The sequence below is a fragment of the Bos javanicus genome, chromosome X, assembly GCF_032452875.1.
Source record: "Bos javanicus breed banteng chromosome X, ARS-OSU_banteng_1.0, whole genome shotgun sequence".
NCBI classification, from domain to species: domain Eukaryota; kingdom Metazoa; phylum Chordata; class Mammalia; order Artiodactyla; family Bovidae; genus Bos; species Bos javanicus.
Window position 1 is genome coordinate 86,618,209 of NC_083897.1, and position 72,089 is coordinate 86,690,297.

The 72,089-nt window shown below is 41.6% G+C and overlaps 2 protein-coding genes across 2 annotated transcripts; one reads left to right on the forward strand and one right to left on the reverse strand.

Annotated features, from left to right (window-relative positions):
• Nucleotides 1–37,867: 37,867 nt before the first annotated feature.
• Nucleotides 37,868–39,373, reverse strand: LOC133242619 (germ cell-less protein-like 1). Its single transcript, XM_061408788.1, has one exon. The coding sequence runs from the start codon at nucleotides 39,371–39,373 to the stop codon at nucleotides 37,868–37,870; it is 1,506 nt and encodes a 501-aa protein (XP_061264772.1).
• A 7,208-nt stretch (nucleotides 39,374–46,581) lies between these two features.
• Nucleotides 46,582–51,104, forward strand: LOC133243238 (germ cell-less protein-like 1). Its single transcript, XM_061409866.1, has one exon. It carries the CDS (start codon nucleotides 49,171–49,173, stop codon nucleotides 50,674–50,676), a length of 1,506 nt encoding a protein of 501 aa, XP_061265850.1. The 5' UTR covers nucleotides 46,582–49,170; the 3' UTR covers nucleotides 50,677–51,104.
• The last annotated feature ends 20,985 nt before the right edge of the window (nucleotides 51,105–72,089 follow it).

Here is a 72,089-nt window from a genome sequence, read left to right on the forward strand (position 1 = left end):
AGGGGAATTTGACCTCAAGGAAAGAACTCATGGGGCCAATCCTCTCCCTAGAGAAGGTCTCTCTCCGAACAGAAAATGAACCAAGGACTGATGACTTGAGCCCTCCTTTGGAAAATATTTTCACTGTCTGCCAACAGAGGGCATGGCTGAGAGGGTCTATTTGCTCAGCAGGGAACTTTGCATAACTTGACCCTCTGCCTTCCATAGCTGTTGGGAGTTTAACCCCCTTCATATCCTGATGATGGTTTAACTTCTCAGAAGGATACATGCTATATTTCATTCATGATCTGGTGACCATAGAAACCACCATCTATCCATATTTATTTTCAACTTCTGTTCATTTCACCATGGTTCTCACCTTCCTCCTCCCTATTCTAGGAGTTTGTTTCCCAGGGCCCCATGCCACAATTAGACAATCTCACATGGATCTGGGCTTTGGCTTTGAGTTCTCTGTGAGGTAACTCAAAGGGCTTAGCACAGAGGACAGGGCCTAGAGTGAAAAGTTTCACAAGCGAGATGGCTACTTTGGGCAAAAGAAAACCGTTTCCTTGCAGCCTGTGCAGCAGGAGCTATTGGTTTTTACATCATTTATCCCACACATGCAGATACAACATGCTTCTTTAAAAGCCTACTGGACTCATATAGTGAAACTCTGGAATAATATATGACAATTTTACTGAGGTTAGATCTGACACTGACCATCTTGACACAACAGGGTCAAACCTATCTGACCACATATAGGTGTACCTTGGAGGTATTGCAAGTTCAGTTCCAGATTACCACAATAAAACAAATACCAATAAACTAAATCAATGAATTTGTTGGTTTCCTAGTGCTTATAAAAGTTATGCTTACACTATACTGTTGTCTATTCAGTTAAAAATGTACATATATTAAATAAGAATATTAATACTTTATTGCTAAAAAATATTTTAGAAGCTTTTTATTCTTCCTCAGCATCTCCTAAACTCTCCAGGCCCAGGCCAAAGATTGTTCCCAACTACTGCTAAGTTTTACCTCAGCCTGTTTAGCACATGACTTACCTTCCAGAAAGGAAGCAAATTCCCCAAAGTCTACTGTGGGCTGGTATGCAACCTTAGACTGGGATTTTGAGGTATGAAGAGGTATTGGGAAAAAGAACTGAGAACAGGGACTGGTTGAAACTTTTTGGTGACAGAACAGTCTGTACAACCCCAGTCTGTACATTTGAGTACTTGACTTACCAAGTGAAATTTGTAATAATTGCTCATCACTTTTTCATTTTCCCAACAGCTGGTGCCTAGTCCAGAGTGTTCCTTAAATTTAAGACTTCTGACACACATAATTGTGCCTAGAAGTGGTTCACATCAGAATCAGACAGGCTCCTAGACTGGCAAACTGAAAAGTAAGACCTTATTTGAGATGCACATTACTAATAGTAAAGAGAAAAGTATATGTGTAGAATACAAAGAAATAGTTGCAAAATATGACCAAGAATGAAAAAACATCATATTAATATAAATAGAAAAAATAATCTTGAATATTTAGATTTAGTATTCACTTTAAGGAAAAGCTATTTGGCTAATAAGTTGGCAAGCACTTTCCAGACCTTAAATTATTTGAGGATTCTTCCACTCCAAACATGTTTTTCCCTTCCTTAAATTAGACAATAAATCCATGTTTAAATTTTCCTGAACCCCTTACCACAATCAAAGTGGTTACCATACCCATTACCTCCAAAAACATTTTTCCCCCTTTGTATTATTTTCCTCTCTACTTAGCCCATCCCTATCCCTAGGCAGCCATTGATCTGCTTTCTTTCACTATTATCTTCATTTCACTAAATGCCCTTTGCATTTTGTTGAATTTTACATAAATGCAATAATATACTATAGTCTCTATTTTTTTTTTTTTGTCTTTTTTAACTCCGCATATTTTGAGATTTTTTCCAATGCTGTTATTTTGAGCAATGTTATTTCTTATTATTGTTGTATGATGTCTCATCATATGACTAGTTGGGCTGTTTTCAGTTTTGAACACTACAAATAAGCTGCATGTACACGTCTTTGAGATACCTATGCTTTCATTTCACTTAGATAAAATCTTAAGAGCAGCACTATGTTAACTGTATGTTTAACATTTTAAGAAACCACCAAATTGTTTCCAAATATCTGTAACAACATATTTACTCATGGAGGCTTCATATGATGAGTCTTTTATTATTTGAACCATTCTAATAGGTGCATTGTGATATATCATTTTAGTTTTAATGATTATCTCCTCATTGCTTATAATGTTGATTATCTTTTCATGAGCATCTTAATTGCCGCCCATTTATCTCATTTGGTGAAGTGTCTGTTCAAATACTTTCCCATAATACTTGTTTAGTTTGTTTACTTTTTACTAATTTTTAGCACTTTTTAGTATATTCTAATTACAAGACCTTTGAGGGTTATATATTTGCAGCTATTATCTCCCATTCTGTGTTTTACCTTTCATTTTCCTAACAGTGTCCTTATTAGAATGAATTATTTTAATTTGGATAATATCCTATTTATTGATTTTGTCCATTTTACTTCATAGTTTTGGCTACTTATTTACTTTTGTCCTATCCAATTTCCCTTACATTTTTTTCTTATCATTTCTCCTAGAAATGTCTTTGTGTTAGCTCTTAAATTTAAGTCTAATGTTAATTTTTACTTTTTAATCCTTTATTTTATTATTGTGGCATATCACATGTATTGATTTGAATATATTGATACATCATTGCATCCCAGAGTGTATCTAAATTTGTTTTAGGTTGTGCCTATTTTTACTTTATTTATTTTTTAATTGGAGGATAATTGATTTACAATATTGTGTTAGTTTCTGCCATACACCAACATCAATCAGCCATAGGTATACATATGCCCCCTCCTACCTGAACCTCCCTCTCACCTCCCATTCCATTGCTTTTTCAGTGGTGTTTTGTTCAATTTCCACATATTTGTGATTTTTTAGTTTTTTTTTCCTGTTATTAATTTATGTTTAGTTTCATACCATTGGAGTCAGGAAAGATACCTGCTATGTATTCAATCTTCTTGAATTTGTTAAGATTTCTTTTGTGCCAAACATAGTATTTATCTTAGAGACTATTTCATGAGCTTAAGAATATGAATTGTTGCTTTGGATGTTTGCTTTCTTCATATATCTGTTAGGTTCATTTGATCTAAGTTGTTCAGGTCCAGTGTTTCTTTATTGATTTTTCTATCTGTATTATTTACTTTTTGCTCATAGTTGGTTACTGATGTCCCCTACTATTATTGTATTGCTGTCTATTTATACCTCTGGATCTGTCATAAATTGCCTTATTTATTTAGGTGGTCTAATATTGGAGATATTTTCTGTTGAGGAATTTATCACATATTCATTACATTATTTCTTTCTCTCTTATTACAGTTATTGTCTTAAAATCTATTTTTTTCTGTAATAAGTATAGCTAACCTTGCTCTCTTTTGGCTTTTATGTATGTGGAATATCTTCTTCAGTCATTTACTTCGAGCATATGTATGTCCTTAAATCTGTAATGAGTTCACTGTAGGCAGCTTATGGTTGAGTCTTTTTTAAAAAATCCATTTAACCACCGTATCCTTTGATTGGACAAAATAGTCTATTTAGATTTAAAATAATTATTAACAAGTGAGGACTTACTGGGGACTTCCCTAGGAGCTCAAGTAGTAAAGAATCTGCCTGCAATGCAGGAGACCCAGGGTTCAGTCTCTGGGTCAGGAAAATCCCCTGGAGAAGGGAAAGGCAACCTACTCCAGTATGCTTACCTGGAGAATTCCAGGGACAGAGGAGCCTGGCAGGCTACATTCCATGGAGTTACAAGAGTCAGACACAACTGAGCGACTAACACCTTTGCTTTTCACTTTTAAGGTCTTTTGCCATTTCCTAATTTTTTTTTTAGAATTTTATAGATTCTTTGTTACATATTTTTCTTTCTTGATGTCTTTGTGAGTTAGTAATTTTCTGTAGTAATATACTTTGATTTCTTTCACCTTTGTGTATCGACCATAGGTTTTTGCTTTATGGTTACAATGAGGTTTACATAAAACACCTTATAACAGTCTGATTTAAACTGTTAACAACATAAATTTTTTAGCATACAAAATGTCAACAGTTTTCTTTCTCCCAAACACACTGTATATTTTTGGTATCACAATTTACATCTTTTAATATTGTATATCCATTAACAAATTATTGTAGCTTTACATTTTTAAATTATTTTGTTTTTAACCTTTACACTAAGGTTATAATGTATATATGTCATTGAATATTAATATATTTTGAATTTGACTCTATATTTGCCTTTACTTTGGGCTTCCCTGCCAGTTTTATACCATTACATGATTTCATGTTACTAGCTAGCATTCCTTCTTTTATGCTTGAAGAACTCCCATTAGTATTTCTTATAAGGCAGTTCTAGGGGTAATAATCTTCTGATTTTTATTTGGAAACATCTTTTTCTCATTTTGTTTTCATAAAGGTAACTTTACCAGGTAAAGTATTCTTGGCTGACAGGTTATTTTTTCTTTCAGCACTTTCTGAATATATTATCCCACTCTCACCTGGCCTGCAAGATTTCTGCTGAGAAACCTGCTTATAGCTTTATCGGGGGGTTCTTTTTTGTGTAAAAAGCTTCTTTCATCTTACTGCTTCAAGATTCTGTCCATTGTCTTCAATTTTTTGACAGTTTTATTTTAACTGCCTTGGTGAAGTCTTCCTTGAGTTGAACCTAATTTAAGATCTTTAATTTTTATGTGCCTGGATGTTCATCTGGGGAAAGCCCCAGATTTGGAAAAATTTTTCATTTCATTATTTTTAAAATAATCTATCTTCCCTTTCTCTCTCTCTTTTCTACTTCTGGGATTCCTGCAATGTAAATACTGTTTAGTTAGTTGGTGTCACCGAAGTCCCATCAGCTTTCTTGATTTCTTTTCACTATTTGCTCTTTTTACTCTGCCTGAATAATTTCAAGTAACTTGCCTTCACATTTGCTGATTCTTTTGTTTGATTGAGTTGGTATTGGAGTTGTCTATTCCATTTTTGGGTTTTCCAGGTGGTGCTAGTGGTAAAGAACCCACCTGCCAACACAGGAGACATAAGAGACATGGGTTCAATCCCTGGATAAGGAAGATCCCCTGGAGGAGGGCATGGCAACCGACTCTGGTATTCTTGCTTGGAGAATCCCATGGATAGATGGGACTGTAGCCTGGAGAACTACAGTCCATAGGGTCACAAGGGTTGGACACAACTGAAGTGACTTAGCATGCATGCACATTCCATTTGTAGTTCATTCTATTATTTAGCTTCAAACTTTTTATTTTTAAAAATATTTTTATATCTTTATTGAATTTCTCATTTTGTTCCTGTGTTGTATTTCTGATTTTGTTAATTGTAAATCTCTTTTCTCCTGTAGCTTTCTGAGCTTCTTTAGAACAAGTGTTTTGAATTTTTTCTCAGGCAGTTCATGGCTCTCCATTTTTTGAGGCCAGTTGTTGGAGGTTTATTGTATTCCTATGGGAGAATCATGTTTCTCTCTTTCTTTGTGATCCTTATAGCCTTCATAGGTGTCTGCAAATTTGAAGTGGCAGTAAACTAGTCTACACTTTATAGAATGTCTTTAGTAATGAAGGTCATTCAGCTGTCCTTGGGTGGAATGCTAGAATGTGCTGTGGCCCTGGGTCTAAAGATATGTTGTGCCAAGTGGGATGTAATGTTTTCTCAGTTCATGCAGGTGGTGTTCATAACATGGACAGCTATGTGATCCTTGACAGTGAGTCAATGAAGGGTTTGTTGTGGCTGCAAAGACTAATGGAGTCCTCAGCATTTCCTCCAGATTCAGCAGTGAGGAATGTGGTGGTGGTGGCCAGAACCAATGGCCCAAATGCACATGCTTGGCTATGTGGACCAAGCAGGTTCCTGCATAGTAGCAGGGGCTGGCTACAGGCACATGAGCTGTGGTGAGGTCTAGAGTCAGTGGCAGGGGCTGGGGCCAACTACAAGTAAACAAGCAACTGTGATATCCCAGTCTGTCAGTGTGTACTTCTATGGTTTTCGTGGCTATCCACAGATATCTTGTATGGCAAGTGCTCCACTGAAGGTAGTTGGGGAAGATTTTGTGCAGGCATATGTCTGCAGGAGTTCCTTCTATTCAGGTATGGTGGCATAGGCCAGTGACAGGAGTCTGTGCTAACTCAGGGCACCTGAGCAGCTGTAAAGACCTGGGCTGTTGACATGAACTCATGAGGCTACAGGGGCTATGCACAGGCTTTGTGAACAAAGGCAGTGGCCCATGATGGGAATAGAAGCTAACAGAGTGCAGGGACATGTTTGTTCCTTTAGGTGTTGGCTTACATGAGGTGCAGGCCTCCAACAGGGATTAGGACCAGCTCCTGATGCAGAGGCACCTGTGAGGTCTTGCCTGTTGGCATGTTCTTCATGTCCTTGTGTGATTGCAGGGGCTTACCATGAACACATACATGGCAGTGGAGGATATGGACAGGAGTTGGAGCTAGCAGTAGTAAAGTGTAAGACTGTAGGTACTAGCTGTGGGCATGTCTGGTGGTGCACACTAGTGACAGTAGTTGGGGCTAGATCTGGGTGCACAAACAGCTGTGCTGGCCTGGGCTGTCAGTGTGCACTCATGTACCTGCAGGAGCTAGCCAAATGCATACACAGCTGTGAAGGCGGTGGAGGCTGGTGACAGAGCTTAGAGCATGCAAGTGCAAGGCTATAGTTTCTAGCTGTGCATGTGTGCAGTGATACAGGCCAGTGACGGTAGTCAGGGCCAGATATGAGCCCATGAGCATCTGTAGAGGCCTTTGATCTCAGTGTGTTGCTGCAAGGGATAGCCATGGGTACATGTACAATAGTAAAATCCAGTGACAAGAATCATGTCAGATCTGAGCACAATCATGTCAGATCTTGAGAAACTTCAAGACTCTGGGCTATTTTCATGTCCTTGTTCATCTACAAGTGCTAGCTGCAGATCCTATCACTGTAGTTGGATTTGGCCAAGGCACAGCTGCAGAGGCTAGGGTTGACTACCAGTGCAAATCCCAGGGCCAAAGGCTTTTATGGAGGTGCTGGACTGGGCTGCTGAGGGAAAAGGGGTGAGCAGGAAGGGACTCAGGCAACAGGCTTTTGTGACTGTGAAAAGTTTTGGGATTGTCATTGGCAAAAGATGCTGAGGTCATCTATGGACCAGTTCTCTCTGGTCCATGATGAAGTCCTGAGTGATGTAAGCTCGGCATATCTGCAGCATACAGTAGGGCTATTGAGGTCATCAGTAGTGAAGGCTGATGGGAACCACAGATCAGGCCATTGGGAACCACAGTCACTCCTGCCATGGGCCTGACACAGGTAGCCTCTGCCCTTCTTCCTTGTTCCTATCCATCTCTGTACATTTCAGCTTTTATTTATAGGTGTGTGCATGCTCAGTTGTGTCCAACTCTTTGTGACCCTATTGACTGTAACCTGCCAGGGTCCTCTGTCCATAGAATTTTACAAGCAAGAATAATGGAATGGGTTGCTATTTCCTCCTCCAGGGGATCTTCCTTACCCAGAGATCGAACCTGCATGTCCTGTGTCTCCTGCATTGCAGGCAGATTCGTTGAGCCATCAGGGAAGTCCCATTTATAGGTGAGGTCAACCCAAAGCAGGTTCTTAATGTGGTGCACTAAATAGCTGGCAAGCCTATCTGCTCACTCTCTCTCCTTTTCCAAACTCTCTTAGGCTGGGAAGTTACCTCTTGGTATTGAGCAGTACCAGCCTGGGGGATGGGATAATGCAGGCAATTTGAAACAGACAGTTATTCTCAGGGTTTTCATTCCACTTTGGAACAAAATAAAAGAAAATAAAACTTCTTAAGTGATCTCCTGAGCTATCACAGAACATTTTTCATTCCTGGGAAGCTATCTAATTGTAGTTATTTGTCAAAGAAGAGAAGCTGCTATCTCCTACTCCACCCTCTCAGCCCATTCCTTTACTTTCAGTATCTATGTGCTTCTACATTTAATGTGATTTTTTAAAATAGAAAGCATATGACTGGGTGTTGTTTTATGATCCACTCTCAGTCTCTGTTTTTTAATTGGTGCATTTATGGCATTAAATTTTTTAAATTTTATTTATTTTTAATTGAAGGATAATTGCTTTACAATATTATGTTGGTTTCTTCCATACATTAACATGAATCAGCCATAGATATACATATGTTCCCTCCCTTTTGAATGTCCTTCACATGTCCTACATCATCCCACCCCTCTAGATTGTTAAAGAACCCCAGTTTGAGTTCCCTGAGTCATGCAGCAAATTCCCATTGGACATCTATTTTACATATGATAGTGTATATTCCCATGTTACTCTCTGCACTCGTTCCACACTCTCCTTCCTTACCCCCACCCCCAAGTCCACAAGTCTGTTCTCTATGTCTGTGCTTCCATTTCTGCCCTGCAAATAAGTTCACCAGTACTGTCTTTCTAGATTTCATATATATGCATTAATATATGATGTTTGTTTTGTTCTTTCTGACTTACTTCACTCTGCATAATAGGTTCTAGGTTCATTCACATCATTAGAACAGACTCAAATGTATTCCTTTTATGGCTGTATATACAAGCTTCTTTATCCATTCCATCAGTCAATGGACACCTAGGTTACTTCCATGTCCTAGCTATTGTAAATAGTGTTGCAGTGAACATTGGGGTACATGTGTCTTTTTCAATTTTGGTTTTCTCAGAGTATATGCCTAGTACTGGGATCGCTGGGTAATATGGTAGTACTTGGGTTTGATCCCTGGGTTAGGAAGATTCCCTGGAGAAGGGAAAGGCTACCCACTCCAGTATTCTGGCCTGGAGAATTCCATGGACTCTACAGTCCCTGGGGTCACAAAGAGTCGGACAAGATTGAGCGACTTTCATTTTCACATACTGTATTCCATAGTAGCTGTATCAATTTATATTCCCACCAACAGTGCAAGAGGGTTGCCTTTTCTCCACATCCTCTCCAGTATTTATTGTTTGAGATTTGTTGATGATGTAAGCCATTAACTTTTAAGTTAATATTGATATAGCTGGATTGATATGTGCCAATTTTGTTACTTATTTTTTAATTGGGGTATAGTTGCTTTACAATGTTAGTTTCTGCTGTACAACAGTGTGTGTGTGTGTGTGTGTGTGTGTATGTGTATATACATATATGCCTTCCCTCTTGGGTTTCCCTCCCACAACCCCCAGACACCCATCTAGGTCACCATGGAGCACCTAGCTGAGTTCCATGCACTATACAGCAGGTACTACACTAGCTGTCTGTTTTACACATGGCAGTGCAGAAGATGTGGTAAATAAATACAACGGAATATTAATCAGCCATAAAATGATATGGATCATTAATGGATGGGCCCAGAATCTATTATACAGAGTGAAGTAAGTCAGAAAGAGAAAAATAAATACTGTGTGTAACAGTTTTCTATTTATAGTTTTGTTCTTTCTTTTAATTTTGGTCTTCCATGACTTATCTGCCTTCTTTTGTTTTAATTCAGCGTTTTATATCATCCCATCATTCTCCTTTCTTGGTACCTCATTGTACTTTAAGACATATTTTTATTTCCCTTGTGTTTGCAATATACAATTAAAACTAATTCAAATCCATTTTTCAAGTAGCATTATATTACTTCACATGTAATTCAAGGACTTAGAGTATTCTCAGTTCCTCACTTTCCCTTATGAAACTTTTATCATTCATTTCATTTACCCCAAATATATAATCACTTCTTACAAGCTTAATACCATGATTTTAAACACACAGTTGTCTATTAAGGATAAGGAAAATATTATTTTTCTTTTGCCATCAACTTCCCCAGTACTTTTCCTTTATTTATGTATAACATAATTTCTGGAATATAACATTCCAAATTTTCTGAAGATTTTTAAAAACAAATTCTTAAAATGTACGTCCACTGACAACTAGTGCTCTCAATTTTTGTTGGTTTAAAAAAATCTGTATCTCAATCACTTTTTAAAATTAATTTATTTTAATTGGAGTATAATTACTTTACACTATTGTGGTTTTTGCCATACATCGATGTGAATCAGCCACAGTTGCACATGTGTCCCTCCCATCCTGAACACCCCCCACCTCCCTCTTCACCCCATTCCTCTGGGTTGTCCCAGAGCACTAGCTTTGCGTGCCCTGCTTCATGCACTGAACTTGCACTGGTCATCTACTTTACATATGGTACTATACACGTTTCAATGCTATTCTCTCAAATCATCCCACTCTCACCTTTTCCTGCTGCTGCTGCTGCTGCATCGCTTCAGTCGTGTCTGACTCTGTGTGACCCCATAGACAGCAGCCCACCAGACTCCCCCGTCCCTGGGATTCTCCAGGCAAGAACACTGGAGTGGGTTGCCATTTCCTTCTCCAATGAATGAAAGTGAAAAGTGAAGGTGAAGTCACTCAGTCGTGTCTGACTCTTAGTGACCTTGTGGACTGCTACATAGTCCAAAAGTCTGTTCTTTATATCTTTGTCTCTTTTGCTGCCTTAAACATAGGATCATGAGTGAAGTAACTCAATCAGTTTTAAAAGACAATTCAAATGGATCCAGAATTCTAGATTGGTATAGATTTTTTTCACCACTTTAAATACTTAACTCTACTCACTTCTTGATGCACAGTTTCTTTGTGTGTTTGTCTATGTGTTATATCCTTTTTGATTTTTAAAATTTTAATGAAGTGCAATTCGTTTACAACATTATATTAGTTTCAGGCGTACAGCATAGTGATTTAACATTTTATATTTTATACTTAATTTAAAGTGATTATAAAATGATTATAAAATATTGCCTATATTCCCTATGTTGTAAGATATATGCTTGTAACTCATTTATTTTATACATAGTAGGGTGTACCTCTTATTTCATTACCCCTGCCATGCCCATCTGCACTGATCTCTCCCCACTAGTAATTACTAGTTTGTTCTCTATATAAGTGAAGCTGATTCTGTTTTATTATATTTATTCATTTATTTTATTTATTAGTCCACATATAATTGATAACATAGAGTAGTTGTCTTTCTCTGACTTATTTCACTAAGCAGAATAACCTTTGGGTCCATCCATGTAGTTTCAAATGACAAAATTATAATTAGTTTTTGGTGGCTGGGTAATATTTCACTGTGTTATACACACACACACACACACACACACACACACACACAGGAAGCAGGAAGAGGGCAAAGGCTAGGGCCATGAGGATATGCCATCATCCAGAATCAGGGCCTGGGGACCAGGGTGGGTGAGGAACCAGTGGCATGCAGGGACCCAGGCCTTGACTCCCCACCTCACAAGGGCCCCAAGATGTTCTCCCACAACAACCATGAGGAGGAGAGGCCAACAGCTGCTTCTGGGTCACGAGGACGACTCAGGCACCAAGGAGCCCCTGATGCCACATCCCCGTGAATAAACTGACAAGTTTTACCTCAGCCTTCGGAGTGTCAGCCCCATCCTCTCCGCCTCCACCTCTGCCTCCAAGGAGCCAGCCATGGGTTCCTTCATGTGTGGGACGCAGCTTGGGGACCCCAACCCACCCGCCCTGCCCGCCGGAGGGAAAGACTCAAGGTCCCTTCTCCTGAGTGGCTGGATTGACCCAAGGTCACCTCTTGCTCTTGTTTTCTGAGAATCTATGTAAATCGACTTTGGGGGAGGGGAGGTGGGAAGAAAATGCAACGCACTAAAAGGGAACAAATGAGTGAAAACAAGTAAAGAGGGAAAGAGGTCAGTGAAGTAGTCCCATCTTCTCTGGAGATGCTGGGCAGTGACCAGAGTGCCCAGTCAGCCCCAAAATCATGAGAATCCAACATGGATCTGCTCCTGTCTGGGTGCCATATCAGCAAGCTGAAACATAGGGAACTTTTGTGTCCTTATACATGCTCTGCTTGACCAGAACCACATGCATGTGGTCAGCTGGCCCCAAGACAAGCCAGCCCTGGCTTCTCAACTTATCTCCTTGCTCATCACATCCCAAACAACAGTGACTCTGCAGCCCCAGCCAATCAGGTAGTTTCCATTTTTCTCTTCCTTCTTCTCTATTCTATACAAGCTTCCTGTCTTCCTCTTCTGAGTGCAGTTTTTCCAGAAGAAATTGTCCACTTTATGAAAGGTTAAGCAAAATGTGTTTTTATCGCCTCAATTGTCTTCTTTAATTATCATTTATTTATTTTTTTTTAATTCTGCTAGTATTTTTTAAAAGGTGTTTATTTTATTGGGGCTTCCCAGGTAGCGCTAGTGGTAAAGAAACCACTTGCCAGTGCAGAAGACACAGGAGAAGTAAGTTTGATCCCTGGGTCAGAAAGATTTACTGCAGGAGGAAATCCCACTCTGGTATTTTTGCATGGAAAATCCCATAAGCAGAGGAGCCTGGGAGGCTACAGTCAATGAGGGCAGAGTTGGACGCAACTGAGCATCCACATAACACCTCGTATAAAGCTTTACAATGTTGGATTAGTTACTTTTTGTACAACAAAAAGAATCAGCTATATAATCATCATTTAAAAATCAGTCCTCACTTGCTTTCTCACCCACCCCTTTCTTTCTTTCTTATGGATGGGTCATTGTGGAGAGTTCTGACAAAATATGGTCCACTGGAGAATGGAATGGCAAACCATTTCAGTATTCTTACCTTGAGAACCACATGAACAGTATGAAAAGGCAAAAGATACGACACTGGAAGATGAACCCCCCAGGTTGATAAGTGTCCAATATACTGTTGGGGAAGAGCAGAGAAATAGCTCCAAAAAGAATGAAGAGGCTAAACAGGAAATGACACACAGTTGTGGGTGTGTCTGGTGGTGAAAGTAAAGACTGATGCTGTAAAGAACAATATTGCACAGGAACCTGAAACATTAGGTCAATGAATCAACATAAATTGGATGTGGTCAAGTAGGAAATGGCAAGAATGAATATCGACATTTTGGGAAGCAGTGAGCTAAAATGGATGAGAGTGGACAAATTTAATTCAGTTCAGGCACTCAGTCATATCCAACTCTTTACGACCCCATGGAGTGCAGCGTGCCAGGCTTCCCTGTCTATCACTAACTCCGGGAGCTTGCTCAAACTCATGTCTATCAAGTTGGTGATTCCATCCAACCATTTTATCCTCTGTCATCCCCTTCTCCTCCTGCCTTCAATCTTTCCCAGCATCAATGTCTTTTCCAATGAGTCAGTTCTTTGCATCAGGTGGCCAAAGTATTGGAGCTTCTAACACGATAAACAAAAATAAACTCAGAATGGAATAAGAGCTAAATGTAAGACCAGAAACTATAAAACTCTTGGAGGAGAACATAGGCAGAACACTCTCCAACATAAATCACAGCACTACCCTCTATGAGCCGCTTCCCAGAGTAATGGAAATAAAAACAACCATAAACAAATGGGACCTAATTAAATTTAAAAGCTTTTGCACAATGAAGGAAAATATAAGCTAGGTGAAAAGAAAGCCCTCAGAATGGGAAAAGATAATAGCAAAAGAAACTGACTAAGAATTAATCGCCAAAATGTACAAGCGGCTCATAGAGCTCAACAACAACAACAAAAACCATCAAAAAGTGGGTTAAAGACCTAAACAGACATTTATCCAAAGAAGACATAAAGAAATTGTGTGGACCTAACAGAAGCAGAAGATATTAAGAAGAGGTAGCAAGAATGCACAGAAGAACTATACAAAAAGATCTTCACAACTCAGATGGTGTGATCACTCACCTAGAGCCAGACATCCTGGAATGTGAAGTCAAGTGGGTCTTAGGAAGCATCACTATGAACAAAGCTAGTGGAGGTGGTGGAGTTCCAGGAAACCTATTTCAAACCTTGAAAGATGATGCTGTGAAAGTGCTGCACTCAATATGCCAGTAAATTTGGAAAACTCAGCAGTGGCCACAGGACTGGAAAAAGTCAGTTTTCATTCCAATCCCTAAGAAAAGAAATGCCAAAGAATGCTCAAAATACCACACAATTGCAGTCATTTAACACGCTAGTAAAGTAATGCTCAAAATTCACTAAGCCAGGCTTCAACAATACATGAACTGTGAACTTCCAGTTGTTCAAGCTGATTTGAGAAAAGGCAGAGGAACCAGAGATCAAATTGCCAACATCTGCTGGATCATCGAAAAAGCAAGAGATTCCAGAAAAATGTCTATTTCTGCCTTACTGACAATGCCAAAACCTTTGACCGTGTGGATCACAATAAACTATGGAAAATTCTGAAAGTGATGGGAATACCAGACCACCTCACCGGCTTCTTGAGAAATCTGTATGCAGGTCAGGAAGCAACAGTTAGAACTGGACATAGAACAGACTGGTTCCAAATAAGAAAAGGAGTACGTCAAGGCTGTATTTTGTTACCCTGCTGATTTAACTTATATGCAGAGTATATCATGAGTAATGCTGGCCTACATGAAGTGCAAGTTGAAATCAAGATTGCCAGGAGAAATATCAAAAACCTCAGATGACACCATCCTTATGGCAGAAAGTGAAGAACTAAATAGCCTCTTGATGAAAGTGAAAGAGGAGAGTGAAAAAGTTGGCTTAGTGAAAGAGGAGAGTGAAAAAGTTGGCTTAATGCTCAACATTCAGAAAATGAAGATCATGGCACCTGGTCTCATCATTTTATGGCAAATAGATGGGGAAATAGTGGAAGCAATGACAAACTTTATTTTCTAAGGCTCCAAAATCACTGCAGATGGTGACTGCAGCCATGAAATTAAAAGACACTTGCTCCTTGGAAGAAAAGCTATGACTAACCTAGACAGCATATTAAAAAGCAGAGACATTACTTACCCAACAAAGGTCTGTCTAGTCAAGGCTATGGTTTTTCCAGTAGTCATGTATGGATGTGAGAGTTGGACTGTAAAGAAAGCTGAGCAGTGAAGAATTGATGCTTTTGAACTGTGGTGTTGGAGAAGACTCTTGAGAGTCTCTTAGACTGCGAGGAGATCCAACTAGTCCATCCTAAAGGAGATCAGTCCTGAGTGTTCATTGGAAGGACTGATGTTGAAGCTGAAACTCCAATACTTTGGCCACCTGATGTGAAGAGCTGACTTATTTGAAAAGAGCCCTGATTCTTGGAAAGATTGAGGGCGGGAGGAGAAGGAGACAGCAGAGAATGAGATGGTTGGATGGCATCACCGACTCAGTGAACATGAGTTTGGGTAAATTCTGGAAGTTAGTGATGGAAAGGGAGGCCTGGCAAGCTGCAGTCCATGGGGTCACAAAGTGTTGGACATGACTTAGCGACTGAACTGAACTGAATAAGCCCATGAAAAGATGCTCAACATCACTCATTATTAAAGAAATGCAATTCAAAACTTCAGTGAGGTATCATCTCACACCAGTCGGAATGACCATCATCAAAAGTTTTACAAATGATAAATGTTTGAGAGGGTGTCAAGAAAATGAAACACTCTTACAGTTTTGGTGAGAATGGAAACTGGTATAGCTACTGTGGAGAACAGTGTGGAGATTCCTTAGAAAACTGGGAATAGAACTGCCATATGACCCAGCAATCCCACTTCTGGGCATATACCCCAAGGAAACCAGAACCAAAAGAGACACATGTACCATAACATTCATTGCAGCAGCACTATTTACAATAGCTAGGACATGGGAACAACCTAGATGTCCATCAGCAGATGAATGGATAAAGAAGTTGTGGTATGTATACACATGGAATATTACTCAGTTATAAAAAGAAATGCATCTGAGTCAGTTCTAATGAGGTGAATTAATCTGGACTCTATTATGCAGAGTGAAGTAAATCAGAAAGGGAAATCAAATACTGTATATTAACACATATATATGGAATTTAGAAAGACGGTACTGACAACCCTACATGCAAGGCAGTAAAGGAGACACAAATGTAAAGAACAGACTTTTGGCCTTGGTGAGAGAAGGCTAGGGTGGCATGACTTGAGAGAATAGCATTGAAACATGTGCATTACCATATGTATAATAGAGTAGCAGTGCAAGTTCGATGCATGAAGAAGGCCACCTAAAGCCAGTGCTCTGGGACAACCCAGCGGGATAGGGTGGTGAGGGAGATGGGAAGGGGGGTCAGGATGTGGGGGGATACATGTATACCTGTGGCCAATTCATGTTGATGTATGGCAAAAACCATCACAATAATGTAAAGTAATGATTCTCTAATTAAAACATATTCATTAATTAAGAAAAAAATGTAAAAAGGAAAGAAATACAGCAGCCATTAATTATGTGGCTTTAAGTTCAGCTAGGTTTTTGAGTAGAAAGAGATGGATATGAAGTGGTACATTTGAAAAGGTGGTAGAAGGGACTTGCAAAACTGGAACTAGATGGGCAGATAGGATTTCTACAGAGAGAGGGGAGGTTATAAAGGTATTCCTAGTAGAATTAGGAAAAAGGGAACACAGGCACAGAGAATAGAATGAGCATGGTTAAATGTGGGAAGCATCAAGGAGAACTCTCAACACATGAAAGAAAGTACTGTTGATGATATTATAGAATTTGCCTCTTGGGCCCATAGTGGACACAGTGGACTAGAAACCAGTGGGTCCAAGGCTCAAAGGTGTTATCCTGGCTCGGTATTTACTATGCGGGTTGCTGTGGTTAGGCATGTTAGCTGCTTTGTGTGCTGGTGCCCTGACTTACTTGCTGTCATGTGAGCATAATGACAGTAGCATGCTGTTCTGTCATGCTTGTTGTAAAATGTATGAAAGATGATACCTGAAGAAGTGTTTTTTTTTTTCCTTTTAACAATAAAGTAAAAATCAAGCCCCCTTCTTCCATTTTGTATTACACCAGCATGGTGAAGAAATGGCTCCTAAGTCCATAGTAGGGTTTGTTTTTTAGTCAGCTACAGGCAGAGGATTACTTCATGTGGGGACAGGGGATGCTGATTTGAAGGCAATTTTTGGCCCTGAAGGAACCTGGATAAAGGGGAGACAGATTAGCCATGTGAAAGGTGTGTCTTGGGTTCTCTGCTGAGTGGTTCAATAAGATCATGACCTCTCTGAAACAGGCTGCTGGTCTCCAACACCAGATGAAACAGGTGAAAAAACTACTTGAAGATCAGTGAGGAGTGATAGATAGCTGGACCTAGAGTGAAATGTATATGAAATCAGATTTTAGGGTTTACTCCATAAATACATGAACTTAAGCAGAAGCAACTTCCTATCTCTGAGTTCTGGCTTCTTCATCTGTCAAACTGAAGTAAACATAGCATTTGTACCATTTCCTTATAGAGTGGGTTCTTGCAAGAGTCAAACATACAACATGTGAGAGATTTCTGTAAATTCTAAAGTGGCAGGAGATGTTGGCTTTTTTTGTTGTTGTTGTTAATAAATAAAAGCCAAGTTTTCTGACCAATTACAATCTAGTATTGAAATTACTCTGTCATCACTTCAGAAAGTTTATATTTCAGAGAGAGAGCTGTACCTGAGCACAGCATCAGCAGAGAAGTTAGGCTGAATTCTTAGAATTTCTAAATAATTAAATCAGAACCACAATTTAGGATGAATATCACAGAGTCACAAAGCGAAGAAAAAAAAAAGTTTAGGTCTGCAGGTACACAAACACACTCACAAAAATATCTCCTCAGCTTTATTTTACTGTGCCTGATAATTTGTTTTATGTAGGCAAGAACATAGAACTCAGTGAGGTTTTCAGAGTATCCTAGTTACAAGTGTTCCCACTCAGCTTCACTACTTAACAAATACGAAAATTTAACACACAGAAATCTCAAGTAAAAGAATTTGGTGGAGAGTCGGATATAGAGAATGGACTTGTGGATACAGTGGGGGAAGAAAAGAGTGGGATGAACAGAGAAAGTAGCATCGACATATATACACTACCGTGTGTAAAATAGACCACTGGTGAGGGGATGCTATATAACACAGGAAGTCCAGCCTGGTGCTCTGTGATTACCTACAGGGGAGGGCTTGAGGAGGGTAGGGAGGCTCAAGAGCTAGGTGACATATGTATAATTATGCTTGATTTGTATTGTCATAGGGCAGAAACCAACACAACATTATAAAGCAATTTTCCTTCAATTAAAAAAAAACTCAGTGTTTGGAGGCCAGAATGGGGAGCTCTCATGCCCTACAGTGATGACCCAGTAAAGTACATCAAGAAGAAAGACTTCTCTTCTTGCCTGTCAAGAGCTTGACCAATGTGACCGTCAGGTCTCTGCCAAAAGAAAGTCACTATACTTGGAACTCTCAATTCATTTGATGAACCCTTTCTTTACATTAGTCCTCCCAACTTGTTTTCCCTCTCTTTAAAATAGTTATCCTCTGCTTGTTATGGGGAACTTGCACATGGCTCACCATGGTGCAGTTCAGTTCACTTCAGTCACTCAGTCATTTCTGACTCTTTGCGACCTCATGGACTGCAGCACGCCAGTTTTGATGTCCATCACCAACTCCCAAAGCTTGTTCAAACTCATGTCCATCGAGTCAGTGATGCCATCCAACCATCTCATCCCCTGTTGTCCCCTTCTCCTCCAGCCTTCAATCTTTCCCAACATCAGGGTCTTTTCCAGTGAGTCAGTGCTTTGCATCAGGTGGCCAAAGTATTGGAGTTTCAGCTTCAGCAGCAGTCCTTCCAATGAATAGTCAGGACTGATTTCCTTTAGGACTGACTGGTTGAGTCTCCTTGAAGTCCAAGGGACTCTCAAGAGTCTTCTCCAATAACACACATCAAAAGCATCAAATTTTCGGCACTCAGCCAAAAAAGATTTCTTTACAGTCCAAATCTCACATCCATACATGACTACTGGAAAAACTATGGCTTTGACTAGACAGACATTTGTTGGCAAGGTAATGTCTCTACTTTTTAATATGCTGTCTAGGTTGGTCATAGCTTTTCTTCCAAGGAGCAAACGTCTTTTAATTTCATGGCTGCACTCACCATCTGCAGTGATTTTGGAGCCAAAAAAATAAACTCTGTCACTGTTTTCATTGTTTCTCCATCTATTTGCCATGAAGTGATGGACTGGATGCCAGGAACTTACTTTTTGGAATGTTGAGCTTTAAGTCAGCTTTTTCACTCTCTTGTTTCATTTTCATCAAGAGGCTCTTTAGTTCCTCTTCATTTTTGCCGTAAGAGTGGTGTCATCTGCATATCTGAGGTTATTGATATTTCTCCTGGCAATCTTGATTACAGCTTGTGCTTCATCAAGCCTGGCATTTTGCATGATGTACTGTATATAAGTTAAATAAGCAGGATGACAATGCACAGCCTTGACGTACTTCTTTTCCCATTTGAAACCAGTCCATTGTTCTTTGTCTGGTTCAAACTGTTGCTTCTTGACCTGCATACAGGTTTCTTAAAAGGCAGGTAAGGTGGTCTTTTATTCGCATCCCTTTAAGAATTTTCCACAGATTGTTGTGATCCACACAGTCAAAGTATCTGGCAAAGTCAATAAAGCATAAATAGATGTTTTTCTGGAACTCTCGCTTTTTCAATGATGCAACAGATGTTGGCAATCTGATCTGCCTTTTCTAAATCCAGCTTGAACATCTGGAAGTTCATGGTTCATGTACTGTTGAAGCCTGGCTTGAAGAATTTTGAGCATTACTTTACTAGTATGTGAGATGAGCGCAATTGTGCGGTAGTTTGAGCATTCTTTGGCATTGCCTTTCTTTGGGATTGCAAAGAAAACTGACCTTTTCCCAGTTCTGTGGCCACTGCTGAGTTTTCCAAATTTGATGGCATATTGAGAGCAGCACTTTCACAGCATCATCGTTAAGGATTTGAAATGGCTCAACTGGAATTCCATCAGCTCCACTATCTTTGTTAGTAGTGATGCTTCCTAAGGCCCACTTGACATTGCATTCCAGGATGTCTGGCTCTAGGTAAGTGATCACACCATTCATGAAGATCTTTCTTGCATAGTTCTTCTGTGTATTCTTGCACCTCTTCTTAATATCTTCTGCTTCTGTTAGGTCCATACCATTTCTGTCCTTTATAGTGCCCATCTTTGCATGAAGTGTTTCTTTGGTATCTCTAATTTTCTTAAAGAAATCTCTAGTCTTTCCCATTCTATTCTTTTCCTCTATTTCTTTACATTGATCCCTGAGAAAGACTTTACCTCTGCTTGTTATTCTTTGGAACTCTGCATTCAAATGGGTATATCTTTCCTTTTGTGCTTTGCCTTTTGCTTCCCTTCTTTTCAAAGCTATTTGTAAGGCCTCCCTGGACAACCATTTGCCTTTTTGCACTACTTTTCCTTGGGGATTATCTTGATCGCTGCCTCCTGTACAATGTCATGAACATCTGTCCACAGTTCTTCAGGCACTCTGTCTAGCAAATCTATTGCTTTGAGGTTGTTTTTCTTTTTTCACTTCCACTGTATAATTGTAAGGGATTTGATTTAGATCATACCTGAATGGTCTAGTGGTTTTCCCTACTTTCTTCAATTTAAGCCTGAATTTGGCAATAAGGAGTTCATGATCTGAGCCACAGTCAGCTCCTGGTCTTGTTTTTGCTGATTGTACAGAACTTCTGCAACTTCAGCTACAAAAAATATAATCAATCTTTCAATATTAACCATATGGTGATACCCATGTGAAGAGACTTCACTTGTGTTGCTGGAAGAGGGTGTTTGCTATGATCACTGTGTTCTCTTGGCAAAACTCTGTTAGTGTTTCCCCTGCTTTGTTTTGTACTCCAAGACCAAATTTGCCTATTACTCCAAGTATGTCTTGACCCCTTTCTTTTGCATTACAGTACCCTATGAAGAAAAGGGCAACTTTGGGGGGTATTAGTTCTAAAAGGTCTTGAGGTCTTCATAGGACTGTTCAACTTCAGCTTCTTCAACATTACTAGTTGGGGCACAGAATTGTATTTACTGTGATATTGAATGGTTTGCCTTGGAAATGAACCCATTTCGTTTCCAAGGACATTTTCCATGGGACAAAATGACCCATTCTGTCTTTTTTAAGATTGCACCCAATTACCGCATTTCAGACTCTTTTGTTGACTATAAGGGCTATTCCATTCTTCTAAGGGATTGTTATCCACAGTAGTAGGCATCACGGTCATCTGAATTAAATTTGCCCATTCCAGTCCATTTTAATTCACTGGTTCCTAAAATGTCAATGCTCACTCTTGTCATCTCCTGTTTGACCACTTCCAATTTACCTTGATCCATTGGCCTGACATTCCAGGTTCCTATGCAATATTGTTCTTTACAGCATCAGGCTTTACTTCCATCACCAGTCACATTCACAACTGGATGTTGTTTTCACTTTGGCTCCATCTCTTCATTCTTTCTGGAGCTTTTTCTCCACTCTTCTGCTGTAGCATATTGGGCACCTACAAACCTGGGGAGTTCATCTTTCAGTGTCATATCTTTTTGTCTTCTCATAGTGTTCATGGGGTTCTCAGGGCAAGAATACTGAAGTGGTTTGTCATTCCCTTCTACAGTGGACCATGTTTCGTCAGAACTCTCCATCATGACCCATCTGTCTTGGGTGGCACTACATGGCATGGCTCTCAGTTTCATTGAGTTAGACAAGGCTGTGGTCCATGTGATCAGTTTCATTTTTCTGTGATTGTGGTTTTCATTCTGTCTACCCTCTGAAGTTTAAGGATAAGAGGCTTATGGAAGCTTCCTAATGGGAGAGACTGACTGTGGGGGAAACTGGGTCTTGTTCTGAATGGCGGGGCCATGCTCAGTAAATCTTTCGTCCGATTTTCTGTTGATGGATGGGGTTGTGTTCACTCCCTATTGCTCGACCTGAGACCAAATGGTGGAGGTAATGAAGATAATGGTGAAGTCCTTCAAAAGATCCCATGCACGCAATGCTGCACTCCGTGTCACTGACCCTGTAGCAGGCCACTGGTGATCCACGCCTCCACCGGAGACTCCTGTAGACTCACAGGCATGTCTGGGTCAGTCTCTAATAGTGTCACTGCTCCTTTCTCCTGGGTCCTGGTGTGCACAAAGTTTTGTTTGTGCCCTTCAAGAGTCTGTTTCCCCAGTCCTGTGTAAGTTCTGTAATTGAATCCCACTGGCCTCCAAAGTAAAATTCTTTGGTGGTTCTCAGTCCCTTTGCCAGATCCCCAAGGTTGGGAAATCTGTTGAGGGTCCTAGAACTTTAAGAGTGTGAGAATGTATTTGGTATAATTGTTCTCAGTTTGTGGGTCTTCTGCTCGGTGGCTCTATGGTGGGGTTAATCACGATCTCCTCCAAGACGGTTTATGCCACACACTGTGTGACCCAGGTCTGCTGCACTGAGAACCACTGCCCCTGTGGCAGGCCACTGCTGACCCGTACCTCTGCAAGAGATACTCAAACACTCAAACGCAGGCCTGGCTCAGTTTCTGTGGGGTCTCTTGATTCTGGTGAGCACAAGGTTTTGTTTGAGCCCTCCAGGCATCTCTGATGGGTATGGAGTTTGATTCTAAATGCGATTTCACCCCTCCTACCATCTTGCTGTGGCTTCTCCTTTGCCCTTGGAAGTAGGGTATCTTATTTGGTTGGAGCCAACATTCTCCTGTTGATGGTTGTTCAGCAGCGAGATGTAATTTTGGAGTTCATGCAGGAGAGAATGAGTGCAAGTCCTTCCACTCTGCCATCTTATGTGCGTCCAAGAGGGTCCATACACCTGTATGTGTTCAGATATATTTGCTCCCTATTGTATCAGTGATGGTCAGTGGCAGCTCTGCCTCAGTATGAAGATTCAATATGTAAGTCCATTGGGTTTTGAAGCAAGCATCTGCATCTGCATATGTGGGATAAATGATGTGGAGCTCCCCAATAGCTCTCCTGCTGAGCCAGCTGCAAGAAAAAATTTCCTTTTGAGCAAAGTAGCCATCTCTCTTGTGAACATCTTTTCACTCTAGGCCCTGCCCTCTGTGCTGAGCCTGAGTTCAAAGTTTACCTCACAGAGAACTCAAAGCCAAAACTCAGATCCATGTGAGGTTGTCTAATTGTGGCATGGGGCCCTGGGGAACAAACTCCAAGAAGATGAGGAGGGAGGTGAAGACAGCAGTGAAACGAATGGAAGTTGAAAAAAAATGTGTATAGATGGTGGTTTCCATGATTACCAGTGGAATATAGCATGTATCCTTCAGAGAAGTTAAATCATCGTCAGAATATGAAGGGGATTAAACTTTCAACAGCTATGGAAGGCAGAGGGTCAAGTTCTGCATAGTACCCTGCTTAACAGATAATCCCCTTCAGACATTCCCTCTATTGTCAGACAGTGAAAATATTCTCGATAGGGGGGCTCAGGCCATCAGTCCCTGGTTCATTTTCTGGTCCCAGAGAGATCTTCTCTAGAGAAACGATTGGCCCCATGAGTTCTGTTCTTGAGATCAAATTCCCCTGAGCTAGTCAGAGTGCACCAACGTTGCAGAGAATCTAGGCCTGGGCCAAAGCTTGGCAGAGCCATGCAATCACTGAGTGTGGCTTGGGGTGTTTTTTGTAAGAAGAAAGGGAGAATGAATGAAAACTCTCTCACCCACATAATTTCTGAGGGGAAACTGGAGCTTATTTAAGGAAGTCTGGGCATTCTCATAAATTGTATATTTGATATATACTGAGGAGTAGATGCAGGGCATGGGGAAGGTTTCTGTGGTGCTGTAGTTGTCAAGTTCACACAAAGCACAGCTAGCTGGTCCCCAGGAGTAAACTTAGAGTTTACCCTGGCCACACCCCTCATCTGTCAATTGAACCAGGGAGAAACAGCTACATGAACTTTCAGTGTTCTCACTATGCATCCTCTGCCAGAGCACGGCAGGTTGGAGTGAGAAACACAGTAAATAAGACTGTACTTTTCCCCTGTTGACACAACAGGAGAACTTTCATTCTTTTGCTGGGGTTCAGGAGTGACAGGACAAGAGTCATGCAGGTGGACTTGGATCCTCCCAGCCTATGCCTCATGTTGTTGTCCAGTCACTAAGTTCAGCCCAACTCTTTGTGACTCTATGAACTTCAGAATGCCAGGCTTCCCTGTCCTTCACTATCTCCCAGAGATTTATCAAACTCAGGTTCATTGAGTCAGTGATACTATCCAACCATCTCATCCTATGTCATCACCTTCTCCTCATGCCTGCTATATTTCCCAGCAAAAAGGTCTTTTCCAATGAGTCTACTCTTTGCATCAGATGGCCAAGGTATTGGAGCTTCAGCATCAGTCTTTCCAATGAATATTCAGGATTCATTCCCTTTAGAATTGACTGGCTTGATCTCCTTCCTGTCCAAGGGATTTCCAAGAGACTTCTCTAGCACCACAATTTGAAAGCACCAATTCTTCTGCACTCAGCCTTCTTTATGGTCCAACTCTCACATCCATAAATGACTACTGGAAAAACCATAGCTTTGAGTATATGGATCTTTGTTGCCAAAGTGATGTTTCTGCTTTTTAAAGCACTGACTAGATTTGTTATACCTTTTCATTCAGGGAACAAGAGTCTTTTAATTTCATTGCTGCAGTCACCATCCACAGTGATTTTGGTGCCCAAGAAAAGAGCATCTGTCACTGTTTCCACTTTTTCCCCTTCTATTTGCCATGAAGTGCATGATGGGACCAGATGACATGACCTTAGCATTTTTAATGTTGAGTTTTAAGCCAGCTTTTCACTCTCCTCTTTCACCCTGATCAAGACTCTTTAGTTTCTGTTCACTTTCTGCCATCAGAGTGGGATCACCTGCATATCTGAGGTTGTTGTTGTTTCTTCTGGCCATCTTGATCACAGCTTGTGATTCATCTAGCCTGGCATTTTGCATGACATACTCTGCATATAAGTTGAAAGCAGGGTGACAAGCCTTTCCTGATTTAGAAGAAGTCCATTGTTCCATGTCTGGTTCTAATTGTTGCTTCTGGATCTGCATACAGGTTTCTAAGGAGGCAGGTAATGTGGTCTGGTATCCTCATCTCTTTAAGAATTTTCCACAGGGTTTTTTTTTTTTTTTTTTTATCCACAAAGTTGAAGGCTTTAACATAGTCAATGAAGCAGAAGTAGATGTTTTTTTCTGGAATTCCCTTGCTTTCTATATGATTCACCAGATGTTGACAATGTGGTCTCTGGTTTCTCTGCTTTTTCTAAATCCAGCCTGTACATCCAGAATTTCTTGGTTCACCTACTGCTGAAGCCTAGCTTGAAAGACTTTGAGCATCACCTTCCTAGAATACAAAATGAGAGAAACTGTATGGAGGTAAGAACATTCTTTGGCACTGCCTTTCTTTGGGATTAGAATGAAAAGCTTTTCCAGTCCTGCTGCACTGCTGAGTGTTTCAAATTTGCTGGCATATTGACTGGAGCACTTTAACAGCATCATCTTTTGGGATTTTAAACAGCTCAGCTGGAATTCCATGACCTCCACTAGCTTTGTTCGTAGCAATGTTTTCTAAGGCCCACTTGACTTCACACTCCAGGATGTCTTGCTCTAAGGGAATGATCACACCATTGTGGTTATCTGAGTCACTAGGACCATTTCTGTCTAGTTCTTCTGTGTTCTCTTGCCACCTCTTCTTAATCACATCTGCTTCTGTTAGGTCCTTGCCATTTCTGTCCTTTATTGTGCCCATCTTTGCATTAAGTGTTCCTTTGGTATCTCTAATTTTCTTGAAGAGATCTCTAGTCTTTCCCATTCTATTGTTTTTCTCTATTTCTTTGCATTGTGCACTTAGGAGGGCTTTCTTATCTCTCCTTGATATCCTGTGGAACTCTGCATTCAGTTGGGTATAGCTTTCCCCTTCTCCTTTGCCTTTCACTTCTCTTTTTCCCCCAGCTATTTGTAAGGTTTCCTCAGACAACCATTGTGCTTTCCTGCATTTCTTTCACTTTGGGATGGTTTTGGTCACCGCCTCCTATGCAATATTATGAACCTCCATCTATAGTTATTCAGACACTCTGTCCACCAGATCTACTCCCTTGAATCTATTTGTCACCTTTACTGTATAATCATAAAGGATTTTATTTAGGTCATACCTGAATGTTCTAGTGGTTTTCCCTACTTTCTTCAACTTGATCTTGAACTTCACAAGAATGAGCACATGACCTCAGCCACAGTCAGCTCCCGGTCTTATTTTGCTGACTCTATAGAGCTTTGCCATCTTTGGTGGCAAAGAATATAATCAATCTGAATTCGGTATTGACTATCTGCTGATGTCCTTGTGTAGAGTCATCTCTTGTGCTGTTGGAAGCGGGTGTTTGCTATGACCAGTGTGTTCTCTTGGCAAAATTATGTTAGCCTTTGACCTACTTCATTTTGTACTACAAGTCCAAACTTACATGTTACTTGGTATCTCTTAACTTCCTACTTTTGCATTCCAATCCTTTAAGATTACAAGTACATCTTTTATGCTGTTAGTCCTCAAAGGTCTTGTATATCTTCATAGAACTGTTTGATTATTTTCTTCTTTGGCCTTAGTGGTTGAGGCATAGACTTGGATTACTGTGACATTGAATGGTTTGCCTTGGAAATGAACCGAGATTAGTCTGTTGTTTTTGAGAATGTACCCAAATATTATATTTCAGGCTATTTTGTTGACTATGAGGGCTACTCCATTTCTTCTAATGGAATCTTGCCCACAGTAGTAGATATAATGGTCATCTGAGTTAAATTCACCCATTCTCATCCATTTTAGTTCAATGATTCCTAAACTGTCAATGTTCACTCTTGCCATCTCCTGTTTGACCATATCCAATTTGCTTTTATTCCTGGACCTAATATTCCAAGTTCTTAGGCAATATTGTTCTTTACAGAATTGTAATTTACTTTCACCACCAGACATACCCACGACAGCATCGTTTTCACTTTGGCAAGCCTCTTCATTCTTTTTGGAGCAATTTCTCTGCTTTTCCCCAGTAACATATTGGACACTTACTGACCTGGAGGGATCATCATCGGGTGTCCTACATTCTTGACTTTTCGCACTGTTGATGAGGTTCTAGAAGCAAGAATACTGAAGTGGTTTGCCATTTCCTTCTCCAATGGACCACATTTTGTCAGAACTGTCCACCACGACCCATTCATCTTGGGTGGACCTGCACTGCATGGCTCATAGCTTCATTGAGTTACATGAAGCTGTGACCCGTGTGATCATTTTGGTTAGCTTTCTGTGACTGTGGTTTGTGGGGAGCTAACAAATTCACCTTCCTCCTGCAGGGAGAGAGACAACAGCTGAAGCTACACAGCCCACCTTCAGAAACCAGACTAGAAGTGTGTATCTCCATAAAACCTAGTTCTCAATGACTTCTACCAAGTGAGAGAGCCTGCTTGGATTCCCAGTGGTAAAAACTTCCCATGTGGCAGCCCTAGAGAGTTTCTCCTTTTGTTAGTGAGAAAGTCTCAGATTTCACATTTGTGTCTCATCATTGCATGCCTGACGGTTAAGAGAGCACAGGCAGCAGATCCAACATCCTTTAAAGGATGAACCTATTGTTCATATTCAATTCCTCCTGTACAAGGTCTCTGGGTGCTTGGGAAAGGAAGCCAGCCCAGTCCTGTGTGACAACATAAGGCTATGGGTTAATGTGTCTTGTGTGACTTCTGAACAGAAGATGTGAATATGCTCTATACATTTGAAGTACTAGGAAGAGAGTACAATTTTCCCAGGATGAGTAACTATAACAGTATTTTAAAAGTTAATTTATTTTTTAATTGAAGGATAATTGATTTACAGAATTTTGTTGTTTTCTGCCAAACCTCAGCATGTATCAGCCATAGGTATACATATATCCCCTCCCTTTTGAATCCACCCCCCATATCCCTCCCCATCCCACTCTGTCTAGGTTGATACAGAGCCTCTGTTTGAGTTTCCTGAGCCATACAGCAAATTCCCATTGGCTATCTATTTTACATATGGTAATGTAAGTTTCCATGTTACTCTTTCCAAACATCTCACCCTCTCCTCCCATCTCCCCATATCCATAAGTCAATTCTCTATGTCTGTTTCTCCACTGCTGCCCTGTAAATACATTCTTCAGTACTATTTTTCTAAATTATGTATATATGTGTTAGAATAGATGTCCATCATCAGATGAATGGACAAAGAAGTTGTGGCATATATACACAATGGAATATTACTCAGCCATAAAAAAGAACACATTGAGTCAGTTCTAATGAGGTGGATGAAGCTAGAACCTATTATACAGAGTGAAGTAAGTCAGAAAGAGAAATATAGCAGTATATTTTTCCCTCTGGATTTTGTGGTTTCTTATTCTATCTATTGAATACAGACATAAGTTCTTTTTCTTTTAAATTAAATTTTCTCTCCTTCCCAGTATACGATGACATTTCAATCACTAAAGAATGGATAATTTGTCACTTAAGAACAGCAAAATTATGGGTCATTTCCCCTCATCAGTTTTTGTCCATTTTCAAGCCTAAAGGCAAGTTAGAAAAGTGTAGTTAAAGTATTCAAGTTGCCAACACTGGTAAACACATAGACTTTGTTAGCACACAGGCATCTTTTGCCTTGCCCCTCCGTGGACAGGGCTCTGATGAGCATGGCTTTAAATGAAATCCAAGTATCCTCTCTCCCTGTTTATCTCAGGTACAGCTATCAAGACAGTAGAGCAACATTTCATGTATAAACTAGTCTATTCCTGAGGGGAACATGTGCTATTCACACTCATGGTGTAAGAGGCAATCTTACCATACACCTGGTCTCTTCTTGCAGGTAGAACAGGCAAGCCCTGGTAGGACTAAAATGCAGAGGTCACAGTGTCTCTGCCCTACCCCATGACACCCGCTTTGTGCCAGAGCCTAGGTTTTACAGCAAAACTCATTTCAGGCCAAGGAGCCCTGGGTCCAACAAGAATTATAAGTGGTCTATTAAAACTCTGGACGTGGGCAGTCCTGCTGCTTCAATCATTAATTCACCAGAGAAACAATATGATGATAGAGAGGGTGCCTATTTTTGACAGCATATTAAAAAGCAGAGACATCACTTTGCTGACAAAGTTCCGTATAGTCAAAGCTATGCTTTTTCCAGTAGTCATGTATGGATGTGAGAACTGGATGAACAAGAAGTCTGAGTGCCAAAGAACTGATGCTTTCAAATTGTGGTGATGGAGAAGACTCTTGAGAGTCCCTAGGATAACAAGGAGATCAACCAGTCAATCCTAAATGAAATCAATCTGAATATTCATTGAAAGGACTGATGCTGAGGCTGAAGCTCTAATACTTTGGCCACCTGACTTATTGGAAAACACTCTGATGCTGGGAAAGATTGAGGGCAGGAGGAGAAGGGGGCCACAGAGGAAGAAGTAGTTAGATAACATCACTGACAATATACATGAATTTGAGCGAATTCTGGGAGACAGTGAAGGACAGGGAAGTCTGGTGCGCTAGAGTCCAAGGGTTTGCACAGAGTTGGACACAACTTAGTGACTGAACAACAACAGGGTGCCTATGATTCATGTAACAAAATAGCAGTAGAAGGGACTCCCCTAAACTGATAAAGGATATGAAGCCAATTTTTAGGGCATTGCCTCTCTGTTCTAAATTCACTGTTTATGATAAGCTCTCTGATAATGGATGGGTTACTTTAAGAATCTCTCCTTCAGAGTGATCATGATGTTCCATTTTCTCAGTTAGAAGACACTGGATGGACATTGAAGGAGGAAGTAGCTCTCCTGTGACTTCAGGCTGTCAGCAGTGTGAGTGTAATGATAGCCTAGGTGTTCTGCTCCAAGCATGTGCCCAGAACAACTGTCCTTGTTGGCTGTGCAGAACCAGTGTGGCCTAGTCATTGGCTTTCTGTAGCCCTCTTCATATGGATATTTTGTGCTCCAAGCCACCTACCCACAGATTCCCCCTACTTAATTTCACTCATTCCCCCACCTTACCCCACCACTAGCTTTATCTCCTGTACTTATCCCAAGGCTGCAGCCCTCACAAGCTTGAGGCCCTCCTGATCCTACATATTGCCAGCTCCAGGCCATTGCCAGCTCCAGGCCTCCAATTCCGCCAGGTCCCTTGTTCCTACTACATGTCCACATGCCAGCCACCAGCTGTGGCCTTTCCACACTGATGTGCTCCAGAGGGTACCTTCCTGCTTACTCTTCAACTGTAGACCAGCTCTGGTTCTGCAGACTGGCTCTGGTGCAGGTAAATTAGCAAACTTCTCTGCCTTCAGAAGGTTCTCCTACACCTTCTCCAATGAGATGTGATCTCCAGGCTTGGGGAGGAACCCCCATTTCAAGTTTGTCTTTCTTTGGGTATGCTTCTTAAACCCAGGATACCATATAGAATTTTCCTAAATCTTATATATTCTGCACGTGTCATATTTAATAATTCTTTATGTTTAAACATTATGTTAAATTTTATGTTAAATTTCCCCTGACCACTGTGTACTTTCCATCTCCTGATTGGATCCAGATTGCTACAGAACACAACACCTATAGCAAATATCATTCTTGGAATTACTGAAAGCTTCCTTGTGAGAGTTGCATCAAGTAAGAATGTCCACTATCACCCAGAAAATATAGTAAGTGGGAAGAGAAAGAACAAAGTGCTCAGAAAGGAAGAAGCAAGACTGTCATTGTTTGCAGATGATATGATTCTGTACACTAAATTCTACAGGTATTTACAGAGAAATTGGGAGAATCAATAAAAGTTTAGGTAGCTGTTCACAGGATAAAATATTAACATACAGAAGACAATTTTATTCTATTTACCAGCAACAGATTTACAAAATGAAAATTTCAAAGGCAGTAGTTGCAAAATATGAAGTGCCTAGGATAAAACGCTCTCTTATTGGGAAAAAAAAGAAATATTATTGGGACATATTAAGGAAGTTTTTATTAAAAGGAAAAGTGCACCATTATCCATTCAATCACATTCTATATTATAGAAAAGAAGTCAAATCCAAAAGTGCAATGCAATCCTTTTTTTTTTTAATTTTATATTATTTACCTTTACAATATTGTATTGGTTTTGCCATATATCAAAATGAATCTGCCACAGGTATACATGTGTTCCCCATCCTGAACCCTCCTGTCTCCTCCCTCCCCATACCATCCCTCTGGATCGTCCCAGTGCACCAGCCCCAAGCATCCAGTATCGTGCATTGAACCTGGATTGGTGATTCGTTTCATATTTGATATTATACATATTTCAATGCCATTCTCCCAAATCATCCCACCCTCTCCTTCTCCCACAGAGTCCAAAAGACTGTTCTATACATCAGTGTCTCTTTTGCTGTCTTGTATACAGGGTTATTGCTACCATCTTTCTAAATTCCATATATATGTGTTAGTATACTGTATTGGTGTTTTTCTTTCTGGCTTACTTCACTCTGTATAATAGGCTCCAGCTTCATCCACCTCATTAGAACTGATTCAAATGTATTCTTTTTAATGGCTGAGTAATACTCCATTGTGTATATGTACCACAGCTTTCTTTATCCATTCATCTGCTGATGGACATCTAGGTTGCTTCCATGTCCTGGCTATTATAAACAGTGCTGCGGTGAACATTGGGGTACACGTGTCTCTTTCAATTCTGGTTTCCTCAGTGTGTATGCCTAGCAGTGGGATTGCTGGGTCATAAGGCAGTTCTATTTCCAGTTTTTAAAGGAATGTCCACACTGTTCTCCATAGTGGCTGTACTAGTTTGCATTCCCACCAACAGTGTAAGAGGGTTCCCTTTTCTCCACACCCTCTCCAGCATTTATTGCTTGTAGACTTTTGGATTGCAGCCATTCTGACTGATGTGAAATGGTACCTTATTGTGGTTTTGATTTGTATTTCTCTGATAATGAGTGATGTTGAGCATCTTTTCACGTGTTTGTTAGCCATCTGTATGTCTTCTTTGGAGAAATGTCTGTTTAGTTCTTTGGCCCATTTTTTGATTGGGTCATTTATTTTTCTGGAATTGAGCTGTAGAAGTTGCTTGTATATTTTTGAGATAAGTTGTTTGTCTGTTGCTTCATTTGCTATTATTTTCTACCATTCTGAAGGCTGTCTTTTCACCTTGCTTATAGTTTCCTTTGTTGTGCAGAAGCTTTTAAGTTTAATTAGGTCCCATTTGTTTATTTTTGCTTTTATTTCCAATATTCTGGGAGGTGGGTCATAGAGGATCCTGCTGTGATGTATGTCGGAGAGTGTTTTGCCTATGTTATCCTCTAGGAGTTTTATAGTTTCTGGTCTTACGTTGAGATCTTTAATCCATTTTGAGTTTATTTTTGTGTATGGTGTTAGAAAGTGTTCTAGTTTCATTCTTTTACAAGTGGTTGACCAGTTTTCCCAGCACCACTTGTTAAAGAGATTGTCTTTAATCCATTGTATATTCTTGCCTCCTTTGTCAAAGATAAGGTGTCCATATGTGTGTGGATTTATCTCTGGGCTTTCTATTTTGTTCTATTGATCTATATTTCTGTCTTTGTGCCAGTACCATACTGTCTTGATGACTGTGGCTTTGTAGTAGAGCCTGAAGTCAGACAGGTTGATTACTCCAGTTCCATTCTTCTTTCTCAAGATAGCTTTGGCTATTCGAGGTTCTTTGTATTTCCATACAAATTGTGAAATTATTTGTTCTAGCTCTGTGAAGAATACCATTGGTAGCTTGATAGGGATTACATTGAATCTAGATTGCTTTGGGTAGTGTACTCTTTTTCACTATATTGATTCTTCCGATCCATGAACTTGGTATATTTCTCCATCTATTAGTGTCCTCTTTGATTTCTTTCACCAGTGTTTTATAGTTTTCTATATATAGGTCTTTGGTTTCTTTAGGTAGATATATTCCTAAGTATTTTATTCTTTTCGTTGCAATGGTGAATGGAATTGTTTCCTTAATTTCTCTTTCTGTTTTCTCATTATTAGTGTATAGGAATGCAAGGGACTTCTGTGTGTTGATTTTATATCCAGCAACTTTACTATATTCATTGATTAGTTCTAGTAATTTTCTGGTGGAGTCTTTAGGGTTTTCTATGTAGAGGATCATGTCATCTGCAAACAGTGAGAGTTTTACTTCTTCTTTTCCAATTTGGATTCCTTTTATTCCTTTTTCTGCTCTGATTGCTGTGGCCAAGACTTCCAAAACTATGTTGAATAGTAATGGTGAAAGTGGGCACCCTTGTCTTGTTCCTGACTTTAGAGGAAATGCTTTCAATTTTTCACCATTGAGGATAATGTTTGCTGTGGGTTTGTCATATATAGCTTTTATTATGTTGAGGTATGTTCCTTCTATTCCTGCTTTCTGGAGAGTTTTTATCATAAATGGTTGTTGAATTTTGTCAAAGGCTTTCTCTGCATCTATTGAGATAATCATATGGTTTTTATTTTTAAGTTTGTTAATGTGGTGTATTACATCAAAAGTGCAATGCAATTCTAATTAGAGCCCTAGAAAGGATTTTGGTTAAACTTTTTCTGATGAATTGATAATTGAAATGGATTTGAGAGAGACCAAAAATAACCTATACATTCTTGAAGAGCAAGATAGAATTGAGTGGCCTTATCCAAATATCAGAATTGACTTTAAATTTGTAGTGATGAATACTGATATGTGGTATTTTAAATAGACAGATAAATTGGGCCATAGGACTTAATGGAGAGTACACAAATTAGCCCATACATAGGTAGATGTTTGATTTATGACACATGTGGCACTGCAAATCTGTAGGAAAAGGGCAGATTTTTCAATAAGTGGTTCACTGAAATTGGGAGAATCAATAAAAGTTTAGGTAGCTGTTCATAGGATAAAATATAAAAACAGAAAGAAACCCTACTCAACATTATACACACACATCACTTGTAGCTGGATTATGACCTGTGAGAGGCAAAACCATAAATATTCCAGAAGACAAGATAGAGAATAGTTTCATGGCCCCAGTGCAGGGACAGATTACTTAAAACAGAAAAGCACTGGCCATAAGCAGAAGAATGATAAATTTTGACTATAAGTATGTTATATAATTAAGTATGTCTTAATTAAAGTCTGTTCACAAAGCACAGCACAAAAGAGAAAATAAAAACAACAAAGCAAAAGATTATTTTAGCCACACATATAACTCGTATTGAAAACACATAAATAACTCACTGAATCAGTAAGAACAAGATGGAAAATAGAATAGAAAAATGGCAAAAGAGTTGAACATGAACAGGCTTTTCATAGAAGAGAATGTCCAAAAGGTTCATAAAGGTGAGAATGTGCAAAAACTTAATAGTAGTGATAAACAAGTAAATTAAATGTTGCCAACACTTGGCGTAGATGAAGATGTGCAGGCAGAGAAACTCTCTGTGTTGCTGCAGGGATTACTTGTTGTTACAACCACTACAGAAAACAGTTTGTCACCCTGCAGAAAAGCTGAAGATATGTATAACTATGGACCAGTGATTCTGTTCTTGCATGTATACCCAAGAGACTTTTAAACATGAGTCACATGAAAAACACCCAAGAATATTCATTGCACCATTGTTCATAAGAAAAAGCTAAAAGCATTGTTAGGGAAAAAAATAGCTAAAAGCATCCCAGTATTCACACAGTGTAGAACAGTATAATCATTTCAAAATTACTTTGCTAAAATCATGCATTGGAATGCTAGTCAATGATGGAGACAAAAGATCTAAGACTACTAGGAACAAGATAGATGAGTCTCTCAAATAAATATGATAGAGTGAAAGAAGCAGGCCATAAAAGGGAGCATGCAGTATGCTTCCTCTGATACAACTTCAAATAAACTGTATTGTTTAGGAAAGCATACAAAATTTGTAAGGTCATGTTTTTTAGGAAAGCACTGAACTGATTATCATAAAGTCAAGATCCATAGGGAAGGGAGTGGGTTGTGATTGGGAGTAATACCAGTGGCGGTATTCTGGAAGGCTGGCAATGGTCTGTTTCTTGACCTTAGTCTTGGTTAAGTAGGAGTTTGCTTTTATAAGGGGCTTCCCTGGCATTATCTAAACCTGGCATATATTCTTTATGCAATTCCCTATGCCTCAGTGGAGAAGGCAATGGCACCCCACTCCAGTACTCTTGCCTGGAAAATCCCATGGATGGAGGAGCCTAGTAGGCTGCAGTCCATGGGGGTCGCTAGGAGTCGGACAAGACTGAGAGACTTCACTTTCACTTTTCACTTTTCACTTTTCACTTTCATGCATTGAGAAGGAAATGGCAACCCACTCCCGTGTTCTTGCCTGGAGAATCCCAGGGATGGGGGAGCCTGGTGGGCTGCCATCTCTGGGGTCGCACAGAATTGGATGCTACTGAAGCAACTTAGCAGCAGCAGTAGCAGCAGCATCCCATAATCTAGTCATCACTTGAAACCTTTCTCTTGCCAGATAATTCACCCTCTATTTACATCAATTTCCAATTCACTGATAACAGACAAATTGGAAGATCATCATCAACATTAATAAGATCATTAGCCATCACAGACCAAATCCATTACAGTGAGTCCAGGCCACCACACTTAAATGCAAGCAGACACACCAAGGCTATTGGGCAGGCAAAAGGCATCTGTGCCTTTTTCTCAGGAGAGTCCACTACGGTATCTTAGGGTTTAACCTTGTCACATTTCACCAGTGCTGTTGTCCAGAGATCTCCATGTGCTGGAGGATCTAGAGTAACCTAAGCAATGTCCTCATCATCCTGTGAGACTGGACATGAAATTTACCATGGTGTACACAATGGTGGAAGAGCAAAGAGTTGGTTTAGGTTGTTCACCTTATAGGGAGAACCCAGGAGTAGGTTGGGTTTTCCAGATTTCAATATAAATTGGTTCATCCTTTAGGCCTTGCATTTCTGAGCTCAACAGTGCTACTCTGTTTTGACCTCACGTCTTACTCTGCACCAGCAGGATGAAATGTTTAACTATGCTCCTGAGGACATTGCTCAAGGAGATTTTGAATGTGGAAGGAAAATTTTTAAAAAGGCATCATTTTCCACTGTGTATTCTCTCAGGAACTTTGCCACCTATCAATCCAGCCACCCATCCAATACACAATGTTTAACACATGATACGTGCCTTTGACTGTGTGGATCACAATAAACTGTGGAAAATTCTTCAATAGATTGGAATACGAGACCACCTGACCTGACTCTTGAGAAACGTGTATGCAGGTCAGGAAGCAACAGATAGAACTGGACATGGAACAACAGACTGATTCCAAATACGAAAAGGAGGGATCAAGGCTGTATATTGTCACCCTGCTTATTTAACTTCTATGCAGAGTACATCATGAGAAACGCTGGGCTGGAAGAAGCACAAGCTGGAATCATGATTGCGGGAGAAATATCAATAAACTCAGATATGCAGAGGACATCACCCTTATGGCAGAAAGTGAAGAGGAACTAAAAAGCCTCCTGATGAAAGTGAAAGTGGAGAGTGAAAAAGTTGGCTTAAAGCTCAAAATTTAGAAAACGAAGATCATGGCATCTGGTCCCATCACTTCATGGCAAATAGATGGGGAAACAGTGGAAAGAGTGTCAGACTTTTTTGGGGGGGCTCCAAAATCATTGCAGATGGTGACTGCAGCCATGAAATTAAAAGACGCTTGCTTCTTGGTAGGAAAGTTATAACCAACCTAGATAGCATATTGAAAAGCAGAGACATTACTTTGCAAACAAAGGTCCATCTAGTCAAGGTTATGGTTTATTTGTTCATCTTGTATTAATTTATCACACTCTTTCCAAGCATGTATTTATTATTTATATGGATTCTTAAATAGAGTTTTCCATTCTTTGACCTCAAAATGACTCAATGGAGGGAATGGGATGGTGACAATTTGTAAGTTAACAGTAATCAGAAACTAACAAATTCAAATCGTGACTAGTGTGCTTCTCCTTTTGTGACAAAAACACTTTTTATCTTACCCTTTTGATTACTAGTGTGGACTTCTCGTGATGCCACTTCCAGATGCCAAATAATTCCCATTATAATTCAAAAGCGTTTCTTTCCAGAGGTTACCAGACCTGTTTTTAAGCGGGAAAGAGTCTTTCCACGTACAATTCCAACGTCAAATGTTTCTGAAGGGCAAAGGCCATCAGCGTGCACTCTCTAAGAGTGCATTCTGGTGCATAAATAATTCGTGGCTGTATGCCACAGAAAAAGTCTGTCTAGTACCGAGATGTCCTCATAGCATCAATCTGCCGCCTTCCACTCCACCCCCAATATAGGGTTGTATAAGATTGGAGGCGTCTTTCTAGGGTTAAAATGCTAGGAAAGTCAAAATAAAGCCAAAGTAACATCAAGATACGATATGAAGTCAACTAACCTAAGAATGTTGAGGACCAACCAATAAAGAGAAGATCATCAGTGTAGCCTGGGTGCGTTCACAGAGTGAGAGATCATGGGAACCAAGTACTACACGCTCAGTGGCAGGGAATGGGGAAAGGGAAGCAATCCAAAGGAAGCTAGCGGTAGTAGTGGTAATGAGTGGGGCAGAGTGGCTCTAAACACGCGAACTGAAAGAGAAACCAAACGGTTTCTTTAACATTCCTTTAATCAAGCTAAAGGAAATGCATATTTTAAAAGAGTTTCCCCAACAGTAGTAGAATAGGTAGGTTCACAGGTTCTCTCTAAAGTCAACTGGTCTTTGACTTTGCAGAAATGATGGGAGGGGGCATTGATGGATGGTAAACCAGGAGGACAGGTTGCCACTTTAACAGCACAAATGAGGTCTAAAGGTGTTGGGGGAGCAGGGCTTTAAAATTTCTCCTCTGCATAGGCTCAGGTAAACGATCTCAAGTATTATGAGCTACAGTTCAACAAAGACTCTGACAGAGGTGGGCCACCAGAGGTGGGCAAGTCCGGTTGGTCCCACAGAAGGAGCTGGCATCTGGACAAAGCTGGTCGTCCCCGACCCCAGGAAAAGAGCTGCTCACCTCTCTGAGATTTTGTTTTCAGGAGTCCTCACTCAGGAAAACGCCCCTCTCTGGGGAGGTACAGGAAATTACAGGTCACATACATGGGGAAAACCACATCTTCGTTCTCCAGATTCACCACCTCTAGCTCTTCATCCTTTCCCAGGGAAAGCACCTGGAGTTCTGTCTCCTTCCGGAAAATGGCTCTTCCAGCCCTGTCCAAGGAGGCCAGGCACAAGCGGAACGCGACCTTTCTCTGCCAGAGTAAGCTGACCCCGAGACCGCAGGACTTGTTCAGTGCGCTGCGCTTGAAAATGATGCGCCGGTTGGCATAGCACACCACCAAGTCCCAGCCGACATTGAAGGCTGCCCACCGCCAGCTGCACTGCTTATCCCTGAGGAGCTGGCCCCCGCACCGCATGCTGGTCCTCTGGAGGTCGGACACGAAGACATCCACGGGCCCGAGGTCTCTGGTCTGCTCAGCCCGGAGGAGGGCAAGCCACTGCTCTTTGTACACTGGGGTCAGCCACGTGGCAGGGATCAGTGCATCCTGGTCGATGATGCGTGCTGACGGCAGGTCGCAGATCATGTAGGCAAGCCGCAGCTGCTGGAACGCTGGCACGAAGGCTCTGCCCTGCTCGGTCTCCAGGAAAGGGGTGCCCTCTGACTCCTGCCTGGACCTGGCAAACCACGAGTCGGCGTCAGGCAGTAGGTCTCTGCGGGGGCCTCTCCATGTCGGCTGCAGCTGCAGGAACATCCACTTTTTCAGCGTCGTGTACACATCCATCTCTACCTCCATCACGAAGAGCTCTGAAGAGGCAATGACCTCTTTCATGAGATCCAGGCTAACTTCTCTCAATAACTCCTCACTATGCTGGGTCATCAGGTTGTCCAGCAGCCACTGAAGACACATGGCCCTGATGTTCTGGAGTCCGTAGCTCTCAGCAGAGCAGTAGTAGCTGCACACGGTCTGATCACTGACCGTCTCCTTCATTATCTCTCCGCACTGCTGAATCAGCTTGTCCAGCTGCAGCATGCTGGCTGTGGCCAGCATGGGGACCACTCGACCGGGTGGGATGAGCACAGAGTTTCGGTACAGGGAACCTAAAGCCTCGTGCAGTGCCTCACAATCAATGTTCTCGTCAGGCATCTGCAACTCTACAGTATCCATGGTTGTCTCACGCCACGCACCACTGAACATGCTAGCAAAGTATCCTGACCGGCACAAGTAGACCTTGTGCAAGTTCCACTCCTTCCCCAGGGCACGGATCTGCACGTCACTCCCTTCTCCTCTCAGAAAAAGTGTCTTATAAACGGACTCTAAACGGTCTTTTGCTCGCTTCCTGTGAGGCGCTTTTGTGAGCTGCCCTTCTGGGCCTGTCTTCCGCTTGTGGCGCCCTTGGCTAGTGGTGGGTCTGGCCTCTTCGCTCTCCTCCCCTTCCTCTATCACTGCCACTGTTACCTCCTCGGCCTCCTCCTCCCCCTCAGGGGCACCTGGCTCCTCTGGGGCATGCCCCACTCTGTTCGAGGGCATCTGACTGTTGACTGCTCCCATGGCTTTTACCTCAGGGGTACAGAGGGCAAGCTTCCTCACCAGACGCAGCCGCCACTGGCACTAGCTCAGCCCACGGTGTCGTTGGATACGGCTGATGTTTGTGACGTCATCTTGGACGCCACGCAAAGCCACACCCACGAGGCTTTCCCCTACCCCTCCCACTCCCCATCACAGGATAAGTGCACTCTGTACCAGGAATTCCACTCTGTGTATCTTTCCCTCCAGGGATGATTTCTCTGCGGCTCCCTTCGTAGGATAATGGTGGAACAGAGGACTTTGTGTATGAATTTTCCCCATGAATCTTAAGAACATCATTTCCTCTTCCCCATTTGACATAATTACTGATCACTCCTTTTTTTGGATAATTACGTCTTGGTTCCAGCTCTGTGCTCTATGCACCTCAATTTCTGTAATTATTTTCTTAGGTTATCCCATCATTTGCGGCTGTCAAAACATTTTCTGTGATAAAAGTGGCAATGTGTGCCCAGTCTTTGCTTTTGTCTCTATTTTAGACACCAGCTAAGCATGTAACAAACTTAAACACTGAAAGAAATGAGGAATGAATGAGATGGATTTTGATTTTTGAGGAAATTAATAATATTAAATACTGACAAGTGTTATATGCTAAACAAAGTATACGGTGTAGAAAGAGTGTGGACCTTTCAATGACAAGGAAAGTACAATGCAAGGGAAGAAACTTTGAAAACGGTAAGTCTCTCAGGTCATTTGACCTTGCCTAAGTAGAATGTTTGGGGCTTCCCAAACATTCCCAGTGGTAAACAATCCACCTGCCAATGCAGGAGACGCATGAGGCATGGGTTGGGAAGACTTCCTCGAGGAGGAAACGACAACCCACTCCAGTATTCATGCCTGAAAAATTCCATGAATAGCAGAGACTTGCAAACTAGTGTCCATGGGGTTGCAAACATTCTGTCCTATTCAAAGCTGCAGCATGCTGGCTGTGGCCAGCATAGGGACCACTCGACCAGGTGGGATGAGCTCAGACTCCCTGGGACAGGGAACCTAAAGCCTTGTGCATTGCCTCATGTCAGGCATCTCCATCCTAGAGAGTTAACTTTGGCAGGTTGATAAGCAGTGAAAGCCTACGGCCCATGTAAGGAGGAGATGAACATTCTTTCGTTTTCACATTCTTTCGCCTTAATCAAGTAGATTTGGTAGGCAGCCTTATCTCTTGTTCAGTAACATGCCTTTTTTTTTTTTTTGTACCTTTGGATGTATGTCATGGGACCTCTGGGCAAAATCTTCCACAGCTGGATCTCTGAGTTAATCTGTTCCTTCTGACTAATCTCGTGCTGATGTCATCTCAGGATGTATGTTATAGGAAAGGGTCTGGGAAAAATTCTTACAGCCTGGAGATATTTTTTTATCTATTCTCAGCAACAAGTTGAGAAGTATATAAGGCCTTCCCTCAGCTAGTGAGGTGGGTTCTCTCCTACCCCCTTCTGATATCTATGGCAGAAGCGTTTTCTGGAACTTTCACTTTAAATAAAATCTACACAATGATCTGAGTGACTGAGACTGTCTTTGGTCCCGGAGTTAAATCTTCTTCTTCAGTGACCATGAATCCAGCAGCACTGTTCACCATTCACCATAAGCTATCATCTTGAGAGCTCATCTGGGATATACAGGACAAGGTAAGTATACTCAGAGCTGGGACTCCTTTGCTCTTTTACTGCAAAGTCTCTACTAACTCAGAAGCTTATGGACCAAACTTCTTTTCCCCAGTCAGCTTTTCCTGGGCTGTCTGACCATTTCATAAATGCTTGGGGAATTAAAGCTACTAACCTAGTATGCTGGGTTGTAGATTTTCAGTGGACTTGCAATCCATGCTGTTATTATGTTTTTCTAGCCCGACTCCATTCCAAGTTTTACAGGACATTGCAGGCAGGAACACTTAGGGAGCTAGCTATAGCTCTAGCTCCAGGGACATCTCTCAGACCAGAAATCACCATCCTAATCCCAGAGACCCAGAAGCAAGTTATTGTCACGACTATGCGTCCAGACTATATGGATATGGATTGAAGCATTGCTGGTCAGCATGAGATTCTGGAGGACACAGATTGGGGAACTCCAGATTTGGGCAGATTGGGAATGTGGCTGGCTTCTTCCCTTGGTAGTGTTAGCTCTTAGTGGGTCAGAGAAAGCCCTCCATTGGCTCTTGTCTCATCCTTAGATATTCTTTTTGTACAATCTCCTGGACAGGAATAGAAAGGTTGACCTTGACACACCATGAATGTGAACAATTATTTTTTCCTCACAGGCTGACCCTTCATCACCTCTTTTGTTATCAGATAGATGCATGTGGCAACTCTCAGAAGGGACATCTTGGGTTTTCTGTTCATCCCTTTATGACTTACCACTTCTACTGCAGTCAAGGATATGCTCAGGAATGTGCACAGACACATACAGGACTGGTGCTTCACCTGGTGGTCTTACCTTTGAAAGCATTCCAGAAAACTACTCTGCTCCACCCTGGATGGCACTGGAGAAAAAGGGAAATCAAGCCAAGGTTTTAATGGTGAGGAACTGAACATCAATCTGGGATGCCATCAGGTCTATCCCTGCTGCATCTCCACCCCACCTCTGTGGTAGAACGAGAAGGGACAGTAATGAGAAACCTGCATTCATAAGGGACAGGTTAACTCCAGCCAGCAAGGAAGCTTGGGTGGAACACCTGTCTCTCCACCCCCATCTAGAGCAGAGAGGGATGCCTCCAGTAGAAAAAAAGCCATAGAACTGGGCATCGCCTTTTTCTATCTTACAGATGGGAGCTAGCAGTTCCAGAATCACCCTTTTGAGTTGTATTTTGAAAACCTGGGATAAGTTTGATCCCCAGAGCCTAAAAAATCCCTTATATGAAGGCTTTCTTTGCTTTAAGAGAAGACCTCACCTCCCCAGAGAGACAATCCCTGCTGGGACAACATCTTATCAGTCAGTCAACTCCTGTCAGCAGAGCCAATTTGAACACTGTCTGGTTTAAATTTTAGATATAAAACTATGACTACAAAAAGGAGAGATGACATTTTTGACACTGAATGGCCATGATATTCTTTAGACTCCAGAGAAAACTGGTTAAAATGAAGTCTTTTTGAAATTGCAAAATTGTTTCTTTTTGCACATGCAATTAAGAAAAAGCTGGCTTGTTAAAATATTTTTTTGGGAGCTCTGATCCTGCATGAGAAACAAAAATATGTCTGGGAAAAAAACTTGAAGTTAACTCTTATCATGTCCTTGAGATACACAGCCCACTCTGTCTGAAACTCCAGCCATGAGCAAATTGGTAGAACTTCAAGCCAAGGGAGAAAACGGGCAGAGACATTTTAAATTTCAAATGGAAAACTGTGAAGTCTCTGTCTAGATTTATGTGTGTCTCAGTGTGTGTCTTTGTCCTTGGACAAAATTGCTAAAGGCCAGTTGGTCAGTGAGCTCTATTTATCTGGCCTAAGGAGAAGTAAGCAGTTACAAATCAAACAGTTCTAAATTCAAGAAAACTAAATTAAATGAATTTCAGACTTGTATGAACTGGGAAATATTCACTGTTGAATTGATACCTGGTATTGATGTTTGTTTATTGATCTAATTAACATAGACATTGTGAAGATAGAAAATTATATTTACCAGTCTACAAAATGATGATATAAAGTACAATTCATAGTTGCTGAAAGAAAGTAGGATGTGTGTTTTCAATAAAAAGGTATAAGGAATGAAATTACATTCTATTAAAAAAGGAAGTAAATTTGAACTTACAGGTTCTCTGAATGGGCAAATAAAGTGATGAATACAAAAAATATAAAAAATGTTTGTGGCAAATGAAAAAAGGTTTGTGGCAAGTGGAAGAGAGTTTTGTGCATGACTCAAGTTTCTTAAGACATTAAACTGCCTTTGAAATCTTTTATTGTTACTTTGACTAAGAGAATAACTATTGTTTGACAGTGAATATAAGCTGGCACCAATCTGGAATTTGGTTTTCTCTTCCTGATAAAAGAACAAAGTTTTCTTGGAATGTGGCTTTTGATAACAGACAATGGCACACATAGACAAAGCTCATTCTGCTTCTACAAAAATTAACCCCTCATCAGGGCATTTTAAATGGATAAACAATGGCTGTAAACCAAATAGTTGGGGCTATGGGAAATCCAAGATGACTGCTTAGCTTTTCCTGGCTCCCTGACAAATCTCATTTTTATTTGATAAGACAAACCCTTTCCTGGCTTCAGGGTTAATGTCTCACAATAGAAAAAAAAAAGGTTAAAATGTGTTTTCTACAATCTCCAGTAATTGGAGTACCCACTTTGCTGGACAGGTCGTACAGATGTTGATAAAAATCTTCACGAACTTCTTGGAGACTGTCGCTTTCACTGGCATCCTCAGTTGTCGGGCAAGGACGGCAGAACAAAGGGATCGGTTACATGGGATTGAACAGACTGCTAAATATGATTGAAATTATCATGACTTTTTGTCTGACATATTACTGGCTTCTAATCTTTGTTTACAGATATAAAGAAGCTCTTTTCAAGTTACTGATAGTTCAAAACAATTTAGTGATTTACATCTGTGGGTAAAATTATCACATTTTTGTCTCTGCCTCGTCCTTCCAGAAGAAATTGGAGACACTTGGGTTCTGAACAGCCTGATCAGGTAAATAAAAAGACTGCCTCCCAACATATGTGGAAATCTCAAAGTATACTGCTGCTGCTGCTGCTAAGTCGCTTCAGTCGTGTCCGACTCTGTGAGACCCCAGAGATGGCAGCCCACCAGGCTCTGCCATCCCTTGGATTCTCCAGGCAAGAACACTGGAGTGGGTTGCCATTTCCTTCTCCAATGCATGAAAGTGAAAATTGAAAGGGAAGTCGCTCAGTCATATCCCACTCTTAGCGACCCCATGGACTGCAGCCCACCAGAATTCTCCATCCATGGGATTTTCCAGGCAAGCGTACTGGAGTGGGGTGCCATTGGCTTCTCCAAAAGTATACTGGGAGGCTCTAAAAGAAAAATTGACGCAACTGATGTCAGGCCTAAGGTATCTAATAAGTTTCACTGAATATTAGGTTCTAGTTTTGTTAATTAAGATCTGTATTTACGAAGACTGACTTCTAAGGTAGTTCCTTGTGGTTATGTTAATATTGTTAAGAAGTTTAAGTTATGAAAAAGGACATTCTGAGTTTGTTTCTGAAGCTTATCTCACTAAACAGTTTTTGAATAAAGATCAAATGCTCCAGGATCTACAACCAGGAGATTAACAACAAGACTGGAAAAGGTCAGTTTTCCTTCCATTCCCAAACAAAGGCAATGCCAAAGAATGCTCAAACTACCACACAATTGCACTCATCTCATATGGTAGTTAAGTAATGCTCAAAATTCTCCAAGCCAGGCTTCAGCAATATGTGAACCGTAAACTTCCTGATGTTCAAGCTGATTTAGAAAAGGCAGAGGAACCAGAGTTCAAATTGCAAACATCTGCTGGATCATGGAAAAAGCAAGAGAGTTCCAGAAAAACATCTATTTCTGCTTTATTGAGTATGACAAAGCCTTTGACTGTGTGGATCACAATAAACTGTGGAAAATTCTGAAAGAGATGGGAATAGCAGACCACCTGACCTGCCTCTGGAGAAATCTGTATGCAGGTCAGGAAGCAACAGTTCGAACTGGACATGGAACAACAGACTGGTTCCAAAGAGGAAAAGGAATACGTCAAGGCTGTATATTGCAACCCTGTTTATTTTACCTATATGCAGAGTACATTATGAGAAAGGCTGGACTGGAAGAAGCACAAGCTGGAATCAAGATTGCCGGGAGAAATATCAATAACCTCAGATATGTAGGTGACATCACCCTTATGGCAGACAGTGAAGAGGAATTAAAAAGCCTCTTGATGAAAGTGAAAGTGGAGAGTGAAAAAGTTGGCTTAAAGCTCAACATTCAGAAAACGAAGATCATGGCGTCCGGTCCCATCGCTTCATGGGAAATAGATGGGGAAACAGTGGAACAGTGTCAGACTTTATCTTTTTGGGCTCCAAAATCACTGCAGATGGTGACTGCAGCCATGAAACTAAAAGACACTTGCTCCTTGAAAGGAAAGTTATGACCAACCTAGATAGCCTATTCAAAAGCAGTGACATTACTTTGCCAACAGAGGTTCGTCTAGTCAAGGCTATAGTTTTTCCTGTGGTCATGTATGGATGTGAGAGTTGGACTGTGAAGAAGGCTGAGTGCCGAAGACTTGATGCTTTTGAACTGTGGTGTTGGAGAAGCCTCTTGAGAGTGCCTTGGACTGCAAGGAGATCCAACCAGTCCATTCTGAAGGAGATCAGCCCTGGGATTTCTTTGGAAGGAATGATGCTAAAGCTGAAACTCCAGTACTTTGGCCACCTCATGCGAAGAGTTGACTCATTGGAAAAGACTCTGAGGCTGGGAGGGATTGGGGGCAGGAGGAGAAGGGGACGACAGAGGATGAGATGGCTGGATGGCATCACTGACTCGATGGACGTGAGTCTGGGTGAACTCCGGGAGTTGGTGATGGACAGGGAGGCCTGGCGTGCTGTGATTCATGGGGTTGCAAAGAGTTGGACACGACTGAGCGATTGATCTTGTCTGATCTGATCTGAAAGTCATTTAGCAAACGAAATCAGATGACATGGATATGTCACTGGGCTATACTTAATAGAAGTTCTTGATTGAAGTTCTTACTGATGATTCTACTATTACTTCTAACGATATTGTTTTCTATACTGCCTGCTTCAAGAAGTGTTGTTCCTTACATTATCAAGTGTGTGACTGAGCCACTGATATAATGATGGTGTGCAGCTCCATATGAAATCCATAAGTATAATGGTGTGACTCTGTATATAAGAAGCAACAAGACAGAATATTTTCCTGGACCAAGAGACTAGTAAGACAGGTGTGGTCCAGAGACTTTTGTTACTCACAGGGCCTAGTCCAGTAATAACACACTGAGTGGCCTATCAGTGAGATCTTTGACAGACCTGCGAATGAACCCTCCCAGCACCGTGGAACAAGATGGTAATGAAATGCTCTGCAAACCATGGTCAAACTCATGGCCATAAAAGGGCCCTGCTCTGGCAACTGGCACTTGCTATCTGCCTCTACAAAGATTAACTCATGGACACTACAGCTGCTGACCTTCAACGTCCCCTGAAAGGAGTTCAGGGTGATAATGAGAAATTAGGCACTCGCTCTGTGTTCTGGAAAAATGGACAAAACAGGCCTTTGGATAGTTAGAGATTTTCAGGTAAAGATTTTCTTGAGCCCAAATTCTTGCATCTTCTCATACCTAGAAAAGCACCTAAATTGTTAATGGGGACAACTATTTTGGCTTTTACAGTAATACCACAGTAAGAAGCCAAGGCCTACCTGGACAAACTTTGACAACTGGCTACCTCAAGCACCTGTCTACGCTGGGTTATAGACTCATTCACCTGAAAAGAAATTATAAGATTTATTTTGTCTGTTAAATTTCAGGTTTTCATTCTTTCAGCTACTTCTAACTGGGTTTTGTATACCTACATTCAAAATGTATATGAATATGCCAGATGGCTCCATTCTTATAAATAGGGCAGCCCAAGTGTTGACTCTACCCAGACCAGGATCAAAGTTACTATCAAATGTAAGCTGATTCTTGCAGGTTATTCTTGGACTGCTGATTACAGTAATTCATCTACTGATATTTGGTCTCTGCCTTTTAATCTACTTATCTAGTTTGTGCTTTCTAAAGGATACAATGGCTTCCCAGACAAAGTAACAGTGATGCAGAGATTCTGGCCACTCTTCAAAATGGACTCCCCTGATGTTCCACCGTGGTTACAGATACAATCTTGGTTTACAAGCTCTCCTTTGTGAAAAACTATCTTGACTACAATCATTGTAATCATTCTGTTTTTTGCTGTTTGCTCCTTACATATATAACTGTGTATTTACTACTTGGGGCCCTTGGATCAGAAACCCTAAGTAAAAGGGTAAGGAGAATATGTTGCTTCAACCGCTTAGGGTCAGTGCCCCTCACCTGCAGGAAGCAGTTACTGACAGATTTCTCTGCCCCTTTCCCCTCAGCAACAATATTCTCCTAAAATAAAAAGGGGGAAATGAGAGAGTTAACTTAGGCAGGTTGATAAGGAGTCAAAGCCTAAGGCCCCTTTAAGGAGGAGATAAACATTCTTTCTTTTTCACATTCTTTGCTATAGATATGTAGGCCTCGTAGGCAGCAGTATCTCTTATTCAAGGACATGTCTTTTTTTTTTTTTTTTTTTAAGCTTTGGATATATGTTATGGGAGAAGGTCTGGGTAAAAACTTCCACAGCTGTAGCTCTGGGTTAACCTGTTCCTTCTGGCTAATCTCGTGCTGATGTCATCCCAGGAGGTATGTTACAGGAAAGGGTCTGGAAAAATTCTCGAAGTCTTGAGGTATCTTTTATCTAGTCTCAGCAGCTAGTTGAGAAGTGTATAACGCCTTGCTTAAAGTAGTGAGGTGGGTTCTCTCCTGCTCCCTTCTGACGTCTATGTCTGAAGCTTTTTCTGTCACTTTCACTTTAGATAAAATCTACACAATGCTCCAAGTGACTGAGACTGTCTTTGGTCCCGAGTTAAATCTTCTCCTTCGGAGACCATGAATCTGGCGGCACTGTTCACCATTCACCATAAGCTGTCACAACTCTAGAGTCAGTATTCATGTTTGTCTCATGCCAAGCACCACTCAACCTGAAGCATTATATAGACCTTCTTATCAACTTTCTATAGCCATCTAACAGAGAATATTTAAAATGTGATTTAAGGTTATCCTGTCCTATTCAAAGTGTGTAAACATTCTACTCACATGATTTGAATAGGGCAGAATCTTTGCGACCCCATGGACACGAGTTTGCAAGTCTCTGCTATTCATGGAATTTTTCAGGCATGAATACTGGAGTGGGTTGTCGTTTCCTCCTCGAGGAAGTCTTCCCAACCCATGCCTCATGCGTCTCCTGCATTGGCAGGTGGATTGTTTACCACTGGGAATGTTTGGGAAGCCCCAAACATTCTACTTAGGCAAGGTCAAATGACCTGAGAGACTTACCGTTTTCAAAGTTTTTTCCCTTGCATTGTACTTTCCTTGTCATTGAAAGGTCCACACTCTCTCTACACCGTATACTTTGTTTAGCATATAACACTTGTCAGTATTTAATATTATTAATTTCCTCAAAAATCAAAATCCATCTCATTCATTCCTCATTTCTTTCAGTGTTTAAGTTTGTTACATGCTTAGCTGGTGTCTAAACTAGAGACAAAAGCAAAGACTGGGCACACATTGCCACTTTTATCACAGAAAATGTTTTGACAGCCGCAAATGATGGGATAACCTAAGAAAATAATTACAGAAATTAAGGTGCCTAGAGCACAGAGCTGGAACCAAGACGTAATTATCCAAAAAAAAGGAGTGATCAGTAATTATGTCAAATGGGGAAGAGGAAATGATGTTCTTAAGATTCATGGGGAAAATTCATACACAAAGTCCTCTGTTCCACCAGTATCCTACGAAGGGAGCCCCAGAGAAATCATCCCTGGAGGGAAAGATACACAGAGTGGAATTCCTGGTACAGAGTGCACTTATCCTGTGATGGGGAGTGGGAGGGGTAGGGGAAAGCCTCGTGGGTGTGGCTTTGCGTGGCGTCCAAGATGACGTCACAAACATCAGCCGTATCCAACGACACCGTGGGCTGAGCTAGTGCCAGTGGCGGCTGCGTCTGGTGAGGAAGCTTGCCCTCTGTACCCCTGAGGTAAAAGCCATGGGAGCAGTCAACAGTCAGATGCCCTCGAACAGAGTGGGGCATGCCCCAGAGGAGCCAGGTGCCCCTGAGGGGGAGGAGGAGGCCGAGGAGGTAGCAGTGGCAGTGATAGAGGAAGGGGAGGAGAGCGAAGAGGCCAGACCCACCACTAGCCAAGGGCGCCACAAGCGGAAGACAGGCCCAGAAGGGCAGCTCACAAAAGCGCCTCACAGGAAGCGAGCAAAAGACCGTTTAGAGTCCGCTTATAAGACACTTTTTCTGAGAGGAGAAGGGAGTGACGTGCAGATCCGCGCCCTGGGGAAGGAGTGGAACTTGCACAAGGTCTACTTGTGCCGGTCAGGATACTTTGCTAGCATGTTCAGTGGTGCGTGGCGTGAGACAACCATGGATACTGTAGAGTTGCAGATGCCTGACGAGAACATTGATCGTGAGGCACTGCACGAGGCTTTAGGTTCCCTGTACCGAAACTCTGTGCTCATCCCACCCGGTCGAGTGGTCCCCATGCTGGCCACAGCCAGCATGCTGCAGCTGGACAAGCTGATTCAGCAGTGCGGAGAGATAATGAAGGAGACGGTCAGTGATCAGACCGTGTGCAGCTACTACTGCTCTGCTGAGAGCTACGGACTGCAGAACATCAGGGCCATGTGTCTTCAGTGGCTGCTGGACAACCTGATGACCCAGCATAGTGAGGAGTTATTGAGAGAAGTTAGCCTGGATCTCATGAAAGAGGTCATTGCCTCTTCAGAGCTCTTCGTGATGGAGGTAGAGATGGATGTGTACACGACGCTGAAAAAGTGGATGTTCCTGCAGCTGCAGCCGACATGGAGAGGCCCCCGCAGAGACCTGCTGCCTGACGCCGACTCGTGGTTTGCCAGGTCCAGGCAGGAGTCAGAGGGCACCCCTTTCCTGGAGACCGAGCAGGGCAGAGCCTTCGTGCCAGCGTTCCAGCAGCTGCGGCTTGCCTACATGATCTGCGACCTGCCGTCAGCACGCATCATCGACCAGGATGCACTGATCCCTGCCACGTGGCTGACCCCAGTGTACAAAGAGCAGTGGCTTGCCCTCCTCCGGGCTGAGCAGACCAGAGACCTCGGGCCCGTGGATGTCTTCGTGTCCGACCTCCAGAGGACCAGCATGCGGTGCGGGGGCCAGCTCCTCAGGGATAAGCAGTGCAGCTGGCGGTGGGCAGCCTTCAATGTCGGCTGGGACTTGGTGGTGTGCTATGCCAACCGGCGCATCATTTTCAAGCGCAGCGCACTGAACAAGTCCTGCGGTCTCGGGGTCAGCTTACTCTGGCAGAGAAAGGTCGCGTTCCGCTTGCGCCTGGCCTCCTTGGACAGGGCTGGAAGAGCCATTTTCCGGAAGGAGACAGAACTCCAGGTGCTTTCCCTGGGAAAGGATGAAGAGCTAGAGGTGGTGAATCTGGAGAACGAAGATGTGGTTTTCCCCATGTATGTGACCTGTAATTTCCTGTACCTCCCCAGAGAGGGGCGTTTTCCTGAGTGAGGACTCCTGAAAACAAAATCTCAGAGAGGTGAGCAGCTCTTTTCCTGGGGTCAGGGACGACCAGCTTTGTCCAGATGCCAGCTCCTTCTGCGGGACCAACCGGACTTGCCCACCTCTGGTGGCCCACCTCTGTCAGAGTCTCTGTTGAACTGTAGCTCATTATACTTGAGATTGTTTACCTGAGCCTATGAAGAGGAGAAATTTTAAAGCCCTGCTCCCCCAACACCTTTAGACCTCATTTGTGCTGTTAAAGTGGCAACCTGTCCTCCTGGTTTACCATCCATCAATGCCCCCTCCCATCATTTCTGCAAAGTCAAAGACCAGTTGACTTTAGAGAGAACCTGTGAACCTACCTACTCTACTACTGTTGGGGAAACTCTTTTAAAATATGCATTTCCTTTAGCTTGATTAAAGGAATGTTAAAGAAACCGTTTGGTTTCTCTTTCAGTTCGCGTGTTTAGAGCCACTCTGCCCCACTCATTACCACTACTACCGCTAGCTTCCTTTGGATTGCTTCCCTTTCCCCATTCCCTGCCACTGAGCGTGTAGTACTTGGTTCCCATGATCTCTCACTCTGTGAACGCACCCAGGCTACACTGATGATCTTCTCTTTATTGGTTGTTCCTCAACATTCTTAGGTTAGTTGATTTCATATCGTATCTTGATGTTACTTTGGCTTTATTTTGACTTTCCTAGCATTTTAACCCTAGAAAGACGCCTCCAATCTTATACAACCCTATATTGGGGGTGGAGTGGAAGGCAGCAGATTGATGCTATGAGGACATCTCGGTACTAGACAGACTTTTTCTGTGGCATACAGCCATGAATTATTTATGCACCAGAATGCACTCTTAGAGAGTGCACGCTGATGGCCTTTGCCCTTCAGAAACATTTGACGTTGGAATTGTACGTGGAAAGACTCTTTCCCGCTTAAAAACAGGTCTGGTAACCTCTGGAAAGAAACGCTTTTGAATTATAATGGGAATTATTTGGCATCTGGAAGTGGCATCACGAGAAGTCCACACTAGTAATCAAAAGGGTAAGATAAAAAGTGTTTTTGTCACAAAAGGAGAAGCACACTAGTCACGATTTGAATTTGTTAGTTTCTGATTACTGTTAACTTACAAATTGTCACCATCCCATTCCCTCCATTGAGTCATTTTGAGGTCAAAGAATGGAAAACTCTATTTAAGAATCCATATAAATAATAAATACATGCTTGGAAAGAGTGTGATAAATTAATACAAGATGAACAAATCAAAAAAAAATAGTATACTCTATTGGTGTTTGGCAGATTCATGTTGATGTATGGCAAAACCAATACAATATTGTAAAGTAATTAGCCTCCAATTAAAATAAATAAATGTAAATTTAAATTAAAAAAAAAAAAAAAAAACAGTCACCAGATTTAAGGCTTTACTTAGTTGAAATCAGAATTTTCCTTACTGGTGGTTTATGTTTCTCTTCCCAATTAGATTTTATCCATTGTCATTCAGTGAACAAATTACTTTTGACTTTATCCATTCATTCATTCCTTTTACTCTTTAAGGAGATTTGAAAGGCTTCCTTATCCCAAACCCACATACTAGTATTAGAGTAATATTTATGTGACAGTTACTTATATGAAATGGTTCAACCAGGAAGCTGCTGTTGCATCCTTCGATGTTTGCCCTTAATTTTGCAGCCCCCTACCCTTTCTCGTGTTCCCTTATATTCCATATACCTAACCAACTACAAACAATAGACTTCATTTTATTTGTGTTTAAAAATAACTGGGGAGAAGAGTAAGTCATGATTCAGTTGAAACGTAAAAATTATTGTTATTTTTTTTTTTTCGGTAAGAATTTCACTTTCTTTATATAAACTCTCTAAGCAATTTGAAATCACTTGTTCTTGAGCTGAATGCCAAGATGCCATTTCATCTAAACAGAGGTATCCTCAGTTGGGAAATTCAGAGACTACTTAGCTACAAGTGTACCTTGACTGAAAGATCTGCTTTTGTTTTCCTACCCAACAAGCTTTAAATCCTTAAATTGCTTGTTGCCGCTTACAATAGAAAGATGTTCAATAATGTACAAACAGTGACAGCTGAAATACACTCATTTAAACATTTAAACTCTCACAAACACTGACTGTTGCCATTTGCCAGTTTGGGCAATTTATCCAATACCTGTCTATTTTTTCTCTTTTTTTTTTTTTCTTTTCTTTTTGACTGCTCAGGATGAGGAAGAAACCTTTTCCCATGTTGATACTCATTTTGTTAGCCTCTTCGTAAGGCATGGGGACATGGGGAGGCAGGGCGACGTACAGTCATGGTAACGCTACAGGAAACCATCAAGCTAAATAACAGCAAAGTAAAGGCCACACTAAAGGAGATGTACCCCTATGGGATACCACGTGGTCCTTGACAATGATGAGGATTTATCCCTGTCTCTGTTTTTCCCTCTCTGTATGTCTGCCACTCTCTCTGTCATCCCCTATCTCTGTCTCCATGATGTCTGTCTGCATCCCTGTCTAATTTCTATCTACCTCTGTCTTTGTCTACCTCAGTCTCTGTCTCAGACTGCCTATCTTCGTCACTCTGTCTCTGTCTTACTGTCCATATCTTTCTGTTTCTCTCTGTTTCTGACAATCTGTTTGTGTCTGGGTCTCTATGTTTCTGTCTCTGTCTCTGTATTTCTCCAGTGCTTCTGTATCCGTCTGTATCTGCATCTCTCTGTGTCTCTTTCTCCATCTGTCTGTCTTTGTCTTTCCGTTTCTGTCCCGCTCTGTCTCTGTCTTTCTCCCCACCCCCAACCTTGTTTCTCTCTGACTCTCTCTCTCCCCATCACTATCTCTATGTCTGTTGGCTCTCTTTCAGTGTGCATCTGTCTTTCTCTGTCTCTCAGTCTGTCTGTCTCTGTCTTTCTATCTGTGTCAATCAGCCTCTGCCTGTCTCCCTGTCTCTGTCTGCAACCATCACTCTTTGCCTTAGTTTGAATGGGTGTCTGTTTGTCCCTGTCTGTGCCTGGCTTCCTCTGCCTCCCTGTCTCTGTCTCCATCTATTTCTACCTGTCTCTGTCTGCCCCTTTCTGTGTATGCCTTTCTAGCTGTCTCTTTTGGGGGAGGAGGTACAATTTCTGAGTCTGTCCATCTGTTGGGCTTTCTCAGCCTGCCTGACCAGCTATCTCCGTTTTTCTGTCAGGATGTCCTGTCTCTGGCTGTTTCTACATCTGGTTCTGTTGCATCTTTTGATAGTCCATCTCTCTTCTGCCTGTCTTAAGGAGACAGGAATGAAATGTTATCACAATTCGGTAGACAAACCCTCTTCTGTCATCTTCCCTTCCAGTGGTGTCCTAGAGATAGATGCTGTAAGAAGATAAAGCTTAGCATTCGTGTTCAAAGACACAAGAGACTTAAATAAACAATGACTTATGAAGGAGAAAGCAGTGCCCCAGGGATGGAAGTGGCATGGACACAGACAGCAGACCAGTGTAAATTATGCTACTGTGGAAAGGGTCTATATATAAACAGCACAAAGATGACACTGAAATTTCGATGAAAGATAAATCATGTGCTGGAAAAAGAAAACCATCTTTTTAAGAGGAAAATAAAAAGAAGAGGGAGTGTCCAGCCACAAGGTCTACAGGAAGGTACTTGCCAAGTCTCAGCCACAGAATTTGGACATGAAACTGCCTGGTGAGAGTTAAAATAGCAAAATTCACCTATTTTATATAAGCACATCACATCAGTTTAATCATGCGATTAAACTTAAACTTTTGAATTGGGGTCAGCAAACACGCACAGACACACACACACACACGGAAATAAGTGGATTGAAGCAGAATCCAAGGTTTTTATGTCATCACCTGTTCAGCTAGTAACATGACTTCTAAGACATTCATACACACACACACACATTTATATTTTATGAGCCCTCATGAGGTTCCACCCTTTCCTCGTCCACTCAGCTACCTGGGCCTTGATGCCCTTCCCTTTATTCAAGATAAATCTCTTGAAAGGGGTGTGTCATCTGCCCCCTGTTCTAAGGTTTACTTGCTTGACTCCAGGCACCATCTATATGTCATAGACTCTCAAATTCATAGCCCATGCACAGACCTCTTCTTTGAATCCAGACCTATAGCCAGCAGTCTGCCCCACCACTTGGAAATCTCAAAGGTGGTGCGATCTACAAAGGAACAAAATAGAACGTATAGTCCAGGCAACCAATTTTAATCTAAATGTAGATTCCTTCCTCATTTGAGTAAATAAATAGAAAGACACTGATGCTGGTAAGGAGAAAATAACCAGGATGTTAGCTGAAACTTATACTTCTTCAAGTGCTTGTGTTTCAGAAGTAAAATTTGTCTATTCATGACATTCTAAAGAAAGGTGGCAATTTTTTTTTTCTAGTAGTAAGAGAATTGAAATTTACCTCATTTATTTAGACAATAGCCAATTGATATATGAACAGTCTTCGGGAATGATTTGTTCTAACAGTGCAGATGAAAGTTTGGTTTAGTCTGTGAACACGTTTTCCATGTCAATTGCTATGATTAGATTCTGAGATCAGACACCAAAGGATAAATTTCACTCCACATTGTAGCAAACTTCAACTATCAAACTTGGTTTAAAGACCAGCAGGGTAATAAGATGCAGTGGAAGGAACAAAAACTATCTGGGCAGATTCAAGGTAAGATTTGAATACCCCAAAGATCCTTAATTCTCTGAGCAGTATTCATCACATAAACACACTGCATTACATTGGTGATGTCTGTCAATTATTTTAAAAAATAAAAATAGTACATGGTGATGGCAAAAATAGGAATCTACAAGCAGCTGATGGTTTTGATTAGCGTGTTTGCTGTACATGGGATTTTATGAAGAGTGGTGACTCTAAGTGAATTAAAATCATCCAAGCGGTCACGAAGAGCATGTTTTGGGTGAAGGCAAGTGGCTGAGTATGGTCCACCACAGGTGAGGAGACTTGCTGTAGAGGTATATTCTTCAAGATGGTAGCCCCTAGTCGTATGTGATTATTTAAATTGATTAAAATTAAATAAAATGGAAAATTCGGTCTCTCAGTCTCACTCGCAGCATTTGAAGTGCTCAATGGCTACATGTAAACCCGTGGCTACTATACTGTGCGCAGCGCAGATATGGAACGTCTCTATCCGCGCAGAGGATTCTGTGAGATAGTGCTGTTCTATAATCAGTCATTCCAAGTAAAATTTACATTTCCTTCTGCTTCTGAATACATAGGTCGCCTGGATAACCTATGTGGGGGTGGGTGATGTTTGTGGGGATGGGGAGGAGTTAGAAAAACGGACATACAGAATGGTCACATTTGGATTTACAGGGTCTCATCAGGGCCTTTTTTGTCTCACTGTGCTTACTGAGATGTTATGGAGGCTGGGGACAGGGCTTGAGGAAGGTTGGTAGCCACCCAAAGGAACCGTTTGTTCTGGAACCCTGTGCTTTGGAATGTGAAGAATTTGGGTCTAATCTTCTGTGGCCCATACAGCATCTGACCTGGTGGTCAGGCCATCATCTCAAACTCATTGTCCAAAACTCAACCTTTGCTTTCTTTCTCCCATTCCACGATCATGAATATCTATTTTCAATATATTTTATGGTTGGTCTTTTACTGTTCATATTGTTAGTATCTCCACCAGTATACTAGCCCTCTTCTCAGTCGCTAGGCCTTGAAATCGCTGGTTGAAAGGATACAAAATAAATGTCTTTGTAAACTGAAACTTACATTAGAAATAATAGCATGTGGGGTTATTGTAAATACATTTAGATACAAATACGTAAATACATAAATCAAATACATTTGAGTCTTCTGCTTTGCTTTGCCATCAGGTTTAACGTGATATGATATTTCGATGCCTCCCAGCTTAAGACCAGCAGGAACACATTTGTAGTTGAACAATCTGAGTTTATTATTCTTTGCAGTGAAGGAGAACATACACAGTGAAGGAACTGTGGGCCACACAAGTACGTGGGTGATAGAAAAGGGATGTTAAGAGATTTGGGCTTGGGACTTCCCTGCTGGTCCGGTGGATGAGCCTTTGCCTTCCAAAGTAGGTGGTGTGGGTTCGCTCCCTGGTTGGGGATACTAAGGTCCCACATGTCTTGTGGCCAAAAACCAAAACATAAAAGAAAACAAACAAACAAACAACACAGAAGCAATATGGTAACAAATTGAATAAAGACTAAATAAAGGGACCACCTCAAAAAAAAAAATTAAAGAAAAAAAGAGGTGGGCTTGTTTTAGGTGATTTGGGTGAATTTTTAAAGAAGCAGAGCTCTGATCTGGATTGGATACTGTCAGGAAGACAGGGAATTCCTATGACAGTATCTTAATAAACCTTTTGTATAGAGAGAATAGTTTAGGGTGAGGTTAAAGCTACAATTGCTGAAAACAAACAAAGAAACAAAGCAAAGGGGAAAACAAAACCCCCAAACTAGCAGTCACTCATACTAGCTTGGAGAGGGATATACGGTGATTTGTACAGTGATTTTGCTTTTGTCTGTGCTAAGGAACAAAAACATCATGAAGTGGCCTTTGTTTTGTCTCACTTTATCATGATCTCAGAGTGACAAGATCTCATGATCTCACCTGAAGTTGGCATTCCCTGAGATTTTTTTCAGTGTCTAATGGGAGAATAACATGTCCTAGCCTGGATGTCAAGAGATATTTTTTAGTACCCCCTTCTGGCCACAAGCCATTAACCCATGTTATCTAGATTATCAACATTGCTCTGAGTTTGATGATCAGGAATTTGTTTAGAGAATGTAGTCTGTAGTAGGACATGGATTGGTCTCTCCTGCTCCTTTTGCAGTAGAATGCATCATTGAATACTCTGGTGTGACACGGGCTGTGCAATAGCATTTAAGACTCCAGACAGGATGCATTGGCCAACTGCAAAACAAGTAATCAAACGAAACACAATGATTATTAGTCCTTGCAACAGGACTTGAAGTCAAGGGCTTGGATTATAAAAACCAGGCAATGAATCCAGCTGGGTTCACCTTTGAGCACCACATGACTTTTGTTAGAATCAAAGACAAGTTTTGGACCACCCTTGCTAGTTATGATTTTCCCTAATGTGAGAATAGCAAGTCACAAAGCCTATATGAATAGGGAGTCAGTTATTCTTCGTGTGTGTGTGTTTGTGTGTGTGTGTGTGTGTGAGAGAGAGAGAGAGAGAGAGAGACAGAGAGAGAGAGAGTCGCTCAGTCATGTCTGACTCTTTGCAACCCCATGGACTATAGCCCAGGAGGCTCCTCTGTCCATGGTATTCTTCAGGCAAGAATACTGGAGTGGGTTGCCATTCCCTTCTCCAGGGGATCTTCCCGACCCAGGGACCGAACCCGGGTCTCCTGCATTGCAGGCAGATTCTTTACCATCTGAGCCACCAGAGAAGCCCTTCCTGGTGAGTTTTTAAAAGACATTGGTTTGACTGTTACTGGATAATCCCCTCTCTCTAACCCCTCCCCCCTCCCCCACCCGTTTCTGGGAAGCAAGATCTGCTGGAATGTTTAGTTTAACATATCACAAAGTCTCTAGCTGTTATCCTGAACACAAAAGATAAGTTAGCGTATGCCATATGGGTGTTATATAAGATGTTACATAATGAATATTACATCACTGTGGCACGGCCTCTATCAGGAGAATAAGCATCATTTATTACAAGTAGAGAAAGCCAATTTTGTGTTCCTCAAGGTAAGTAATATATTTAGCAGAACTTCCCATGTGTGGCTCAGCTGGTAAAAAACCCACGTGCGGTGGAGGAGACCTGGGCTCGATCCCTGGGTTGGGAAGATCCCCTGGAGAAGGGAAAGGCTACCCTGTCCAGTATTCTGGCCTGGAGAATTCCACGGACTGTATAGTCCATGGGGTCGCAAACAGTCGAACACGACTGAGTGACTTTCACTTTCAACCAGTTTCACAAAGCAGGCTGACTATCATGAACAAATGGAATATCTTGAGCAAATTTGACTATCAGGGTCAGGGTGGCTCCAATAATGGAGCCTACTCTTGATTGAGTGGGACTCACCGACAGGGCGCAGGAATGGCCGAGAGGAGCTACCCCGCGTCTCAGGTAAGGGGCGGTGGCCGGGAGGAGCAATCCCAAGCCCGAGGTCAGGGGCATCGGCTGGGAGAAACTACTCCAAGCCCCGACTCCCGAGGACAGGGGCAGCGTCCTGGAGGACCAACCCCACATCCAAGGAGCCGTGGCTGCCTGGGCGCAGGAGGCCTAGAGGAGCTATCCCACGTTGAAGGTCAGGAAGGGCGGCGGTGAGGAGATACCCCTCATCCAAGGTAAGGAACGGCGGCTGCACTTTGCTGGAGCAGCCATGAAGAAATAACCCACGCCCAAGGTAAGAGAAGCCCAAGTAAGATGGTAGGTGTTGCAAGAGGGCATCAGAGGGCAGACACACTGAAACTATACTCACAGAAAACTAGTCAATCTAATCACACTAGGACAACAGCCTTGTCTAACTCAATGAAACTAAGCCATGCCCATGAAACAACCCAAGACGGGTGGGTCACGGTGGAGAGATCTGACAGAATGTGGTCCACTGGAAAAGGGAATGGCAAACCACTTCAGTATTCTTGCCTTGACTACCCCATGAGCAGTATGAAAAGGCAAAAGGAGAGGATACTGAAAGAGGAACTCCCCAAGTCAGTAGGTGCCCAATATGCTACTGGAGATCAGTGGAGAAATAACTCCAGAAAGAATGAAGGAATGGAGCCAAAGCAAAAACAATACCCAGCTGTGGATGTGACTGGTGATAGAAGCAAGGTCCGATGCTGTAAAGAGCAATATTGCATAGGAACCTGGAATGTCAGGTCCATGAATCAAGGCAAATTGGACGTAGTCAAACAAGAGATGGCAAGACTGAATGTCGACATTCTAGGAATCAGCGAACTCAAATGGACTAGAATGGGTGAATTTATCTCTGATGTCCATTATATCTACTACTGTGGGCAGGAATCCCTCTGAAGAAATGGAGTAGCCATCATGGTCAACAAGAGTCCGAAATGCAGTACTTGGATGCAATCTCAAAAAAGACAGAATGATCTATGTTCACTTCCAAGGCAAGCCTTTCAATATCACAGTAAGCCAAGTCTATGACCCAACCAGTAAGCCTGAAGAAGCTGAAGTTGAACGGTTCTATGAAGACCCATAAGACCTTTTAGAACTAACACCCAAAAAAGATGTCCTTTTCATTATAGGGGACTGGAATGCAAAAGTAGGAAATCAAGAAACACCTGGAGTAACAGGCAAATTTGGCCTTGGAATACGGAATGAAGCAGGGCAAAGACTAATAGAGTTTTGCCAAGAAAATGCACTGGTCATAACAAACACCCTCTTCCAACAACACAAGAGAAGACTCTACACATGGACATCACCAGATGGTCCACACCGAAATCAGGTTGATTATATTCTTTGCAGCCAAAGATGGAGAAGCTCTACACAGTCAGCAAAAACAAGACCAGGAGCTGACTGTGGCTCAGATCATGAACTCCTTATTGCCAAATTCAGACTTTAATTGAAGAAAGTAGGGAAAACCACTAGACCATTCAGGTATGACCTAAATCAAATCCCTTATGATTATACAGTGGAAGTGAGAAACAGATTTAAGGGCCTAGATCTGATAGATAGAGTGCCTGATGAACTATGGAATGAGGTTCGTGACATTGTACAGGAGACAGGGATCAAACCATCCCCATGGAAAAGAAATGCAAAAAAGCAAAATGGCTGTCTGGGGAGGCCTTACAAATAGCTGTGAAAAGAAGAGAAGGGAAAAGCAAAGGAGAAGAGGAAAGATATAAGCATCTGAATGCAGAGTTCCAAAGAATACCAAGAAGAGATAAGAAAGCCTTCCTCAGCGATCAATGCAAAGAAATAGAGGAAAACAACAGAATGGGAAAGAGTAGAGATCTCTTCAAGAAAACAAGAGATACCAAGGGAACATTTCATGCAAAGATGGGCTCGAGAAAGGACAGAAATGGTATGGGCCTAACAGAAGCAGAAGATATTCAGGAGAGGTGGCAAGTATACATGGAAGAACTGTACAAAAAGATCTTCACGAGCCAGATAATCACGATGGTGTGATCACTGACCTAGAGCCAGACATCCTGGAATGTGAAGTCAAGTGGGCCTTAGAAAGCATCACTACGAACAAAGCTAGTGGAGGTGATGGAATTCCAGTGGACCTATTTCACATCCTGAAAAATGATGCTGTGAAAGTGCTGCATTCAATATGCCAGCAGATTTGGAAAACTCAGCAGTGGCCACAGGACTGGAAAAGGTCAGTTTTCATTCCAATCCCAAAGAAAGACAATGCCAAAGCATGCTCAAACTACCGCACAAGTGCACTCATCTCACACGCTAGTAATGTAATGCTCAACACTCTCCAAGCCAGGCTTCAGCAATACGTAAACCGTGAACTTCCAGATGTTCAAGCTGGTTTTAGAAAAGGCAGAGGAACCAGAGATCAAATTGCCAACATCTGCTGGATCATGGAAAAAGCAAGAGAGTTCCAGGAAAACATCTATTTCTGCTTTATTGACTATGCCAAAGCCTTTGGCTCTGTGGATCACAATAAACTGTGGAAAATTCTGAAAGAGATGGGAATAGCAGACCACCTGACCTGCCTCTGGAGAAATCTGTATGCAGGTCAGGAAGCAACAGTTCGAACTGGACATGGAACAACAGACTGGTTCCAAAGACGAAAAGGAGTACGTCAAGGCTGTATATTGCCACCCTGCTTATTTACCTTCTATGCAGAGTACATCATGAGAAACGCTGGACTGGAAGAACACAAGGTGGAATCAAGATTGCTGAGAGAAATATCAATAACCTCAGATATGCAGATGACACCACCCTTATTGCAAAAAGGAAAGAGGAACTAAAAAGCCTCTTGATGAAAGTGAAAGTGGAGAGTGAAAAAGTTGGCTTAAAGCTCAACATTCAGAAAACGAAGATCATGGCATCCGGTCCCATCACTTCATGGGAAATAGATGGGGAAACAGTGGAACAGTGTCAGACTTTATCTTTTTGGCTCCAAAATCACTGCAGTTGGTGACTGCAGCCATGAAACTAAAAGACGCTTGCTCCTTGGAAGGAAAGTTATGACCAACCTAGATAGCATATTCAAAAGCAGAGACACTACTTTGCCAACAGAGGTCTGTCTAGTCAAGGCTATTGTTTTCCTATGGTCATGTATGGATGTGCGACTTGGACTGTGAAGAAGGCTGAGTGCCGAAGAATTGATGCTTTTGAACTGTGGTGTTGGAGAAGCCTCTTGAGAGTCCCTTGGACTGCAAGGAGATCCAACCAGTCCATTCTGAAGGAGATCAGCCCTGGGATTTCTTTGGAAGGAATGATGCTAAAGCTGAAACTCCAGTACTTTGGCCACCTCATGCGGAGAGTTGACTCATTGGAAAAGACTCTGAGGCTGGGAGGGATTGGGGGCAGGAGGAGAAGGGGACGACAGAGGATGAGATGGCTGGATGGCATCACTGACTCGATGCACATGAGTCTGGGTGAACTCCGGGAGTTTGTGATGGACAGGGAGGCCTGGCGTGCTGCGATTCATGGGGTTGCAAAGAGTTGGACACGACTGAGCGACTGAACTGAACTGAACAGAACTGAGCTGACACTCCTTTGTCTTAGTCACATAAAACATTATTTCCTTTCAGCCCAGAACTGATGATAATACAACAAAACAACTCAGCTAAAACTCTGTACTAAGGATTACATAACAACAATGTATCCCACTTGAGGACATGTTTTTCCTTCTTGAGGACCTTCTGACTCTCTTATTGTTATCTTACAATGTATATTATGGGAGTAGGTCTGGTAAGATCTTTCTACTGTTAGTTCTAATCCTGTCATCTTAAAATGTAAATTATGGGAATTGGTCTAGGAAGACCTTTACAACCTTGAGTCATTCTTTTGATTTACTGTAATAACCAATTAAAAAAGTATATAGCTCCTTTGCTAAGACTAGTGAGGGGGCATTCTCTGTCCCCCTTCTGATGTCTATGTCAGAAGCTTTCTCTGTCCCTTTTCATACTTTGATAAAACTCTGCTACACAAAAGCTCTTGAGTGATCAAGCTTGGTCCCTGGTCCCAAAGCTAAATCTTCTTCTTTGGAGATCATGAATCTGATACTGTTCACTGTAAGCTAACATCTTGGGGCTTCATCCAGGATCTTCAGGACAAGGTAAAAACACTCAGAGCTCTAGTCTCTGCTTTCTCAGTATACACGTTTTCTGCTTTACTTTACTAACGCTATGCTGTGCCTGTCTGTGTGAATGTAGAATGAAAGAGATGTACCAAAATGAGTATGAAATGAGCACTGAGCCCTGCTCTGCAGTTTCATGGTGCCTCGTAATGACTGAGACAGCCCCCAAAAAGGGAGCCTTGTTGGGAGTTTATACCCACCTGCCGATGCCAAGAGACACCCAACTTCCCTGCGAGGGGAGTGGCCAGAAAAGGGCAAAGCATGTGGGCTGAACTTTCCTTTCTTGGTCACCTTTTCCTGGTCTCTTCCACCATTTCGTAATTGCATGGGGAATTAGAACTACTAACCTAATCCGTCAGATCATAGACTTTCAAGGGACTTGTGATCCATGCCATTACTGTGTACTTTTACTTAGACCCCAAGCTTGGTAGCCATGGGGAACCCAGACTTGCTAGGAGCACGTTCAGGAATGAGGTGGAACTCTAGGTCCAGCAGCACCTTTGGGAACTGGGTGAAACTCTAGCTTCAGCGGCGTCTCTCTCTTGACTGCTTCCATATGGGGCCAGAGTCCTAAAAGCGAGTCCTTGCCATACCTGTGCCTCCGAACTACATGGATGGAAGTGCTGCTAGAGAGCATGAGGTTTCTAAGAACATAGGTCAGGAATTCCAGACTGGAAGTACAATGGGCTTCTTCCTTTGGTAGTGCTAGCTCTTAGCAGACCAGAGAAAGCTCTCCAGTGCCTTCTGTCTCAACTCCTTAGATATTCCTTTTGTGGAATCTGTGAAAATGAGCTGGAAGGATTGGCCCTAATAGCTTGAGGACAAAAGTCACTTTTTCCTCACTGGCCGACCCTCTACCACCTCTTTTGCTGTCACATACACTGGTGTGGTGACACAAAGAAGGGACATATTGATTGTTGTTTGTCCCTTTATAACTCACCACTTCCACTGTGGTCAGGACTGTACTCAGGAATGTGCACAGGCACTCGTAAGACGGATGCTTCCCCTAGGAGTCCCAGCTTGGGAAACATTCCAGGAAACTACTCTGTTACACCCCAGGTGGCATCAGAGGAAAAGGACAAATCAAACAAAGGTCGTGGTGGTATGGAACTAGAAATCAATTTGGGATGCCATCAGGTCTACCCCTGGTGCATCTCCCTCTTGCCTCAATGGTAGAATGAGCGGGCTGAAGGGAAGGCGCCTGAGTCAGTAAGTGACAGACTAAGTCCGTCTAGGGAAGGAAAAGCTTTGGTGGAAAGTCTGTCTCCACCCCCATCTAGAGCAGGGAGGGACACCTCCGATGGAAAGAAGCAAAGGCGCTGGTTGCCACTTTTTTCTCTCTTACAGATGCTGCTGCTGCTAAGTTGCTTCAGTCGTATCCGACTCTGTGTGACCCCACAGACGGCAGCCCACCAGGCTCCTCTGTCCTTGGGATTCTCCAGGGAAGAATACTGGAGTAGGTTGCCATTTCCTCCTCCACTCTCAAAGTTCCAGACCCATACCCTTGGATTGTGTCCTGAAAACCTGGGATAAGTTTGACCCCCAGAGCATAAAGAAGACACACCTGACTTTCCTTTGCAAATCTGCATGGCCACAATATCCATTGGAGGGTGGCAGACAAGGGTGGCCAGTTGAAGGGTCTCTTAACTATGATATTGTTTTACAACTAGACCGGTTCTGTAGAAAACAAGGGAAATGGGTAGAAGTGCCATATGTGTTACTCTTTTTCTCTCTGTGAGATATACCAGACTTAAGTCCTAAGGGTACAGATTTGGGTGTAAAGCCTTCAGCTCCCTCCTATCCTTTTACTCTGCCTCTGCCTCTGTATCCGGGGCTCACAACTGAGCAAGCTGAGGGTCAAGGCACCCCTTCAGGAAGGGTTGCCTCAGTCTCGATAGAAGTTCAAACAACCCCAGTTCCAATGCAGCCTCAGACTACTCTGGTTTCAATGGGAACTCAGACAGTCAAAGTAGAGAAGGTGCAGATAACTAAAACTAAGGTAAAATATGAGAAAGAGGATGAGGATGAGAAAAAGCAGGTTTCTCTAATCTAATTGTTCTGTTTTTACTGTTTGCTCCCTGCATCTGCAACTGTGTAACTGGATTTGTTTCTAACCATCTGAAAGCTTTTAAGTTACAAATGGTTGTCCAGGCTCCTAGGAGTGCCACAGCCTCCTTCAACTATTACATGGGGCCCCTAGATCAGAGACCCTCAATATGAGGGCTAGGAGAATATGTTGCCTCAACAATTGAGGGGCGAGGAATGACGCCCCTCAACAGCAGGAAGTAGTTATGGAACAAAAATGATGCCCCTTTCCCTTGGCAACATCATTCTCCTAAAAGAAAAACGGGAAATGAGAGAGTCAATTTCTAGGTAGGTTGATAAAAGTCCGGGATCCCCAAAGAGGAGAGAGAATCTGGTGTTCTCAAAGAGGAGATAGGGGTCTGGAGTTCTCAAGGAGGACAAAAGGACAAACGTGTTTGTTTGTTTTATTCATAAAACATTTTTTTTTTCTTTAAGCCTAGAGCTGATGATTGTACAACAAAACAACTCAGCTTAAACTCTGTACTAAGGATTACATAACAACAATGTATCCTGCTTGAGGATATGTTTCTCCTTCCTGAGGACCTAATGACTAATCCTGTTATCTTATAATGTACATTATGGGAGTGGGTCTGGTAAGATCTTTCTACTGTTAGTTCTAATCCTGTCATCTTAAAATGTAAATTATGGGAGTTGGTCTAGGAAGACCTTTACAACCTTGAGTCATTCTTTTGATTTACTGTAATAACCAATTAAAAAAGTATATAGCTCCCTTGCTAAGACTAGTGAGGGGGCATTCTCTGTCCCCCTTCTGATGTCTATGTCAGAAGCTTTCTCTGTCCCTTTTCGTACTTTAATAAAACTCTGCTACACAAAAGCTCTTGAGTGATCAACCCTGGTCCCTGGTCCCAAAGCTAAACCTTCTTTGGAGATCATGAATCTGCCACCGTTCACCATAAGCTATCATCTAAACCAGAAGAACAGCTTAGGTTAGGGGCAGGTAGACCCTTCTGAAAAACATCCATTGCCACTGATGATGAAGAGAAATTGTGTGAAGAATCTGATAGAAAAAACACCAGTTTTTAAGGACTCTTCATTGCTCGGGATGGATTTTATGCTGCAGCTATCACCTGAGGGGTACCCTGTAGACCACACAATTACATAGTTCCTGGATGTAATGCCTGAGTATTCCATGCCATCATCTATGAATTCACCTAAGCCACTCACTGATACCATTAAAAGTATTGGCATACTTGCTTGATAAATACAGAAACTCCTAGACAAAAGGCTGTCTCCCATCATCAACTGGAATCATTCTGGCACTAGGGGGAGAACATGCACTGTCACTGCTGAAAACTGCTGCAAGTGGAATCCCAGAAACCTTTACTGTGCCTTTTTGATGTATTAACACATCTGTGAAGATAACTAAAACATTTGATAACTGAATGACATTGTCCTACCTCTCGGGACATTTTGAGTCAGCTTCAGGTAGAAGGGATGGGACATCTTTTCCTATAGATTCCAAGTAGGGCTGTCTTCCTTACACATTTTTCCCCCTCAAGGGCTAGTGACTCCTCATTAAGTCAGTCTTATCACATCTAATCAAAACAGCAGTACCAAGCAGATGATTCAAGCCATGATTAAGGAAAACAAAAAGCCAAAGAACAAGCCTCTTCCAACTCTTCTCAAGAAGTTCCTTTAACTCTAGCTCCTGAGGAGTCTGGCTGAACATATCTATATCTATACTATGTCTATATCTATATCTATATCCATATCCACATCCATATCTATATCTGTCTATATCTTTTTCTAGATGGTCCAGCAGTGAAAAAGAATTCAGTTTGGCCAAGGGGACTGTGAAAGGACTAAAACAGGCATGATGAAAGGTCTCCAATTTCTCCCTTTCTTTCTTCCTTTCCTTCCTTCCTTCCTTCCTTTCCTTTCTACCTCCCCCATTATGAAAATTTTGGCTACAAGGCTTGCAAAAACTTTTCTCAGAATATACTACTCTCTTGTTTATTGAGGTGGCATCAATCACCCCAAGCAAATAGCACACAACCAGGAGCAGCCTCCAACTGTGACTTGCAGTTAAAGAAGAAAACTGCTGCCTAATCGAAAATAGCAAGAACATCTTTCCTGCTACCCTATAAAACTCTGACCTTGCTTAAATTGTCACTTACTCTTCATTTGCTCCTTGGTACATGTCAATGGAATACAGCCACAAACCTCTATTTGAATCACATATCATTTTGTGGTAACAGATCTTAAACCTTTCATCTCCACTTGATTATTTTAATAAGAGAAATATATTCCTTGAAATATTTAGGAACAAAGGTATTCACTATAGTACTAATTATAGTAGAAATAATTAGGGAAGTAGTTAAATAATTATGCTAAAACATTTGATGGACTTTTGGGTATCCATACAATTAAGTTTTTCATTGTATTGAATGATAAAAGAGCATTTTAAATTCTTTTTATTCCCAAAGGTAGTGTAAATACAGTATGTATATGTATGTATGTAGATATGTACCTATGTAGATAGCTATATCTATATACCTACATACATGCATGCATTTCTGGAGAAAAGGAGTGAATGAAATACAGTAACATCTTTGCAATGATTTTCTCTGGGCAGAGAGGTTCTAGGTGGTGAATGCAGTCATCTCAATACCTCCCCAAAGTTTCTAATCGCCACAGTACATACACTGAGGATGGAGAGACTCTCTCACAGGAGCTCACAGAATGTTAGGATTTCCCTTCCACAGAGTCAAAATTGCAGCATACAAACTGCCAGTAACATTGGCCCAGGTACAATTTACTGGAGGCATGTAAATTTCTAACCTCAGTCTTTGGGGAAAGCTCTATATTTAGAGAAGAAAGACCACAACAGAAACACTGTAAAGAAGCTTAACAAAGCACAGAGAGAATTCCACCGAGAAAGCAGGCCAGACTCTTCCACAAACATGACCACAGGGCTACAAACACTACTTTTGACTAGTTTCTAGTCTCCCAACCAGGGGCATGTGCTGAGACGTTACGGAGAGTAAACCATATAAACTAGCTGGAGCAATTTAAGCTATATGTAGGTATTATGCTTCTGGTCAATATAGAATGACAGCACGAGTAGGCATCCCTGTAATATTAATGATAGCAAACAACCTAAGTGTTCAACCTATCGCACAGAGTCAGACATGACTGAAGCGACTTAGCAGCAGCAGCAGCAGCAGCAGTATGACTAAGAGTGGGCAAGGAAGAAGCTGCTCTAGGGATAATCGTGCCAGCATGACAACATGTCCCTCGATCTGAGAGGATAGCAACCAATAAAACATTTACAGGGAGGGCAGGAAATGGGTAGATATGAGAAGGATAAAGGCACTAAATCTTCAGCTTTCATACAGGATAGCCAGTATATACTGTTCTATTTCTGACAGTAACTGAAAATTAGAGACATAAACAAATTTTGTATACATTAGCAACATGCAGAGGGTGGGTTATGTGAAAACTAAGATTGTTATGATTTAGAGTTTCTGAGTGAGTGAGTCTGAGACGAGCACTGTAAATTCCCAGGTTATGCTGCTGCTGCTGGTGCAGGTGCCTTGCACTGAAAACCACTGACCTAAAGACACCAAGAGTAGAGTTAAAGATAGGACGAATATGTGTGTGTCCGTGTGTGTGTGTGTGTGTGTGTGTGTTCATTTGTATTATTTTTCAGGCTCCACATATAAGTGATATCATGCAGGACTTGACTTTCTCTGACTTATTTCACTAAGTATAATGTTCCCTAGGTCCACCCACGTAGATGCAAATGGCAGAATTTCACCACTGCTGTGAGCATTAGGATGCATGTATCTTTTTGAATTAATGTTTCTGTATATACCTGAAATTAATATAATATTGTAAATCAACTACATTTAAAAAAGAGATAGGCTAAGAACCTTACAAATGAGCAGAAAGGGTAAAAAGGAAATTGGCAAAAGCACCAACCATATAAAAAATTGAAGAAAACAAAGAAAACATAAGCATATAAAGTATAAAGCAATATGATGTAATAATATGTGTCATGTCATAACTATAGTAGCAATATAGAGAAAAGACAAAGAGGTTAAGAATTTGTCTGTTCATTTTCCCTTGTGAGATTCTGTCTTTTTACTCAGAGAAAAGGATCTAGAATAAATAATTGGCCATAACTTTATCACAATCCAAAAAAAAAAAAAAAAGGGGGCAAAACAAAAAACCCCTGCTCCAGATGGGGTTCTGAGTCACTAGCCAGGATGAACTCTCGATGGGAGTGAGAGTAACTAGAGATGTTAAGAAGCCTAAATATGGAGCTCACAGCCAACCACATCCAGAAGTCAAGATAAAGAAGACAAGCAAAATCTGAGAAGGTAGGAGGAACACCAGGAAAAAAATGGTTCTCTAGAAGCCAGGTGAAGAAAAAGTTTCAAGGAGGAAGGAGTGATCAATTGCCTCAAATGCAGCTGAGAGGGTCAAGTAAGATGAAGACCAGGGAAACAGCAATTGGATTTAGCAACAGGGAGGTCGTTTGTGACCCTGATACAAAGCAGTTTCAGCGGAGAATTAAGAGAGAAAGCCTGAGTGGAGTATGTTTATGTGAGAATGGGAGGAAAGGATTTGGAGACAGTGAAAATCGATATGCATTTGAAGGATATTTGCCAGAAAGAGGGAGAGAAAAATGGTATGGCAGCTGGGGGGCGTAAGTGGGGGAAGTTACAGCATGTCTGTTTACTGACAAGAATGAAAGAGAAAAAGAAGGAAAGAGAGGGAGTGGGTGGGAGAATTTCTAAAGCAACTTCCTTGGGAAACTGTCAAGTATGAGTGGGACCCCAGTGCATGAGTGGAATGAAATGGCTTTAGAGAGAAGCCCTGGGAGTTCATTTGAAACACTGGACGAAGTGCCAAGTATCATGAGCACAGGTGGCATGCAATGACAGTGGGAGTTTGTAGATGTTCTTCTCTTATTGCCTCTATGTTTTTAGTGAAGTGGAAAACAAAGTCAGTGGCAGTGAATGAGGATAGGAGAGAGAGACAATGTAGGAAAGGGTCATCCAAGAGAGCAAGAGAATGAATGAGCTAGGGCATTGGTTCTTAACTCCAGCTTCATGGTAGAATTACCTGGAGAAAGATAGGGGTCTAGTTTCATTCTTTTCATGTGAATATCCAATTGTCCCAGCACCGTTTATTGAAGAATGACTACTCCATTAAATATTCAATGAATATTCTTGGCTCCCTTCTCAAATAGGAGTTGACCACTGAACTTGTGGTGATAATGATTTCACTATATCTATAAATCAAGTCATTATGCTGGACACTATACATTCATATAGTGCTGTATGTCAAATATATCTCAATGAAACAGAACAAAGATAAAATTTTTTAAACCAAATACCAAAAAACAAACAAAAGAATCACCTGGAGAGCTGTTAATGGTTTGTACTACCAATTAAATGCAGACTTTCTAGACACAGAGTCAGAGCATTGGTATTACTAAAAGCTCTTATATCTTTTTCTAATATTCAGCCACAATTGGAAAGATCTGGACTAGGAAAGTGTAGTATTATTTATTTTCAGACAACTTTAAAGACCCACTTGAGATTCAAGGTCATGGATTTAAGATGGTACCATTCATCATGGTTTCTCTAGCTACATTCAACTGGGCATTGGAGGCCTGCAGGTTTTAAGTAGGTATGGAGATGATCTGACAGAAATGGAACTTTGGTGTGAGGTAGAGGGTGGGTGACACGGCGGGGGGGTGGGGGGGTGGGGTGGGGAGGGAGATTTGAGGTTATTTATACATAGGAGAGGTATTTTAATAATTGATCAAAGGCCTGAAACTGGGTAAGGAGGGAAACAAGGACATAAAAAGTGTGAAGAACAGTAAAAATTTGCAGGGCTAATGGAGAGTAGGTCCCATTGGGGGTTGTCGAACTGTTAGTTTCAGGGCACTTTGGAAGCGGGTTGGAGAGAAGAAGTATTTATTGGGACATTGCAATGCTTGAAATTGATATGACTTGCAGTTATTGATGACAGAGTCCAGGGCAGTACTTTCAATAGAGTGATAACTCCAAAACCTAGTGCATGTTTTGGAAATGTGTATGGGTGGTTTTGAATGTCAAAAGATAAATGTGGGGTGGGGCGGGGGGGAATTCCCTAGTGGTCCAGTGTTTAAGACTCTGAGCTTCCATGGCAAGAATCACGTGTTTGATCCTTGATTGGGGAACTAAGATCCTGTCTGCTGTGCAGTGTGACCAAAAACCAAAAAAATTAAAAAGTGAGAGAGAGCGGAGGTCCGAGACCACAAACCAATCTCTAAAAAAGAAAGAAAAAAAAAAAAAAAAAGATGGGAGGGAATTACTGGGTGTTCAAGATCAGGGATGTGCCGAACATCCCTTAAGTGGAAGATAACATGGTCGTCAAATAGCTTACTGAATACAAGTTGAAGTGAAAAAGCCATTTAAAAGCATCCCAAGGTAGAAACAAACTCCATTTTGTGTATAACCACAAATCATACAGTTTACACAGTTTCAATATGGACTGACATGTCTATATTATATATGAAATCATCATGTAAATCAAGGAAACATTGTATTGTGTTTTTCCTTTCGCAGTTTCACCAATAACTGTGTACCCATTCAGAAAATCGTATCTCTGAAAGGCAACTGCAACGTGTGGCGTTGTACTGGAGTAGCCAGTACAATACACCTGATTTGATAGGATTTGGAATTCACAGGAATTTTGTGAATAGGGAGAGGAATAAAGGTATTTGGCCCTCATTTCACATTGGGTAAAATACAGTATCTACCCCACAGTGTCCTTGTGGGTATATATTATTTCCATACCAATCAACATTTTCAACAGTCCTTGGCAAGTAGGAAGACTTAGGCAGGTGTTAGCTGTTATTTATATTATCATCATCACTGTCTTTGTAGTCATTATTATTCTAGAGATCCAGAAGGTACAGGTTATTTTGAAGTTTGTGGCAGACACTGTCTCCAAGATGAGACAACTTCTTTTTCTATCCATTTGTCTCTCACCCCTCTTGAACACCAAAGAGGCAAGCCTGGGTATCAGCTGGTGCCTCTTACATAGAAAATGTATAA

Excerpts from the sequence above, each read along its gene's own strand:
- LOC133242619 (XM_061408788.1), bottom strand. The coding sequence starts at position 39,373 with ATGGGAGCAGTCAACAGTCAGATGCCCTCGAACAGAGTGGGGCATGCC.
- LOC133243238 (XM_061409866.1), top strand. The coding sequence starts at position 49,171 with ATGGGAGCAGTCAACAGTCAGATGCCCTCGAACAGAGTGGGGCATGCC.